This window comes from Bufo gargarizans, chromosome 3, assembly GCF_014858855.1.
Source record: "Bufo gargarizans isolate SCDJY-AF-19 chromosome 3, ASM1485885v1, whole genome shotgun sequence".
Classification (NCBI taxonomy): domain Eukaryota; kingdom Metazoa; phylum Chordata; class Amphibia; order Anura; family Bufonidae; genus Bufo; species Bufo gargarizans.
Genome location: NC_058082.1, coordinates 493,161,930 through 493,234,018, shown reverse-complemented (window position 1 = coordinate 493,234,018; position 72,089 = coordinate 493,161,930). Strand labels below are relative to the sequence as shown.

Here is a 72,089-nt window from a genome sequence, read left to right as displayed (position 1 = left end):
TTAAATAGTGCATTCAATATCAATTTATAAATATGAGAAATGTTGAGCTTCTTTCCCAGATTCCCCATCAGATCATCCAGAGGTGTACAAGTGTCTATCTGTAGTAATGATTTACCTTTTACACTAGCTAGTGCTGAATAGAATTGTAAATATCTAAACCATGTTAAGTTAGTTATAAGTTCTCCTTGTGTCAATTCCAAAAATGAAAATATATTTCCATTATTCACCACTTGTTAAACATACAAAATATTATTTTTTTGTCAGTATTTCTCTTCTGCTAATAAGTCATCCAACTCCTGTAAATAATAATTGTGCCAAAGAGGTGTACAACGAAGCGATCCCTTTATTGCAAACCATGCTCTAATAGTGCTCCACTACTCAATAAATAGCTTCCCAGTTTCCCTATATTCCTGTTGAACTCTGGTTAGTGACCCAGACTCTAATAATACAAACATGTTATCGTATGTAGAGCTACTCAAAATACCTGCAGAGAGGGCTTTCTTCCTAGTGTTTATAAAGCCAAAGCTGTGAAGCTATAAAATATCCCTTAAAAAATTGCAGATTTAATCCTTCCTGATCCTTCGGCATATGAAAATAATTCATTTTAAGCCTAACCCGCTTTTTTCCCCAGAGTAAATCGTTAAGAACTCTCTCAATTAGCTTGAAGAATTTATCCTCAATCCACACTGGGGAATTTCTGAGGCTATAGAGGAGTTGGGGTAATATCACCATTTTTACCAAGGAAAATCGGTCAGCTCTGGATAGAAGAAGTTGAAGCCACACCATCACCTTTGACCTCAATTTGCTAATCAGCGGAATCAGGTTAAACTATACAAATTCTTCCACTTTAGGGGATCACATCACGCCCAGATATTCAAAAGAGTCAACAATATTCAGCATGCTCAAGGACCCTTCAATAGGATATTCAGGTCTATCTACCGGCATAAGTATTGTTTTAGACCAGTTAATGTCAAAACCCGAAACTGACCCAAAAGTGTTAACTATCTGGATAAGTTCGGGAAGGCAGTGTTAGTATGGTCTATAAAAAACAAAACATCATCGGTGTACAAAGAAATATGGTCATCTGCTCCTAGTATTCCAAACCCTTTAATCCTAGGGTCCTGCCTAACTTTTGCAGCAATGGGCTCAATGTATTTATCAAATAGCAAGAGAGAGAGAAAGGCAGTCCTGACGGGTACCCCTACTCAGCGGAAAGCTCTCCGTCAAGCTCCCATTTATATTCAATCTTGCCTTAGGGAATCTATACAAGAGCTTGATCATATCGATAAAACTAGTATCAAATCCCATCTTTCCCAGAGCTTTCCATAGGAATCCCCACTCCACCCTGTCGAACGCGTTAGATGCGTCCAGCGACAGTATGGACCGTGAGACTTCCCCGGAGGACTGCATATTAACGAAGAGACGGTGCAGATTGTAATGAGTACCCTTATTGGGAATAAACCCATTATGGTCAGGGTGTATAATTGTTGTAATGACCTTGAAAAAGCTTATAGCCAGGATTTTTGAGAGTAGCTTCATATCTGTATTTAATAAGGAGATCTAGTGGGTCCTTCCACTTTTTCAATATTAATGTTATTACAGCTTCTGTCATTGATTCTGGGAGTCTACCCTCTTCAATTGATCTTGTAAACACCCTCAAAATGTGGGGAAGAATGACCTCCCCATACTTACAATAGAATTCATACAGGAATCCATCTAACCCAGGGGAGGAATTTCCCATACAGGCCTTCAATGCAGCCTCTAACTCCTCCAGAGAGAGATCTAGTTCAAGAATCTCCCTCTGGATGTCAGTAACACCTGGGAGAGAAATAGTCCAAATATAGTCCAAATATGAATCCATCTCTTTATCTAATATATCCTTATCTGTGTTATATAATTCAGCAAAATATTTCACGAAGGTTTCCTTTAGAGCATCGAGTTCTTCCACATACACTGGCACCGTTCCGTGTGCATTCTGCATCACGGATACGGACCCATTCACTTCAATGGGTCCGCAAATCCGGAGATGCAGAACGGTGCGGAACGGAATCACAGAACGGAACACTACGGAGTGCTTCCGCAGGGTTCTGTTCCGTAAAAAGATAGAACTTGCTCGGAACGGCCCACCTACAGCCGTATGAATGAGCCCTAAGGATCGAATTTTGGCTCTCTCTTTTCATTTGTTCTTTATTGGAGATCACCCTCACCAAGAGTTTCCCTGGTCTACCCCCTTCTGAGAAGTATTTTCAGCCCGTAAAGAAAAGTCTCTGCTGAGCCTTTTCCAGAAGGAAGTCAGCATATACCTGACTAGTATACTGCATTCTTTCCCTATTTCCCACTGTTTAATTCCCAATAAACTCTTCCATAGCTATTGACGCTGATTCTTCTAACTCTTTTCTCTTTTTTAAATTTGAAATATTGCGGAAAAAAATTCCTCTAATAAAGGCCTTAAATGTATCCCAAATCAATTGTATTCTCGCTGTATTATAGTTACTGTCCCAGAAGCATACTATCTCCTGTTTCAGCAATTCATGATTCTCCATTATAGAAATCCAATGAGGATTCAATCTAAATGGAGGTCTTGCTTTATATTTATTACCCTCCATAATGAATTCAATAACAAGGGGAACATGATCTGATACCGATCTGGCCTCATATTTTATTGATTTTATACATCACAGATATTTTTTATTAACCAGGGCCAGGTCTATCCTTGACATTGAGTTTCAAGATTTACTTATACAAGAATATACATTTTTTTACCCTTTCCCTACCCAACCCCATACATCCACGTATCCTATTTCCTGGCAAAAACGTGCCAAAGAGGCACCTTAGGCTGGAATGGGAGTACCCCCCGTGGAGATTCTATCTATTGCTGAATTCATAACACAATCTCCAGTGATTAACAAGGGACATTCAGGCCATTGATCCACAAAAGTTGTTAGACAATTCAGTACATGTATAGAAAAAGGTGGGGGGAGGTATATAAATAAAAGCCAAAATACACAATCTACCATAGCGTTTCCCATATAAAAAAACGAATCTTCCTTGTTTGTCGATAGAGGATGCCTCACAGACAAAATCAATACTCCTATGAATCAGGACTGTAACACCTCTGGAGTAGCTAGTAAAGGTGGAGTGATAAGTCTGCGTAGCCCATCCCCTGCCGAGTCGCACAACCGACTCTTGTGTAGAGTGTGTCTTCAACAAGCAAACTATCGCTGGTAGTTGTCTCTAAACTTGATCAAACACTGCCAGTCTTTTACTCTTATCCCCAAGACTGCTAACATTCCAGGTGATAATTCTAGCTGACATCATACGAACTGACTGCTTCCCACGCTATAAGTTTGCAGCATCCCACTAGCTTATGTGGGAACTGCAAAAGCTTTTTGTTATCATCTGTAATATCATGCTGTATTGTGTTATCCTGTGATGTTCCTTTTCACCAGGCTGTCAGGTGCACTGCATACATATACCACTAGATGGGGTAGCACCACAGTATAAATAGTGTAGTTCAGGCCTAGTTAGGGGTCTCTCAGTTGAGAGTTTGAAGTGTGAAGGAGATTGAGTGAGGAGCTAAGGGGGAAGGAGAGGTCCCCTCTCCTCTCAGCTCTCTCTGGAGCTCCACGGCCCAGAGAAGCCATCATGCATCTCAGCATCAAAGCCAGAAAGACAGGCAGAGGAAAGTCTACATTCTACTATGCATTCTTCAGGAGTAACAAGTGAATTTCTTGTATTATTGGATCAAGATAAAGGAAGGACAAGGCCATTATTATAGGCTCTAGGCGCCTTTGTAATTAGGTGAAGGACTTATTAGCTTCAGGCAGCCTCACCGTCATTCTTAAGACAGATAAGGATTCTGTCATATCACTTGTGTAGAAGATCAAGACCGGGACTACCTCAACTAAGACTGAAGCAAGGCAAACAGCTGTTTCTCAGTGAGTACATAACTAACTACCCTAGCCTGACACAATACTATCAGCACAGCCTGTTACTGGGATTAATCACATCCTACTTGCATGTGTATCAGAGACTGTTTAATAACTGGATGTAAACTGTCATCAAGAACCTGGTTATAGTAAAGTTTACCGTTGGATTTGAACCTGCCTCATTCTTTTAACTCCACACCACTACTACTCTCAATATGTTGCACCACCAAGGTGCTGGCGTCACGACAAAACCTAAACCAGAGGCCCAGCCGCACAAGCACTCAGCAACCATCCACCATCAAGGGCACCTCAATTACCACCTGGCCGGTGTCCCCTGTAACCGAGTGTGCCCTGAAGAATTCAGTGCTGTTCTCCCCTTCACTGCACTGCTGGCCCAGGGAAGCGACTGCTAAACCGCAAGTAACCGATGAACTGTATGAACTGTTCTTTTGAAAAAGAACGACTGTTCGAAATGCGTCACTGTTGTGGTGGAGGTGGAGTTTTTTGTCTGCAATTGCTACTGCTGTTTGGGGAATTGAACAATAAAGTGCAACTACAAACACATTGGAACCGTGCTGGAGTATATTTCCTTCAAATTGCTACATTCCAGCCCACCGTGCACCTCACGTGTTCTACCCCTGCGGACTTGCGCGCTGCAAGTTCACCTGACCCCCCCCATCCAAGGAGACGCATCGCAACCTATCCCATATCCCCCCCCCACTTCCTGATCTGCCACATAACTGTACAGATCTCTCACTTAAGCCTGCTTCTCCCCATCTCCCCCCCTCCCACCACTATAAAAAAAATTGAAAAAGGGAAAAAAACAGACAACTCAGGAAATAACCCTCATAGAAAAAGGGACTAATTAGATATTATTCCGATCCAGCCAGTCCAACGCAGAGTCCGCAGTATCGAAAAAAATGAGTTCCATCGTCAGATATTATTCGAAATTTGGCTGGATAAACAAATGAATATTTAATACTCTTTTCCTGCAGGCATTTTTTAATTGCCATAAAGCTGCGTCTCTTCTCCTGGATTTCTTTGGAGAAGTCCAGAAAAAATGCAGTTTACTTCCATTATATTCAATAGGTGGACACTCTCTTGCCCTTCTCAGAACCATATCTCTATCACATGATGTTAGTATTTTTGCCAAGAGTATGCGTGGCTGCCTCCCCGGAATAGGTTTGCCCCCTGGGACTAGGTGCGCTCTTTCCCAAAGTTTTCCTGAATTAAAGTTTGTATTAATTTAGCAAGATTTTTTTTTCCATTGCTCTCGGGTAAGCCCACAATTCTCAGATTGCATCTCCTGGACCTGTCTTCCAAGTCCACCACTTTCTTTTTAAGGGCATCAACCTCCATGCTCAATGTGATAATTTCAGATTTAGCTGTCTTAACTTCCTTTTCCAGGGCCCCCACAGATTTTTCTGTAGGTGTGACTCTATCGCGAATTTTTGTGACATCGTCCCTAATAAGGACCACGTCTGTCTGAATTACCCCTAGCTGAGTTGCAATATTTCGTATTAAATCTCAATTTTGTTTTTATTGCGGCCAAGATTTCTTTTAAAGAGGCAGGCTTCACATTAGGTGAGTCGTTTATCTCTTCCCTCCTCACCTCTTCATTTTGACCATCAGAGGGGGGCAGAGTAGGCAGCACCACCGGCAGCTCACAGCGCAGCTCACAGAGCAGCTCACCCAGCGCTTACACGCGGATGCCGAGGTCCCACATAACAGGTTAGAGGAAGGTGGGAGGTAGGAGAGAGGAGGAGGGAGCGCGACGTAGCTCTGTTCTACGCCATTGCGTCATCCGTGGCTGACCTGTCATCAACTTTTATTGTTATTTTATTGTTATCAACTATTATATCTGTTAGTATAAGCCTATTAGTTCTTGCCTCCAGGCCCCTCTCAAATTCTTTTATTGAGTTCACCATCAAAACTTCCTCTGGTAGAGAGTTCCATAGAGACTCTTATCTGTCTGTATAGATACCTGAACTTACTGTTATGGGTTTTTACTGGGGTTTTATTATTTTTGTAGATTGGTTCTACATGCTCTACAATTAGTGATGAGCGGCAGGGGTCATATTCGAATTCGCGATATTTGGCGAATATTTTTTAGAATATTCGTCGAATATTCGAAAATTCACAATTTTTTATTACTCGAAAAATCGGCAAGGTAATGATTTTGTAATATGCAAATCGACTTACAACTATTAGACAAAGAAGATTATAGCACTATATTAGCTAAATTGCTCTATATTTGTTTTTTTTCGAATATTCGCTATATTGCTATAACTTTGTTTTTTCGACTATTTGTAATATTCTAAAACAAGAATATATAGCAATATAGCGAATATTCGAAAAAACGAATCTAGAGCAATTTAGCTAATATAGTGCTAGAATCTTCTTTGTCTAATAGTTGTAATTTTTTTCTCATCTGAAGTTCAGATTGAAAAAAAATTACTATAAAAAAAAAGATTATAGCACTATATTAGCTAAATTGCTCTATATTCATTTTTTTCAAATATTCGCTATATTGCTATAACTACATTTTTTTCGAATATTCGTAATATTCTAAAACAAGAATATATAGCAATATAGCGAATATTTGAAAAAACTAATATAGAGCAAAATTCGCAAACACTACTACTCCTAAAGTCAAGTATATTGCAGCCTTCTTATTGGCCCACAAGCTAGAAGCAGGGAGGGATTATGTGTACTGATTTTTAAAAAAAAAAATCGAATAAAAATAAATAAATAAAAATTGAATATTCGAAATTACGAATATATATAACTATATTCGAAATATTCTCGATTCAAAATTTGAATATTCGTGATCAACACTATCTACAATATGCTCTCTCTGAGTGGGCATATTATAATATATGTTGGCACTAGCACATAATATTTATTGGTAGCCATCTGTATGCATTATTAGTAACTTGTATAGTCTGTTGTCCCTAAATCGCCATTATTATTTGATTACCAGTAACAAGTTGTGCTCTCTTCTGTTCAATTCATCTTTTACCTTCATTTGTTGTCCATGTAATTAATCATGTTTTAAATCACATTGAACCTTATTTAAGGTCTGTATGTATTTCTGTTTAGGCTCTGATGCATGAGGCATTTCTGTCTAGGCCCTTTTCTTGTAGGTTTGTTACACCTGTGACTATTTTTTTAACCGTCTTGGTGGTTAGACAGAGGGAGGGACCTCTTTCAGTGCCCAACAGTACCTGTATAGCAAGGTTTTTTAGTGGTCCTTCCTGCTTTAATTCCTTGTAATGTAGTTGGTTATGCAGTGTCCCACTAGTGACCGTGGGCACTGCCAAATTGTTGTATTGTATTTTGCATTACATGTTATGCTGAGTTTTATATATTTGCTTCTTAATCCCTGTTAACAGGCTGGTAGGGTGCACTACATCACATCCACCACTAGAAGGGGATAGCACCATAGGTTATATAAGGAAGTTCAGGCCTAGTGTTAGGGGGAAGAAGTTAGTAGAGAGGAGAGGAGACAAGTAGTAGCTGAAGTGAGGAGCAGAGGGAAGGACAGAGGCCCCCCTCCTCTCACTCTCTCTCTCTGAGGCCCCACGGCCAAGAAGCAAGGCTGAGGTAAGACCTCCTTCTGCAGGGAGGACAAGTGGAAAATTGTGTTTTGACTACAGAAAAGACAAAGGAAGATAACAGCCATCTTATCAGGCTTATGGGCTCCTTTGAATTCGGTGTAGGACAACCTAACTACAGGCAGCCTCACCGGTATATAGAAGACAGAAAGGCCAATCTGTTATGTCACTTATGTGGAAGGAAGGATCAGAAACCACCGTTACTGGGATTAGAATAAGGCAAGGAGCTAGATACCAGCCAGTTAGATTTTCACTAACGTAACTGAACTTTAATCTGAAGTTTTTATCTACAAGAAGCCTGTTACCTTGGATTACAATTTATTACCTCTGCATACAAGAGAGACTGTGTTATCTGTGAATGTCATTGCTACTGAGAACCAGCAAGACAGTAAAAGTTGTGAGTTGGATTCAACTACTACTCTCACCATGGTTGTACCACAACGGTACTGGCATCACGACTAAAGGGACCTAGCCATAAGCACATAAAGCCAAGTTACCACCAAGGGCACCTCAGCCTCCATCTGGCCTGTGTCCCTCATATCAGAGTGTGCCCTGGAGAATTCCTGTGCTGTTCTCCCCTTCACTGCACTGCTGGCCCAGGGAGGCATCTGCTAACCGTGAGTACCCGATGAACTGTTGTACCCTTTTGGCCCACCGTAAACTTCACGTGTTCTCCCCTGCGGACCGGTTTGTTGGATTTAGTGGTATATGGTGGTACCTGGCATTCCTGAAGTATGAAATACTGTACATGCGTACTGCACACTGAAGTAAGTGGTGCCAGTAGACTAGAAAACATCTAGCTATGTAACAAAGAGTTTAGCTACACTGAAGACATCATCAGGGTAAGATCTGTCTTCCTACTATCACCTCTCTTTGTATCATATGGGTGCCGAGCTGGTTGCACTGGTTAATGGGAGCTAGCTCCTTTGTTAATGGCTTTTGGTGACTGTTATTTACTTAACGCTGTATATTATCTTTTGTATATACAAATGTAGGTGAGCTAAACTTGATGGTTAACGCATTAAGTAAATAATGGCAAGAAAGGCGTAGTAAAGTTAAGTTTATTATTTTCCGAATTCACAATAATACAGCACCCCTGAGTATACCACAGCATTATAAAAACTCTAAAATGATCAAATTGTAAAGTCTTCTGGTGGGACAAAAAAAATTGATAAATAAATGCTAATAAAGTTTTAAAAAACAATGTACACAAAAAAAAATGTTTCTGCACAACATGCCATTATGTTATACATGCTGGGTATGGGTAATGGTTATAGTGAATGGCATACATTTAGCAACCAATGGTGAAAATAGTTTTTTTTAACCACTTCCCCCATAAAAAGTTAATATACCGGTAATTAGTTAATGAACAAATTATATGCAACCACATAAAATATGACTAGTTTCACAAAAAAAATAATCCACATACAGCTGTAATGACAGAATAATTTAAAAGATGGTTTTTAAAAATGTGGCAACATCACTTTTTTCATAAAATGTGCAAAAGCAGTGAAACACAAAGTGCTAGATTTACAGATTTGGTATTTATGTCCTTGTACTCATACAAAATGCAAAATCAATAGTGGAATATCTTTTTTGTTTGTTTCTAGTTTCCTCATAATGAATTAATAAAAGTTAATCAATACATTTTATTGGAGGTTCCTAAAATAGTACCATTGAAAACTCATCCTGAAAAAAAAAAAACAAGCCTTCATACAGCTGTGAACGGAAAAATAAAAAAATGGCTCTAAGAATGCAATAATGAAAAAAATGCTCGTGGGCCTAAAATGGGGTTTTCTGGACTACAATAAGGATATGTCATTAATTGTAATGTGTATGTACCTGTAACTGTCAGTTTGTGATATACTTTACTTACCTGTGAGGCCTGTCTCTTCAGATCGGAAGTCTGGTGACATGACCCTTCTACTAAGCAAGATAATCCTTCCAATCTAGAGCACTTCACCACCATGACCAGTTAGAAGGCAGTGCTGGAATCATTCCCCAGTCATGGCTATGGACCCTCTTTAAAGACCATTTGTGCCTGACTGAGAGAAAGATTACGGCACTGCCTAATCACTGATGATGGTGAATGGGGATAGGTCATTTAAGTGAATGAGGATAGGTCATCAATGTCTAGGATAAAAGTATAAACTGTGACGGGATATTGGTTATAACTCGCTCGCCCCCTCCACCCTTACCTATTCCCTCCGAGTTTTACCCCCTCCCCACACCAATACACCCAAACACCCCAAATTAAAACTCAGACAACTGATTGGAATGTATTGGCCATAGCAGCCGTTTTATTAAATATACATAAATAACCGTAATAACAATATGAACTCTAACGGGGGAGGTCCTTAAAGCCCCAAAAACACCCGAGCTGTCACACCGGGGTGAGCCATTTTTGCCTCCAGCCGAAACACCCCAGCTTGGAAGCACCACAGAATGGCCTCACCCCTCCATCCACCACAACAGCTCGCCCACCATGGGAGTCCAGCCCCAACCGTGGGGCCCTCCCAATGTCCTCAAGTTCCACCATAACCAACTCCAAGGACCCCCCACCGCCACAGCCAACGTGACGAAACCGACCTCACTTCCATAAATGCACACCATCCACCTGCCGGTCTGACCAAAACTAGGGTGGGTGGATGGGAGCTTCACTTTGGTAACCAAAATTGCTACCGTCTTCCACCTCCCCTATGCATTTAACCCCTTCGCTCCTCCCCCCTCCCGCCACTGAACCAATCCGGATCCTCCTTCAACCCTCCCCATACTCCTTTAACCAACCCTTTTCCCAGCCCACCAATCTGAGACCCCCCAGGGTCGAAAATTGGAAGCGGGACAAGAAAGAACCATCCCCAACCCCCGCCTCATACTCCCGAAGACAGCGAACTGGACACATAACGCACTCCGCAATTTGAAAAAAAAAAAACTCTACGTCCCCTACCCTCTACATCAGTCTTTGAACACCGAATCACAAACTCCACCCTATCATGGAACAAATCCACATCATCTCTCATAAGCCCGCCCAACCTGCCTGCCGATGGACACACCAGCTTACCCACACGGAGAGCTCCAAAAAATGCCAAAGAAAAAGCCAAACAAAATAACCTAACCTCCCACTTCGAAGTACATCCCCCCCTCAGCTGGCCACCCAGTTCCAACAATAAAGCGAACGAAACCGGCCTTCTGGTATCTTCCCCCTTCCGCAACCTACGCCAACCCCTCAATGCCTGCGAAACCAGAAACGACTTAGTGAAGTCAGACATCCGTCTCAATTTAAAACCAAATGCCAGACCCGCCATATAACCATTAATCTTACTCACTGACCATCCCTTCTCCTTACAGTGACCCAAGAACATCAATAATGAAAACTCCCAATCCTCCAACCGCACGCCCAGAGCCCTACACCAAGCCTCCCAACAATGCCAAGCCCTCAAATACATAGCCCACGTACCAGACGCCAATGATGCTTGAATGAGCCTGGTTACGGTTCCTCCAATAGCTCCCACAGGCAAGACGGACATGGCAGTGCAACTGCTTCCGCCTCTGGGGCCAATCACCGAAAACGATCCCACTGCGAACGAGAAAGTGCGAAATTGAGTTTCCCAAGCAGTGACTATAGCTCCCGTGATGACAACTTCTTCCTCTCCTGAGCCTTTCTCACCTCCCCCTGCAAATCTACTAATTTATCCAATGGCAATCTACACTCCATCTTTTTGGAATCAATCACAATCCCTAAGAAACTCAAACCCGTAGCCGGACCAACAGTTTTCTCCGCCGCCAATGGAACCCCAAAAGAATCAAAAAGCGAACATAATGTTTCTAACAACAACGAACAATCCTGCGACCCCGGGGGACCGATGGACAAAAATCATCCAGGTAATGAATCAGAGATGCACAACCTGACGAGTCCACGACAGCCCACTCCAAAAATGAACTGAATGTTTTGAAATAGGCGCACGACAAGGAACACCCAATGGGCAAGCAACGATCAACAAAAAATCCCCCATTCCAAAAACAACCCAACAAATGCTGACACTCCGGGTGCACAGGCAATAACCTGAACGCCGCCTCGATGTCCGTTTTCGCTAACAGTGCACCCTTCCCAAAGCTCTTCACCCAAGAAACCGCCGCGTCAAAAGAAGTATACACCACTGAACATAATGCAGGGTCAATACCGTCATTGACTGAAGAACACTTTGGAAATGACAGGTGAAGAATTAGGCGAAACTTATTCACTTCCTTATATGGGACCACCCCCAGTGGTGACACCCGTAGATCCGCAAACGGCGTCCCCTGAAACGGACCCGCCATCCGCCCCAGCAAAACTTCCTTATTTCATTTCTCTGTCGCCACCTCTGGATGTTCCCTAGCCAACCCCAAATTCTTCTTCAATAACACAGCCCCCCCTGGCACATACGGAATCCTAAAACCCTTGGAAAACCCTCCCCAAATCAAGGCCGCCATCTTTTCCAACCGCACCGGCCTCACCCTCTTTGCTATTAGCATCCCCCCCTTTTTGCCTCCCGCCTTTAAAGCATCTCGCCGCACTATGGCTCCCCCCACATCCTGAGCATTCGTGCTTAAATTAGCATTTAACCCCAAACCGACAACTTCCTTCGTTAAAAGCAAAGTACAAGCCCTTTGCTGATGCGGTTGCCGCGTTAAAGGACCCCCCACTGCCTGCCTCACCCCGAAAGGGCTGCCCCGATCGCACAGGCGCCGTCATTTTTAACCACAAGGCTATGTCCTTGTGGTCCCACCTCATTTCCGGACGTACCGCCTTCCGCTGCCAGAATTGATCGCCATACCGCAGCCAAGCCACTCCCCCGAATACCCGATACGCCTCCCCTATAGCGTCCAAGTAACAAAACAGCTCCGAGCAATTCTCTGGTGCCCTCTCCCCAATAACACTTGCCAATATCGCAAACGCTTGCAACCAATTGGCAAACATCCGCGGTATTAATCTAAAAAGGCTTTTTTCCTCGTCTTCTTTTTTTCCCTCGTCCTTTCACACTCTTTTCAATTGGAACCTCTCAAGGGGAAGCAGAGAGAATATCTCCACGTACTCCCCTCTCCATATCCGCTCTCGCACCTCCGACTTCAAATGTGCCCCCAACGGTCCCTCACAACAAACGTAAACCTCCCCTTTCGCCTTATCATCCAACCGACCACTATCCACTTCCGCCACTCCCCCCGCCTGCTTCTGCACAGACACCCCAACACCCCCGAATCATGCAGCTACCAACACTTCACCCTGTCCCCTGGAGGTACTGGGACCAGGGACGCCGAAGTCAAACAGCTCCACAGCTGGATCCCGGGGCGGAGCTTCTATCTTCACTCTGCCTCCTAGCAGAGCTGGGACCGAATGCCAGGTAAGACACCTCTTCATCAATAGGCTCCCAGCTGCGGCAACTGTCCTTTTCACCCTGTCCCCTGACCCTATGCAGGCCAGGGACGCCCGGGTTAACCTCTTCACTGCTGATCGCATAGGGGGCGGATCTTCCCAGCACATCTACCTGTACCGCAGAGCATTCCTCCCTCGCCGAGAGGCCGCCCCCCCCGCCAGGGGTTGAGGGGGCGCCAGCCGAGCCAGGTCCCAATCCCACGCCGCCCCTGATAGTTGAACGGGATGGCTGGGCCCGGCCACCCGTTGGCTCCGTCTACTGGTTGGATTTCTTCCACGTCGGGGCCTGCCGGAGGGAGCTGGGACTGGCAGTACCCAATGTGAAGGGTCCTGAGAAGGGCTCCTGACACGGCGCTGAACCCGAGGGGGGGAGGAAGAAGGACTATAGCATGCCGACGGCCTCGCCCGCCGTGGCTGGATCACAGGTTGCTGAGGCAGAACGGGAGCCTCAGGATCCCCCCTCAGCAGCCTCTGAACTTTCTCCTGGGCCCATTCTGACCCACGCACCTCTGCCGCTGTGTCACAACCAGACAGCTGAGAAGCTCTGACAGAGGCCTTTCAGAACCTCTTCTTTGAGTTTCTGTGTTGTGGTATTCAGCTCCTCCTCTCCTTAGCCTCTCTCAGCTGTCATGTGTTGGACTAATTGCTTCCCTTTAAATTCTTCCCCAGAAGGCTTTTCTGGGCGGCTTATATTTCTTCCTGGAGTATGTGTGCATGCCCATCTGGTTCTCCTCTCCTCTACAAAGTTAAGTGTTAAACTGTTATCTGTTATTTTCTGTTTGCTGGATCCCAGGTGACCCTGACTCCCTCCGTGTCTGGTGTAGGGAGCCGGTGGTCATGTCCCCTCATTATTGTAGGGTGCTCAGGGGTTATATAGTCAAGGTACGTGGATATGCATACCTCCACCATTCGGATCTATGCATAGGCTAAGCAGCCAGGGAAAGTGCCAGGTCTTCTACAGGGGTCTCCCTTTTGTTCCTTAGCTGTTGGATCCAGCGAGTCATTTATGCATGTTGTTTTGCCTTGTTACCTGTACACATTCCGTGACATTATAAGCCGCCAAAACCGTCTTAAGCATGGATCCGGTTTCACTTTTGGCTGAACGCTTCCAGGGTCTTTCATTGGAGGTAGCTGACCTCCGTAAGACTTTTTCTCAGCTTCAAGTGACCGGTTCAGCTTGCGTTCATGGAGCTTGTTCTGAGCCTAAGATCTCGCTCCCGGATACGTTCTCCGGGGGTAGTGAGAATTTTGTGCGTTTTAGAGAGGCTTGCAAACTCCATTTTCGCCTTCTTCCCCTTTCCTCTGGAGATGAGGAACGGAGGGTGAGGATCATTATATCGCTGCTCAGAGGTAACGCTCAGTCCTGGGCCTTTTCGCTGCCGGAGGGGGCACGGCCTCTCCGTTCAGTGGATGAATTCTTTTTAGCCCTGGGTCAGATATATGATGATCCGGATCGTATTGCTCTGGCGGAGTCTAGACTACGTCTCTTATGCCAGGGTAAACAATCCGCAGAAATATACTGCTCAGAATTTCGGAGATGGGCAGCTGATACTGGTTGGAATGATGCTGCACTCCGAAGTCAATTTTGCCATGGTCTTTCAGAGGGATTGAAAGATGCATTTGCCTTTCATGAAAGGCCTATTTCTTTGGACTCTGCTATGTCTCAGGCCGTTCGTATTGACAGGCGTCTTAGAGAGAGAGGAGAGATCTCTCCTTCATGTCATACTCGGTCCCAGGACTGTGCAGCGGTCCCATTCTGTGCGCAGGGGTCTCAGTCGCTGTCAGCCCCTTCTGAGCAGGAGCCCATGCAGCTGGGGTTGATTGCTTCTGACAATAGAAGATTCAGCCCGCATGGGACGGTTTGTTTTTGTTGTGGAGGTATTAATCATTTGGCAAATATTTGTCCCTCTAGGAGATTCAGGCAGTTCTCTGGGTATAATAAAGAAACAAAGAGGGAAAAATCTTTGAAAAATGTTCCGTCTGTTACTATTGGCAGGGTTGAGGCGGAAATTGAAGGTTTTCCGTTTGCTTGTAGTTCCCGTTTTGTCCTGCCGGCTAGGGTGGCGCTAGAGAGCAAGAACATTTTTTGTGAGATTTTTGTGGATAGTGGAGCAGCGGTCAATCTCATTGATAATCAATTTGCGATAACTCATGGTTTCCAGGTGTGCGCTTTGAGAAAGGATATTCCTGTTTTTGCTATCGATTCCGCTCCACTTTCTCAGAAATCATTAAAGGGCATATTTCACAATATCCGTTTGATTGTGAGTGATGCTCATGTTGAGGATGTGTCATGTTTCGTCCTTAGCGGTTTGCCCACCCCTCTGGGGTTGGGGCTGCCCTGGCTCACTAAGCATAACCCCACCATTGATTGGCAAGCGAAGCAAATAAATGGTTGGAGTGACTTTTGCAGAGAGAATTGCCTCATGACATCTGTTTCTGAGGTTGCTACTAAGACTAAACCATCTTTTCTCTCTGAATTTTCGGATGTCTTCTCTGAGAGTGGAGTTCAGGATATGCCCCCGCACAGGGAGTACGATTGCCCTATTAATCTCATCCCAGATGCCAAGCAGCCTAAATCTCGTTTATACAATCTTTCCCAACCTGAGAGGATCGCTATGCGTGCTTATATCTCTGAGAGTCTGAGAAAGGGACACATACGACCCTCGAAGTCACCTGTTGCCGCTGTTTTTTTCTTTGTTAAGAAAAAAGATGGTTCTTTAAGACCTTGTCTGGATTTCAGGGAGCTGAACAATATCACAATTCGTGACCCTTATCCGCTTCCTCTGATCCCGGACCTATTTAACCAGGTTGTTGGGGCTAAAGTCTTTTCCAAATTAGATTTAAGAGGGGCATACAACCTGGTCAGGGTCAGAGAAGGGGACGAATGGAAGACGGCCTTCAATACCCCTGAGGGCCATTTTGAAAACTTGGTTATGCCTTTTGGTTTGATGAATGCCCCAGCCGTTTTTCAGCATTTCGTGAACAGCATTTTTTATCATTTGATGGGAAAATTTGTATTGGTGTATTTGGATGACATTTAGATTTTTTCTCCCGATTTCAAAACTCATAAGGAACATTTACGTCAGGTCTTGCTCATTCTGCGGGAGAATAAATTATATGCGAAACTGGAAAAATGTGTGTTTGCGGTTCCAGAAATTCAATTTCTGGGGTTTCTTCTCTCCGCTTCTGGTTTTCGCATGGACCCCGAGAAGGTCCGCGCTGTGCTTGAGTGGGAGCTTCCTGAGAATCAAAAGGCGCTGATGCGTTTTTTGGGCTTTGCCAATTATTACAGGAAGTTCATTTTGAATTATTCTTCTATTGTTAAACCACTCACTGATATGACCAGAAAGGGGGTAGATTTTTCTTCTTGGTCAGTAGAGGCGCGTAAGGCTTTTTCTGATATCAAGGAGAGTTTTGCTTCCCCTCCCATCTTGGTGCAACCTGATGTTTCGTTACCCTTCATAGTTGAGGTTGATGCTTCTGAGGTGGGTGTGGGGGCGGTCTTGTCTCAGGGTTCCTCTCCTGCCAATTGGCGACCGTGTGCCTTTTTCTCAAGAAAACTCTCCTCCGCAGAGAGAAATTACGATGTGGGAGATAGGGAATTGTTGGCCATCAAGTTGGCTTTTGAGGAATGGCGCCATTGGCTAGAGGGAGCCAGACACCCTATTACCGTATTTACTGACCATAAAAATCTGGCCTACTTGGAGTCAGCCAAGCGTCTGAACCCGAGACAGGCCAGATGGTCGTTGTTCTTTTCTAGGTTTAATTTTGTTGTCACGTTCCGCCCTGGAGTTAAGAATGTGAAGGCAGATGCCCTGTCACGTTGTTTTCCGGGAGGCGGGAATTTTGAAGACCCGGGTCCCATTTTGGCTGAAGGTGTGGTGGTCTCTGCTCTTTTTCCTGAATTGGAGGCAGAGGTGCAGGCAGCCCAGTCAGAGGCTCCTGATCTTTGTCCTCCTGGGAGGTTGTTTGTGCCTCTCGCTTTAAGACACAAGATTTTTAAAGAACACCACGATACGGTCCTTGCTGGGCACCCGGGGGTAAGAGCCACACTGGATCTCATCGCTCGGAGATTCTGGTGGCCTGCGCTTCGTAAGTCGGTTGAGGGTTTTGTGGCAGCCTGCGAGACTTGCACTCGTGCCAAAGTCCCTCATTCACGGCCATCAGGTCCTCTCCTTCCCATACCCATTCCTTCCCGTCCTTGGACACATCTGTCCATGGACTTCATAACGGACCTGCCTCGTTCCTCGGGGAAGACTGTGATTCTGGTGGTGGTGGACCATTTTAGCAAAATGGTGCATTTCATCCCTTTTCCTGGTTTGCCCAATGCTAAGACGCTGGCGCAGGCATTTGTTGATCACATTGTCAAATTGCACGGTATTCCTTCAGACATAGTCTCTGATAGGGGCACGCAGTTTGTTTCCAGATTCTGGAAGGCTTTCTGTTCTCGCTTGGGGGTTCGGTTGTCATTCTCTTCTGCTTTCCACCCGCAGTCGAATGGTCAGACAGAGCGCGTCAATCAGAATCTGGAGACATATCTGCGTTGTTTTGTGGCGGAGAATCAAGAGGATTGGTGTTCTTTTTTGTCCCTTGCTGAGTTTGCTTTAAATAACCGTCGTCAGGAGTCCTCTGATAAGTCACCATTTCTTGGTGCATATGGGTTTCATCCACAGTTTGGGACTTTCTCGGGAGAGGGGTCTTCTGGTTTACCTGATGAGGACAGATTCTCCTCGTCTTTGTCATCTATTTGGCAAAAGATTCAAGATAATCTAAAGAGCATGAGTGAGAGATATAAGCGTGTGGCTGATAAGAGACGTGTGCTTGGTCCGGACCTGAATGTTGGTGATCTGGTGTGGTTGTCTACCAAGAATATCAAATTGAAGGTTCCCTCCTGGAAGTTGGGTCCTAGGTTTATTGGGCCTTACAAAATCCTGTCTGTCATCAATCCTGTTGCATACCGTCTTGATCTTCCTCAGACTTGGAAGATCCATAATGTTTTTCATAAGTCCTTATTGAAACCTTATGTTCAACCCATTGTACCCTCGCCTTTGCCTCCTCCTCCGATTATGGTTGATGGGAATCTTGAATTTCAGGTCTCTGGGATTGTGGATTCTCGTCTTGTCCGCGGTTCTCTTCAGTACCTTGTTCACTGGGAGGGGTATGGTCCTGAGGAGAGGATGTGGGTCCCAGTGACGGACATTAAAGCCTCTCGTCTCATCAGGGCTTTCCATAGGTCCCATCCTGAGAAGGTGGGTTCTGAGTGTCCGGAGTCCACTCGTAGAGGGAGGGGTACTGTCACAACCAGACAGCTGAGAAGCTCTGACAGAGGCCTTTCAGAACCTCCTCTTTGAGTTTCTGTGTTGTGGTATTCAGCTCCTCCTCTCCTTAGCCTCTCTCAGCTGTCATGTGTTGGACTAATTGCTTCCCTTTAAATTCTTCCCCAGAAGGCTTTTCTGGGCGGCTTATATTTCTTCCTGGAGTATGTGTGCATGCCCATCTGGTTCTCCTCTCCTCTACAAAGTTAAGTGTTAAACTGTTATCTGTTATTTTCTGTTTGCTGGATCCCAGGTGACCCTGACTCCCTCCGTGTCTGGTGTAGGGAGCCGGTGGTCGTGTCCCCTCACTATTGTAGGGTGCTCAGGGGTTATATAGTCAAGGTACGTGGATATGCATACCTCCACCATTCGGATCTATGCATAGGCTAAGCAGCCAGGGAAAGTGCCAGGTCTTCTACAGGGGTCTCCCTTTTGTTCCTTAGCTGTTGGATCCAGCGAGTCATTTATGCATGTTGTTTTGCCTTGTTACCTGTACACATTCCGTGACACGCTGCCCTCAACTGCCGAATCGCCGCTTCAAGCTGCTGCATCACTCCAACAGGTACTCCCAGCTTCACTTCAGTAACCAAAATGGCTACCATCTTCCACCTCCCCTATGCATTTAACCCTTTCGCTCCTCCCCCCTCCCGCCACTGAACCAATCCGGATCCTCCTTCAACCCTCCTTATACTTCTTTAACCAACCCTTTTCCCAGCCCACCAATCTGAAACCTCCCAGGGGCTTCCTAAACCAACCCCCCCATCATATTGGCCTCCCCTTAAGGGCTCCGCCCCAGTCCAGCCATTGCCTTATTGCATCTCTGCAGCAGGAATTCCAGTACTCTGTTCCAGCATCAGTATAGAATGGCAGAATTAATATCAAAATTACTTGCGTCATTTCATTTGTTATCTCCAAGATGATTGGGGGTCTTTACTTCCATGGGCTAAATTCTCATATAATAGCTGCTTAGAGGAGTGAGCTTTACCTAGATCTGACAGGAGACCAAAGCTTTCATGGCCAAAACTACTGCTTACATGAATAGATCTGCAGACAAAAGGCCCAGGTCATTGGCTTTCTTCCAAAAGCATCTGGTTAAAATACCCTCCTACAAATTCACACCTCGATTCTTTAGTCCTTTTGAAGTCCTGATACAGATTAACACTGTCTACTGCAAATTACATATTACACCTTCTCTATGTATTCCCAATTGCTTTAACATTTTATATTTTAAACTGTTGGTTCTCACCCACTCCTTCAGATCTTCAGTAGCTATTCCCATTCCAGTTGGTCTTGAATAAGAGAATATTTTATGTTAAGAGCATCCTGGATGTCAAGAAAATTTCTATCTGGTGGATTAGAAGAGATTTGATCCTGAAGTAAGATCTTGAGAGCCTGCCAAGAACATCAGTGGCCATCAGCAATCTGGATCTAAGAAGAGGAGTCATAAGGAGGGATACATCACCAGTGTCTCTCCTACTCCTATCTTGGCAGGCAGGGCCACTGGAACCCTCATCACTTCTGCAGGCCTGACAGCAGGGACAGTCTTCAGAGTGCTCAGATCTTTGCCTGCTAGACCTCTTCCAACCTTCTCGTCTCCTGCTTGCTAAGACCTGTTCCTTAAGGCAAGCACTCTCCTAGCACTTAAAGGACCAGAGCGCACTGCCCCATCTGTACACTGTCCCTGAGTGATATAAGCGCCTTTCTCTATGGGAAGGTGCCTGACGTAAAAGGTTCCTAGCTTGCTATATCGCTAGGATATGCCCCCATTGTCTAATAGGTGGGACCCGCACCTATAATCGAGAAGGCGATGCACAGCAGCCCTACATTAATTTTCTATGAGGCAGCTTAAAATAGCCAAGTGCTGGCTCGGCTATTTCCGTCAGGTACATAGAAGTGAATGGGAACGGTGGCCAGTCATGCGCATTGCGCTCCCATTTACTTCAATGGGGAGAACCCTTGGTGATGGCCAGACCGGTGTCCTCCAGCCACCACTTTTCAGGGCTCTGTTGCCCAAATAGGTGCTGGTCCCACCGGTGGGAACCACGCCTATAAGACAAAAGGGGCATATTCTAGCATGCCTCTTAGCATGCCCCTATTGTCTGAGGTGAGACAACCCCTTTAAGTTCTGTCTGATTTTCTGCGTCTGACCTTAGCCCATTTACCATATAGTACCTGTTCCACCTCCCATGAACCCTGCCTGTTTATTGTACTGACCTTGTTTTACCTGTCCTTAGCCTTGGTCGGCTTACCAGATCAAAATAACTCTGTCTTCCCTGACAGGTGCTATGCACTGGTGTCTCTTGACACACCTGTCTTAGCTGTCACAGATCGAAGACTATCCAAGAAGTACTGGCCTTGTGGTTCCCCAGCCATTAAAACTAGATCTTTGTATAGGGTTGAGAGGGAGAAAGCCAGGGAAGCCACTTAGATAAAGCTCTCCATTCAAGTGATAGAGTGGGTCCACACCCGCTGTGTTACATAAGTGAAGACCAAAAATGGGATGACTAGGGCACCGGCCATGTGTTCTTCAGCTAAGTGGATTAGTTGAAGGCTGAGAATGATGGGTCCTTACTTTTGGAATAAAGAATTAACCTAAACACTGTTTAAAAGAAATAGCAGGACACATCATAAGATCAGAGCTAAAAATGGTACTATGATCTTCAACAAGTGGTCTGAGAACACTGAAGTTGTGGAATCTGGGCCCACAGACAATGGACACTATGCAACAGTTATATTAGTTACTCTAACAGAAATTATGCCTATTAATGAATATTTATTAAGGGAAGCAGTTAAAAGAGTTTTCCAAGATTCTGATATTGGTGATTCATTCTCAGGATAGGTCATCAATACCAGATCGGCTGGATTCCTACAGTCGGACCACTGCCGATTAGCTGTTTGAGTAGGCACACTCCAGTGAGCCCCATGGCCTCCTCACACCTTACCCAGCATAGCACTATCCACAGGATAGCAACCTTAATTGGTATTGCAGCTCAGCCCCATTCACTTGAATAGGACTGAACTTTACCTAGTCTGTGACAAATGAACTTGAACTCAGTGGCATAGGATACAGTTGACCGTTAGGGTTCCCAAGTGTCAGACCCCTAGTGATCTGATATTGATGATGGCCTATCCTGAGGATAAGTCATCAGTATCAGAATCTCAGAAAACCTCTTTAAGGTGGTTAGATGGCTTGGGTGTCCCAAAACCCCCAACAATTGGTTCATCAGGAGACAAAAGAAAGGTATGGGCAGCGAAACACAAAATTATAAAATTCAGTGCCCCCTTGTTCCCCGATGAACCAACAATGAGGTGGGGAAACAGCGTCGGGACTTTAGCGTTTGGACATCCAGTGTACTCTGTCAGGGTTTATACATGGTTATATGGCTTGGACAAACCCTTCCCCCATCAGAGTACTCCAATAACAAGCTGAAATTTTAAGCAGGTGGTATATGGTTGCAGTCTAATTAAGCATTACATGGTGCCTATTGAAATCATATTTATATGTAGTGACCAGCTACATACATCCTCTAGAGGCAGAGCTTCTCTTTACAGCCTAATATAGTGGATCTTTGACAGGGTATATGAATAATAATTGCCTAAAGCAGACCACCATTTTAAGAAAACACAGATTATGTTCAGGAGAGTAGTAAGGTAAGATATTTTTTTTTAAAGGGCCTTTTGAAATATAATCAAATAATTTCTATTTTCCGCCCTGCTAATCTTTTAGAAGCAGTAACTTCATATTTTTTGAGCTCTTAACCTCTTCCTGCTTTTGCTGATCCAATGTATTACAGCTCCTGCTTGGCAATGTCTGTTCAATATAATGAGCTGCAGTAGAGGAACGCTAATAAAAATGGTTCAGATTGGAGTCAAGATTAAACTGACCTATTACAGAGAAAACAAGGATGAGGACGGCAAGATCTCTTGTCTCATTATAAAGGTCATGGTCTAGGCCACGTTGCTATCTTCTCTGTTACATTAGGTTTATCCCTAGTGCTGAAAAGATGAGAAATGGCTATGACTTCTATCTTCCATACATCATGGCACCTACACAAAATGATTATTACAGTCTTTCCTACTGCTCAGAAGATGAGCAATGCCTTTAGACTCCTATCTTCAATAGCTCATGGCACCTACACAGAAGGATTATTACATTCTTTACATTAACTTGAATTGCTGTATTGTCAATTTAAATCATAACTCCAGATCCATCCCTTAATTCTTCAAACAGGCATGTAATCCTCTGTTTTTACTTTTGGAAAATCATACCTGACGTATAGAGATGAGCGAATCGAATCCTACGAATTGGAATTCGATCTGAATTTCAGGATATATTCGATTCAACTCGAAGCCGAATTTCCTCGTGCTTCGTGTAAGCGAATCGATTTAACCTGAAATAGTATAAAAAAACTAAAAAATAAATTCTTACCTCTTCCATTTGCTTGCGATGGGCCTCCAGCCGCCACGTTGGCCGGCGTGATGAGGTTATCTCGCGCCGTGCAAGATTTTGCTCCAGATCTTCAAGCAAGATGTCGGCAGCCGGCCCGTCACTAGCAAATGGACGCGGTAAGTTTGATTCAATTTTTAAAATGTTAATTTCACACTGTTTTTACACTCAGGTGCCGCGATCATGTATGAATGCGGCACCTGAGGGGTACAACGACGGTGGGGCGGCGCTATCGCAGCTCCCTGTCATTTCACCCACTACTTACAAATAAAAATGCGATTTGTGATGAAGTAATTCGTCACAAAGCAAATTTTTGGGTAAAATTCATTCATCTCTACTGACATATTCTTAGGCCATATTGGTTACTTTATCCAGAATTCCTGCTTTAAGTGTATTTGTAAATGTTGTTAATAGGATAGGGAATGTGTCTGATCAGTGGAACTCCCACCAATCACAAAAATAGGGGATCTGTGTCTCCAATTATGAGAGGCCGTCAAGCATGCACAAGACAATTTATCTCTAAGGGACTACCAAGAGAAGCCTAGCACAGTGCTTGACTATCTCCAGCACTCCCATATAGATGAATAGAGTGGCAGCGCGCATGATCAAGTGCTGCTCCATTCATATGGAGGACACAAAACTATCAATTCTGCTGGATGGTGGTTGTCCTGGTGGTCACAACCCCACCAATCTCTTATCCTTATCCTGCAGATAAGTTAAAAAATTGGCACAATTCCTCTAAAGGACAACTTGGTCCTTACAACAACATGTATACTCAAAGAGGAAAACTTTGGTCTGCATTTTTTTGCAGAGTTCTAAGAAAAGATGTCCAGCATTCATGGGGGAATACAAATGTTTACTAAAACAGAAATGTCAGGGGATATTACCGGTCAACTGTGAGGCTAAAATTGGCTTCCACATGAAGGCAACTTTAACACAGAAGCATGTACGGTATGTACCTATAAGACAAAACCAGGAGTGGAACAAATACAGAGAAAAGGTATGAAGAAAACACCTGCCTCTCATCTGCATTGTGCACTCTCTTCTGATTTTGGCTTATGAATACTGATGCAAATACTAGCAAAAAATTTGCAGTGAGAAAGTGGTGGAAGGTGTTTAAGGGTACGGCCACATGTTAAGGTTTTCTGATACCATTTTTGAAAACCTGAAGTGGATTAAAAAAAAATTCAAGTTACATCTGTCTTTTATGCTTTCTCACCTTTTATGATCCTCTCCTGATTTTGGCTTCAAAAACTGCATACAAAAAGCATGAACATGTGGCTGCACCCTGATAAATAACGAGTATGTTCTGGTTACCCTAATGCCCCTTTCACACGAGCAAGAATTCAGCGCGGGTGCAATGCGTGATGCGAACGCATTGTGCCCGCACAGAATCTGGACCCATTCATTTAAATGGGTCTGTGTACATGAGTGGTGGTTTTCACGCATCACTTTTGTGTCGCGTAAAAATCGCAGCATGTTCTATATTCTGCGATGGTCACGCAACGCTGGCCCCATAGAAGTGAATGGGGCTGCGTGAAAATCGCATCGAATCTGCAAGCAAGTGTGGATGCGATTTTTTATGGATGGTTGCTAAGAGATATTGTTTGTAAACATTCAGTTTTTTATCACACGCGTGTAAAATGCAGTAAATCGCATTGCACCTGCGTGATAAAAACTGAACGCGATCGCAAACAAAACTGAATGGCTTTGTTTGCGAAATCGCGCAGTTTTCACTGAACGCATCCGCAACGCATCTGGACATAATCTGGATACGCTCGTCTGCAAGGTGCCTAAGGGTCCCTGTATATGAAGACGTTTTTGTCAATTGGCCATGAACCTGTTTACTGCAAATTGCCAGTGTTTCACAATGCAGTTCTTCTTCGTATGTCAAGCTCAAACCCACTATGCACTTCACTTGTACTTGCCACTCTGAAAACTGGGTGTTCTGCAAAATGTATGGTCACCCTAAATCAGTGAACATGTCTTTTTGCTTTCTATCATTATTCATTTGGTGGCCCGCACCCAGGGGCGTTGCTAGGTTAAAACATTCGGGGCCTGGGCCCCTAAAGTTTTGTCCCAGGCCCCGAATGTCCTGCCTGCCAGCTAGATACAACTGTATTGCTATCCTCAGGACGGCAATACAATTGCATCTAATGCACTGGAAATGCTGAAGGACCTGTGGTGACACCACAAGTCATGTGATCAGTGCAGAAGGCAGTGGTTGAGAAGGACCTGCCATGATGTACCCATCATGTGACCATTGCAGGAGAGGATGGCAGTGAAGCCCATAAGTCCTGGGGGAAGAAGCTGTGGTGATGTCTGCTATATGACGAGAGGTAAGTGAAGGGAGAGGCAGAGCAATGCTGGGAGTTGTGGTTATTTAACTGGGACTGTATGTTAGGGCTGAAGGGAGGGATGTTATTTACATGAAACTGTGTGTTGGAGGTGGCTGGGAAGGAGGTAATGTTATTTACATGGGACTGTATTTTAGAGGGGGCTGTAGATAGAGAGGGATATTATTTACATGGGACTGTACAGATGTGTCCACACTTAATTATCTCAACATGTCCTGAGATGTGTGTCACGAAATAACGTTATATCTAAATTGCATAAATTGCAATACAACGTTCAGACAGCAGGTGGCGCTTTGTGTTACTAGCTAAATACCTGAACCTAAGGTAAATGGAATTACAATTGTGAAATTTGGCCGGCTTCACATGAGGTCTTTGTCTTACATTTAACATATACAAAAAAATATTATTGTATACATTAAACAAATCCCTCCAGCGGATGCTCTTTTTTTTACTGTGCAAAGATTACCATATATTTTGACCTGTGCTATTATTCACTACAATTCTGTATGCCGTATGATTTAGATACACTTGGTGTCAGTATACAGTGCTAGTCTAGTATTATATTTATTATATTCAAAATAACACACACCAACCACAGTATTATGCAGAGATTATTATATACTTTTAACAGTTCCATTACATGTTACAAATGTACATAATACAATTCAGACACATTGGGTTTCAGTATATACCGCAATTTTTGCATGACATTTAAAATACTTATTTATTATTAATTGTCTGATGAGCTGTGTATCTAATCCTATCATGTGTGATACTGTCTGCAGAGTCGTGTGTCTAAGCTTATTGTGTTTGATACTGTCTGCTGAGCTGTGTATCTAATACTATAATGTGTGATACTGTCTGCTCAGCTGTGTATCTAATCCTATCATGTGTGATATTGTTTGCAGAGTTGTGTATCTAATCCTATTCTGTGTGATACTGTCTGCTGAGCTGTGTATCTAATCCTACCATGTGTGATACTGTCTGCAGAGTCGTGTGTCTAAGCCTATTGTGTTTTGTACTGCCTGCTGAGTTGTGTATCTAATCCTATCATGTGTGATACTGTCTGCAGAGCTGTGTATCCAATCATATTATGTGTGATACTGCCTTCTAAGCTGCGTATCTAATCCTATTATGTGTGATACTGTCTGCAGAGCTGTGTATCCAATCATATTATGTGTGATACTGCCTTCTAAGCTGCGTATCTAATCCTATTATGTGTGATACTGCCTGTTGAGTTGTGTATCTAATCATATGTGTGATACTGTCTGCTGAGCGGTGTATCTAATCTAATCCTGTGTAATACTGTCTGCTAAGCTGTGTATCTAATCCTATCATGTGTGATACTGTCTGCAGAGTCGTGTGTCTAAGCCTATTGTGTTTTGTACTGCCTGCTGAGTTGTGTATCTAATCCTATCATGTGTGATACTGTCTGCAGAGCTGTGTATCCAATCATATTATGTGTGATACTGCCTTCTAAGCTGTGTATCTAATCCTATCATGTGTGATACTGTCTGCAGAGTCGTGTGTCTAAACCTATTGTGTTTGATACTGTCTGCTGAGCTGCGTATCTAATCCTATCGTGTGTGATACTGCCTGCTGGGCTGCGTAGCTAATCCTACCATGTGTGATACTGTCTGCTGATCTGGGTATCTAATTCTACTTTGTGTGATACTATCTGCTGAACTGTGTATCTAATCCTATCATGTGTGATACTGTCTGCTCAGCTGTGTATCTAATCCTATCATGTGTGATACTTTCTGCTAAGCTGCGTCTCTAATCCTATCATGTGTGATACTGTCTGCAGAGTCGTGTGTCTAAGCCTATTGTGTTTTGTACTGCCTGCTGAGCTGTGTATCTAATCCTACCATGTGTGATACTGTCTGCAGAGTCGTGTGTCTAAGCCTATTGTGTTTGATACTGTCTGCTGAGCTGTGTATCTAATCCTATCATGTGTGATACTGTCTGCTGAGCTGTGTATCTAATACTATAATGTGTGATACTGTCTGCTCAGCTATGTATCTAATCCTATCATGTGTGATATTGTTTGCAGAGTTGTGTATCTAATCCTATCATGTGTGATACTGCCTGCTAAGGTTTGTATCTAATCCTACCATGTGTGATACTGTCTGCTGAGCTGTGTATCTAAACCTATCATGTGTGATACTGCCTGCTGAGCTGTGTATCTAATCTAATCCTGTGTAATTCTGTCTGCTGAGCTGTGTATCTAAACCTATCATGTGTGATACTGTCTGCTGAGCTGTGTATTTAATCCTACCTTGTGTGATTCTGTCTATGAAGCTATTGTATGTATCTGTATAGAGTGTTATAGGAGCTCTGCTTTGTGTACATACTGTACACTCCAGCCACTGTGGGGGAGGGGCTGAAGTATTTCACTCCCTGTATTTCCCTGTCTTGTGGATGAGGCCTGATTACAAGTTAAATAAGTTATAGAAGCCAATTCATGTTGCTATTGGAAAACTTAACACAAAACATTCTTATTGTCTTGGGTCCCTGAGGCGGTGCTTATTTTTAGAAAAAATAAATAAATAAAACACTTTCCACAGAGCACTACATGCCACTAGTTTTGTCACCCTTACATTTTTTTTATTTTTTTTTGGGCGGTTTGGACCCAGTGGCAGACCCAGGTATGTGGACCTTTAGAAAAAATGTTTTAGTATTCCTGATTCAGGGTTTAAATTTAATAAACTTTATATATGGGTTTAATGCAGAAAATAACAATTTCACCATTTTCCTTTACAACATTTCCCAATCCCAATGAATTCCAATGGTGCAGCTGTAGTCCAGGACCACATCATGGCTCTACAGTAGGTCTGCCCTTTACTCTTCCATGGCGAACAGTGATACAGAATGTTACATGCCAGTGGCATGGCCCTTCCTTTCTATCACTCTGTTAGCATTCAGCATTATAGCTTCTCACAAATGTCCCGTCATCCAAGTGTCCAGGCCTCATATTTACTGCTTATGTCTCCAGGCCCTGTCTCTTTATTAGCGGTTTGTTTGCTCTGACCAGTCACCATTGTATCCAGCTATTCTTTGATTAGTCCCTGATTAAGTTAAATCCAGCCCCTCCTCTATTGTTCACATCTAGAAGAGTAAATGTTAGGCCTCTTGCACGCGACCGTATGGCTTTTTCAGTATTTTGCGGTCGGTAAAAAACGGATCTGCAAAAAATACAGATGACGTCCGTGTGCATTCGTTTTTTTGCGGAACGGTACAGCTGGCCTCTCTGATAGAACAGTACTATCTTTGTCCATTATGCGTACAATAATAGGACATGTTCTATCTTTGAATGGAATGTAAATACGGAAACGGAAGGCATACGGAGTACCTTCTGTTTTTTTACGAATCCATTGACATGAATACAAACTAAAAAGACAGGGTGGCATTAGCAGGAGGTGCTCAAACCCACATGCAGTCGTGCATATATACAGGGGAGCAAATCCTGCACTTGTGGCCCGTTGCTAATGGCGATCCCCAGCAAAATGCATACGGTGGAGGATGCCCGCGGCGAACCACAAGTACCACAATAGACATCTCACACAAGGTAACAAGTGCGTATGTCATAATCAATATAACAATATAACAATACAATAACAAATACAGGTGCACTCTGCAGTCTCACTAAACCCTCAAACTGATTTTAAAATTGAGAGATTAGTCAACATGTCCTACGGTGTAGGACATGTCTAAGCCCGGGCACCGCGACAAGGTTTCTCAAGTAGCCCGAGACCTAACGCTCTCCTACCTGAGCCGTATGGGCGATATCAGGAGCCAGTGGGCAAATTACAGGAGCATGAGGCCGACTCACAAACAGCTTACCAGTTACCTCCAGCATGTAACCATGCTTGCAATGGGAGGAGGGAGGAGTCTGCGAGTCCCACTCAAGACTGACTGATATGGCCCAGGCCTCACAGGTGCACCTAAATGTGGCCTGTAGATGGAAAACAGGCACATTTAAATTGGAGTTTATACACCTCCAGGAATCTATATATACAAACTAAAAAGACAGGGTGGCATTAGCAGGAGGTGCTCAAACCCACATGCAGTCGTGCATATATACAGGGGAGCAAATCCTGCACTTGTGGCCCGTTGCTAATGGCGATCCCCATATGGACCGTATACAGAACGCAAAAAACGGCCCATAAACGGAAAAAAAAGGTCATGTGAAAGAGGCCTAAGGCTTTAGTTCTTCCGAGACATTGGTCTTCATCCAAAAAGCAAACTTCCTAAGTGCACAAAATCAAATTATACCAGAATTGTAACTAATGAAATATACTATTATCCCTATTTTCCTGCACTGCCAAAAACCCTGCACCCAGCAAGGAACTTCTTATCTCTCCCTCCATCTTACCTCCTGCTCATATCTGTTCCTTAACATAAAACCTTCCTCTCTAGAGGGAATTGTAAGAATGATAGAGACAGAAAAACCTGGGAATGTAAAATGAGCCTCTGTATCACACATAATAGGATTAGATATGCAGCTCAGCAGAAAGTATCACATACGACAGGATTAGATACACAGCTCAGCAGACAGTATCACACAGAATAGGATTAGATACACAGCTCAGCAGACAGTATCACACATGATAGGATTAGATACCCAGCTCAGCAGACAGTATCACACATGATAGGATTAGATACCCAGCTCAGTAGGCAGTATCACACATGACAGGATTAGATACACAGCTTAGCAGACAGTATCACACATGATAGGATTAGATACCCAGCTCAGCAGACAGTATCACACATGATAGGATTAGATACACATTTTAGCAAAACATATCACACATAATAGGATTAAATACGCAGTTTAGCAGACAGTATCACACAGAATAGGATTCGATACACATCTCAGCAGGCAGTATTACACATGACAGGATTAGATACACAGCTCAGCAGATAGTATCACACATAATGGGATTAGATACGCATTTTAGCAGACAGTATCACACAGAATAGGATTCGATACACATCTCAGCAGGCAGTATCACACATGATAGGATTAAATACACAGCTCAGCAGCAAGTATCACACACAACAGGATTAGATACACAGCTCAGCAGACAGTATCACGCAGAATAGGATTAGATATGCAGCTCAGCAGACAGTATCACACTTGATAGGATTTGATACACAGCTCAGCAGGCAGTATCACACATGATAGGATTAGATACACAGCTCAGCAGAAAGTATCATACATGACAGGATTAGATACACAGCTCAGCAGACAGTATCACACATAATGGGATTAGATACACATCTTAGAAGACAGTATCACACAGAATAGGATTTAATACATGGCTCAGCAGGCAGTATCACACATGGTAGGATTACATACACAGCTCGGCAGAAAGTATCACACAAGACAGAATTAGGTACACAGCTCAGCAGACAGTATCACACATAATGGGATTAGATACGCATTTTAGCAGACAGTATCACACAGAATAGGATTAGATACATGGCTCAGCAGGCAGTATCACACGTGATAGGATTAGATACACAGCTCAGCAGAAAGTATCACACACAACAGGATTAGGTACACAGCTCAGCAGACAGTATCATACATAATGGGATTAGATATGCATCTTAGCAGACAGTATAACACAGAATAGGATTCGATACACAGCTCAGCAGGCAGTATCACACATAATAGGATTAGATACACAGCTCAGCAGAAAGTATCACACACGATAGGATTAGATACACAGCTCAGCAGACAGTATCACACATAATGGGATTAGATACACATCTTAGCAGACAGTATCACACAGAATAGGATTAGATACATGGCTCAGCAGGCAGTATCACACATGATAGGATTATTTACACAGCTCAGCAGAAATTATCACACACAACAGGATTAGATACACATCTTAGCAAAACATATCACACATGATAGGTTTAGATACACAGCTCAGCAGAAAGTATCACACATGAAAGATTAGATACACAGCTTAGCAGACAGTATCACACATGATATAATTCAATACGCAGCTTTACAGACAGTATAACACATGATAGGATTAGATACACAGCTCAGCAGGCAGTATCACACATGATAGGTATAGATACACGGCTCTGCAGAAAGTATCACACATGATAGGATTAGATACACAGCTCAGAAGGCAGTATCACACATAATTGGATTAGATACCTGACTCTGAAGACAGTATCACACATGATATGATTAGATACACAGCTCAGCAGAAAGTATCACACATGATAGGATTAGATACACAGCCCAGTAGGCAGTATCACTCATGATATAATTAGATACACAACTCAGCAGGCAGTATCACACACCAAAGGGTTAGATACACTACTCTGCAGACAGTATCACACAGAATAGGATTAGATACACAGCTCAGCAGACAGTATCACACAATAGGATTAGATACACAGCTCAGTAGAAATTATCATACAACAGGATTAGATACACATCTTAGCAAAACATATCACACATGATAGGATTAGATACACAGCTTAGCAGACAGTATCACACATGATAGGATTAGATACGCAGCTTCGCAGACAGTATCACACATAATAGGATTAAATACACAGCTTAGCTGACAGTATCACACATGATATGATTAGATACACAGTTCAGTAGGCAGTATCACACACAATAGGCTTAGATACACGACTCTGCAGACAGTATCACACATGATAGGTTTATATACACAACTCTGCAGACAGTATCACAAATGCTAGGATTAGATACACAGCAGAGCAGACAGTATCACACAGGTACATGGTTCCGCAGACAGTATCACACATGATATGATTAGAAACACAACACAGCAATTCTCATGTGTTTGACTTTCACACATTTAATATTCTCAATAGATCTCACCAAATGTAGCTAGGTCTGCCGCTAAATATCTCATATTTGAGGCTAGCTTCTCTGCAGCTTAAGCAATAAGCTAATTGCGAGCACTCACCGCCCAGTGGTTGTGATGTGTATTGCAGATTTTTAGAGTTTATTTACAGTCTAGCGATATGATGTTGTTTTGCTGTCAGGACAAAATTGACATCGCTTACAGTTTGGAGATCAGGTAAGAGAGGACGCATCTGTATATTGGAGGGGGCTGGCGAGATGGTGTGATGTTATTTACATGGGGCTTTATGGCAGAGGGAGGAAAATAGTGTTATTTACATAGGACTGTATGTTGGAGGAGCTGAAGGGAGGGGAGTGATGTTATTTACATAGGACTGTATTTTGGAGAGGGGAAGGAGAGATGGTGTGATGTTATTTATATGGGACTGTATGGTGGATGGAGGAAAATAACTACAGGGGGCACTTCAGTGTGAGCATTATAACAGTAGGGGGCAGTATAAATATTGGGGGCACTGTAGGGGTATTATAAATCCAGGGGACATTATAGGCGTTCTTATTACTACTAGAATTTCTATAGGAGGGACTTATAGATCTGCCTTATTTCTACTAAGAGCACTATAAGGGGCCTTATTACTACTGAGGGGTCTGTAGAGAGCTTTATTACCACTAGGGGAACAATAGGGGGCCTTATTTCTACTGGGGGCTTTGTGAAGGTATTATTAATACTGGAGGGCTCTTCTACTAATGGGGGCATTCTTAGGGAGCATTATCACTGTTGGGGGCACTGTAGGGGGAAGTATTACTAATGAGGGCATTCTAGAAGGGAATTACTATTGGTGGGACTATGAGGAGCACTATTACTATGGGGAGTACTATTATTTCTTCAGGATAGTATTTGGGGGTATTGGGAAGCACAGCAAACAGCAAGATAACACTGTGGGGACTCAAGGTTGGGGGATGATGATAAAAATGTGAGGAAGCTAAGAAGTCTGTGTGTCACACTCTGCAGAGACGAGGCATAGCTGAAAGAAGTTGCATGGACTAAATGGAGAAGATGATGACAAAGAAGATTTACATCGAAGGAGACGTCACCTGGGAGGCACTGGATGTGACAGGTATGTGCTGCTGTATGGCAAGTATAGCAAAATGCGGTGTGTGGGGGGAGGGAGGATCGACTTAGAGAACTAGGCCATATTAATTGGGGCTTGGGCCTCGGATCTTTTGAGACCCTAGCAAAGCCCCTGCCCGCACTTTTTCCTCATCAGTAGTCTATCCAACACTGGAATCTGCAGTTTGCACCATTTATGTTAAATTTGACTTGAAACCAAACTGGCAAGTATCTCGCCTGCACAGAGCTCATGTGTCTTATTGGCTCAGATCTGAAACTTCATTGTCTTCTGTAATTATAGGTAGGTGAGGAAAACGTATTTTCCCACTTGTCCAAGAGCAGCGAAACATTGTTCAATTCTAATGCACGACTTCACAAAGCATTATAGTGATTAAAATTTCTAACTTCCAAAGTGTTCTGCAGCTGCAGTAATTTCAGAGCTGGCTTCTGAGGTGGACAAATGACTCATCATGAACGCCCTTGAGTCCATGAACAACCCCCCCCCCTCCCAGTTAGCCATATTCAGCTTGGAAATGTCATATTTTTGCAAGGTGTTAAAGGAGAAACGGACTAATAACACCAGTCATTGTATGGGATGTCTTCTTGAATCATTATCACGTTCCACGTGGATTATAGAAGTACAGCACCTTGCAAAAGCATTCACCTCCCTTGACTTTTTTGTTTTGGTCCCTCACAACCTGGAATTAACATGGATTGTTTGAGGCCATTCCAACACATTTACATGTTTCCCCTTAAACCACTCAAGTGTTGCTTTAGCAGTGTGTTTGGCATCATTGTCCTGCTGGAAGGTGAACCTCCATCCTAGCCTCAAATCACGCACAGAGTGGTACAGGTTTTGCTCAAGAATATCCCTGTATTTAGCACCATCCATCTTTCCCTCAACTCTGACCACTTTTACAGTCCCGGCTGCTGAAAAACATCCCCACAGCACGATGCTGCCACCACCATGTTTCTATTTGACGTCAAGGATGAACGATGGAGTCTCTGACTGCTGTGAAGTATGGGGAGTAGGAGGTTAATGAGACAAGAGCAGCTAATAGTAATGGTATAAGCCGCAGGTTATGCCGCATAATCCCCCTGGTATCCTCCCCTTTATTTCTATTGGCCGAAGATAGTGGTTTGGCCGTGATTATTAAAACCAGGAAGTTGCTTTTGCTCAGCCTCTTTTCTCCGGCACCTCTACAGCTTCCCAACCACCCTCCCTGGTTTTCAGGTTATTGTTACGTTTTCCATGTTGTTGCAGATATTATGAACAGAAGTCACAGCAGAGGTCGGTGCAAATAAAAGGAGATGGAGAAGAAGGCGGACTTGCCCACGGAGGGATTCCGTGGGCATACTGCTTCTTGTTACTCCGTGTTTTTGAGATATGTGTTGGAGAATGAAAAGTTGGTGTTAAAATAAATAGTTTAAATAAAGCTGTGACCAACTCCCACCCAACAAAATGAGTGTTCTGTGGTTTTTATTATGTAGCTGCGATAAGCTTGGTTGAGGGCAAAGGTTACGTTTCTCGGCAGTCACTGTGGGGATGGTGTTCTTTGGGTGATGTGATGTTTTGGGTTTGCGCCAGACATAGCGTTTTCTTTGATGGTGTGAGAGATAGATATAAGATATACAAGATGGAGTTCTAGCTCAACCAGGGTTCAATGAGAGGTTAATAAAATGTTAGCTCTTTGCAGGTATGGGGGGGGGGGGGAATCAGCTGACAACCTCCCCCCCCCCCACCTGCTCTATTTTCAGAATTGCTAGCTTCTGTTGCTCTAATTTCACATCTTCTTTTCTGATAAGATGTTTCGTTTCTTCTGTCTTTGTGATTTCTTCTCAAGCTATGTAACGCCTGTAGCTGCTGGATGTCAGCTAGTCTAATATAAAGATTTGTCTGTAACCTAATAAATTCAGATTACTGATTACAACCATTGTGTCTGTATCAGTCTTCTCTGTGCACATACACTATTTGAATTCGGAACCCACAATCATAGACGCAGGGGTAATTGCCCCAACAATGGCCGAAAAGTTCAATTTTAATCTCATCAGACATGAGCACCTTCCTCCATACATTTTGGGAGTTTCCCACATGCCTTTTCGCAAACACACAACGTGCCTTTTTGTCTTTTGCTGAGAGTAATGGCTTTCTTATGGCCACTCTGCCATAAAGGCCAACTCTATGGAGCGTATGGCTTATTGTCGTCCTATGTACAGATACTGCAGTCTCTGCTGTGGAACTCTGCCGCTCCTCCAGGGTTACCTTAGGTCTCTGTGCTGCCTCTCTGATTAATGTCCTCCTTGCCCGGTCCGTGAGTTTTGGTGGGCGGCCGTCTCCTGGCAGGTTTGCTGTTGTGCCATGTTCTTTCCATTTGGTTATGATAAATTTGATGGTGCCCCTGGGGATCATCAAAGATTTGGATATTTTTTTTCATAACCTAACCCTGACTTGTACTTCTCAACAATATTGTCCCTTACTTGTTTGGAGAGTTCCTTGGTCTTCATTGCAGTGTTTGGTTAGTGATGCCTCTTGCATCCTCTGGGGATGCAGCCTCTGGGGCCTTTCAAAAAAGGTATGTATATGTAATGGCAGATCATGTGACACTTAGATTGCACACAGATGGACATTATTTCACTAATTATGCGACTTCTCAAGGTAAATGGTTGCACCAGAGCTTTTTATGGGCTTCCTAACAAAGGGGGTGAATACATACGCACATGCCAATTATATGTTTTCTATTTCTAAACAATAGTTTTATTCAATATTTTTCTCATTTCACTTCACCAACTTAGACTATTGTGTTCTGATCCATCACATAAAATTCAGATTAACAAAACATTGAACTTAAGGCTGTAATGCAACAAAACACAAAGTCAAAGGGGGTGAATACTTTTGCAAGTCACTGTATATACTCTTTCTTGTAAATTTTCTACAGAAATATTATGAAAGAAGCATGCAACGAATCTCACTGGTTTTTGGTCACGTGCAGGGGTGTTGCTATAAGGGTGCAGATGTAGTCGCAGATGTAGGGCCTTAAAGTGACTTCTTACAAGTAAGACACCAGTATTATAATTGCCACATGGTAGTGACATAGTCGATAATATTGAAAAAAGACAGAGGTCATACGTTTTTATTAAGTTTTAGACGACGGTCTTAATAACCCCTGTGCAGGCAGTGGATCCACCGAAGGTATATTCTAAATCTACGCCAGCAAGGAAGCTCCTAAAACAGGTGTAGAAAATGACAAATTAGACGGGCCTGGCAGTCCGCCCCTTTCCCCGCCAACATTTTTAGACCTGGCGTAAGCGGGGAAAAGTTGCAACAGAAAACTAGCGTATATCAGTTAGTTATCGAACGCCCCTAGAGATGGACTTGCAATTCGCCCGGCGGCCGTTTCGTGGCGAACTTTGCTTGTTCGCGGTTCGCTGAACGGGAGGAACATATGGCAATGTCTACCGGCGCCATATTCTTTTACATTGTGAAGAACTTTCACCCATGACAGGACAGGACAGCCAATTGAGACGTTTCAGCACATGGTCACACCCCCTACCCTATAAATAAACCCGATCTGGCCGCCATTTTATATTCAGTCTTTTGTCAGTGTAGGGAGAGGTTGCTGTGTGGAGCAGGAACAGACTGTTAGGGACACAGAATGCTAGCTAATAGGGCCACAAAAGTCCTTTTAAGGACTGGTATAGGTGTGCTATCGATAGGTGTGACATACTGAGGGGTGTGATATACTTATAATATACTTTCTAACATAGAAAGTATATTATTAGTGCATTTGTATTGTGCAGCAGTTGTGTGCGGTTCTGCTGCGATACTGCAGCTATACAGAGGGGCAAACACTTTTGGAACAAATAATTTCAACTGGTGTGATATACCAGTTGCCCCCCCCCCCCCCCCGAAAAAGAGATTGAGGCAGGGGTGTTATATACCAATAATATACTTTATGGAGAGTATATATGGGTAGTGCAGCATTTGTTTACGGTTCTGCTGCTTTACTTCAGCTGCACAGAGTGACAAACGCTATTGGAACAAATAATTTCAACTGGTGTGATATACCAGTTGCCCCCCCAAAAAATTGATTGAAGCAGAAGTGTTCTATAACAATAATATACTTTCTATATAGTGCATTTGAGTAGTGCAGCATTTGTTTGCGGTTCTGCTGCGTTACCGCAGCTATACAGAGTGACAAACGCTATTGGAACAAATCATTTTTGGGGCCTGTAGTCCACTGGCCTGCTGTAAAATTGATATCCAATGACCGTGTAATCTACCTCAAGCCACATACTTACTTGTTCTTTTCTGTCCGCTGAATGCATAATCTTTGTGGCCTGGAGTCCACTGGCCTGCTGTAAAATTAATATCCAATGACCGTGTAATCTACCTCAAGCCACATACTTACTTGTTCTTTTCTGTATGCTGAATGCATAATTTTTGGGGCCTGTAGTCCACTGGCCTGCTGTAAATTGATATCCAATGACCGTGTAATCTACCTCCAGCCACATACTTACTTGTTCTTTTCTGTAAGCTGAATGCATAATTTTGGCCTACTGTAAAATTGATATCCAATGACCATGTAATCTACCTCCAGCCACATACTTACTTGTTCTTTTCTGTACAGTGAATGAATAATTGTTGGGGCCTCTGAGGAATTCAACACCAGTGACGACCACGTGTTTTCGAATTTCAACTATTATCATTCGTTTTTTTTTTTTCAAGAGGGGGGATTTCGTTAGCCATGTTTTTAATCCAATTTGATATTTTTAGTTCTTTTAAACATATGTATTTGTGCCACACCTGAGGGGTTAATTGTGCGTATCATAGCCCCCTGTAAGAGATCAGGGGCTGCCAGGCAGCAGGGGGCAGACCCCCTCCCTCCCCTGTATTACATTCATTGGTGGCCAGTGTAGCCCCCCCTGGCCCCCCTCCCTCCCTCTACTGTATTCATTTCATTGGTGGCCAGTGCGGACCCCTCCCGGCCCCCCTCCCTCTTTCTACTGTATTAATTTCATTGGTGGCTAGTGCGGCCCCCCCCTGGCCCCCCTCCCCTGTATTAATTTCATTGGTGGCCAGTGCGGCCCCCCCATCATTGGTGGCAGCGGAGAGTTCCGATCGGAGTCCCAGTTTAAGCACAGACCTGTCACTTACCAGTAGGAGGAGCGCCCGGCCGGTCACAGACATCGCAGCAGGTAAGTATAATGCTTCTAATATTGCTAAGTAACTATGGCAACCAGGACTGCAGTAGCTCCCTGGTTGCCATGGTTACCGGTCGGAGCCCCAGCGATTAAACTGGGACTCCGATCGGAACTTTCCGCTGCCACCAATGATGGGGGGAGGAAGGGAGAGGGGAGGCACTGGCCACCAATGAAATTAATACAGGGGAGGGGGGGCTGGGGGGGCAGGGGGGGTGCACACTGGCCACCAATGAAATTAATACAGTAGAGGGAGGGAGGGGGTGCCGGGGGGCTGCACTGGCCACCAATGAAGTTAATACAGTAGAGGGAGGGAGGGGGGGGGGGGCCGCACTGGCCACCAATGAAATTAATACAGAAGAGGGAGGGAGGGGGGGCCGCACTGGCCACCAATGAAATTAAAACTGGGGAGGGAGGGGGATCTGCCCCCTGCTGCCTGCCAGCACCCGATCACTTACAGGGGGCTGTGATCAGCACAATTAACCCCTCAGGTGGCACACCTGAGGGGTTAATTGTGCGTATCATAGCCCCCTGTAAGAGATCAGGGGCTGCCAGGCAGCAGGGGGCAGACCCCCTCCCTCCCCTGTATTACATTCATTGCGGCACCTGAGGGGTTAATTGTGCTGATCACAGCCCCCTGTAAGAGATCGGGTGCTGCCAGGCAGCAGGGGGCAGTCATGTACACAGTTCATAGTATATTCTAACTTGAAGCGTCCCCATCACCATGGGAACGCCTCTGTGTTAGAATATACTGTCGGATCTGAGTTTTCATGAAGTGAAAACTTAGATCTAAAAAAGCTTTTATGCAGACGGATCTTCGGATCCGTCTGTATGAAAGTAGCCTACGGCCACGGATCACGGACGCGGATGCCAATCTTGTGTGCATCCGTGTTTTTTCACGGACCCATTGACTTGAATGGGTCCGTGAACCGTTGTTCGTCAAAAAAATAGGACAGGTCATTTTTTTTTGACGGACAGGAAACACGGATCACGGCCGCTGATGAACAACGGTGCATTTTCTGAGTTTTTTTGAAAGTCAATGGGTCCGCAGAAAATCACGGAAAACGGAACAACGGCCACGGATGCACACAACGGTCGTGTGCATGAGGCCTTAGTCTGAAAAAACTAAACAAACCCATCAGAGAGATAGCAAAAACATTAGGCATGGCCAAAACAACTGTTTGGAACATTCTTAAAAAAAAAAGGAACGCATCGGTGAGCTCAGCAACACCAAAAGACCCGGAAGACCACAGAAAACAACTGTGGTAGATGACTGAAGAATTCTTTCCCTGGTGAAGAAAACACCCTTCACAACAGTTGGCCAGATCAAGAACACTCTCCAGGAGGTAGGTGTATGTGTGTCAAAGTCAACCATTGGTGAGCCTCAAAAACAGGAAGGCCAGATTAGAGTTTGCCAAACGACATCTAAAAAAAGCCTTCACAGTTCTGGAACAACATCCTATGGACAGATGAGACCAAGATCAACTTGTACCAGAGTGATGGGAAGAGAAGAGCATGGAGAAGGAAAGGAACTGCTCATGATCCTAAGCATACCACCTCATCAGTGAAGCATGGTGGTGGTAGTGTCATGGCATGGGCATGTATGGCTGCTAATGGAACTGGTTCTCTTGTATTTATTGATGATGTGACTGCTGACAAAAGCAGCAGGATGAATTCTGAAGTGTTTTGGGCAATATTATCTGCTCATATTCAGCCAAATGCTTCAGAACTCATTGGACGGCGCTTCACAGTGCAGATGGACAATGACCCAAAGCATACTGCAAAAGCAACCAAAGAGTTTTTTAAGGGAAAGAAGCGGAATGTTATGCAATGGCCAAGTCAATCACCTGACCTGAATCCGATTGAGCATGCATTTCACTTGCTGAAGACAAAACTGAAGGGAAAATGCCCCAAGAACCAGCATGTAATGACCGGCGTCACGCACAGGGAGGGAAAAGGGAAAGCCCTGCCCAAGGGAGAGGGAAAGGTTGACTCACCTTGCGGCTGGCACCTGACAGCCCTGACGTCCCTAGACGGGTTCCTCACCCGTGCGGCGATCACGTGCCTAAACCCTGGCTTTCCCTCAGATGAGCCCTAGATAGTGAATGGGCCGGTGGGATCGCTAGTCCGCACCACTGACACTAAGAGGAAAACACCAAGGAGAGGACAGACAATACAGACAAACACATAAACCCAGGTGGGCGACCACAGCAGACCACAAAGGTCCAACAGGGATCCGGAGGGAAACGTTCTGGACCAACAACCAGAGAACGCAGCAACACAGCTCCAGTGGGTCAGTATAGAAGTCCAGGCAGGAAGCTCTATATCTGGCAACCAGAGAAGTGTGAGAGGGGAATATAAGGAGGTTGGGAGTGCTGGACAAGGAACAGCTGAGGAGAAGGAGCTACGGATCCCTGAGTGAGCCAAAAAGGGTTGCAAAGCAAACCCAGAAAGCTACCATAAGGAAACAGCCCTATCTTACTACATAGAGCGCGCAGCCAACCGCTGCGACTTCCTGACCCCGGGTATAACGGAGTCAGGCGTGGTTCTTGACACCCTCGTGACAAAGCAGGAGCTGAAGTCAGTTGCAGTAGAGGCCTGGCAGAGCATCACCAGGGATGAAACCCAACGTCTGGTGATGTCTATGCGTTCCAGACTTCAGGCTGTAATTGACTGCAAAGGATTTGTAACCAAGTATTAAAAAGTGAAAGTTTGATTTATGATTATTATTCTGTCCCATTACTTTTGGTCCCTAACAAGTGGGAGGCACATATGCAAATGTTGGAATTCCTACACCGTTCACCTGATTTGGATGTAAATACCCTCAAATTAAAGCTGACAGTCTGCAGTTAAAGCACATCTTGTTTGTTTCATTTCAAATCCATTGTGAAGGTGTATAGATCCAAAATGTTAGAATTGTGTTGATGTCCCAATATTTATGGACCTGACTGTGTGTAGCAGTGCACTGATAAATTACATCTTGCATCTCACATGTCAGTACACTGCTTTATATACCATATAAATATGGTATATGGTAGTGCATCTATTATACCTCATATCTCACATATGAGAACACTGCTGTATGTACTATATGTCTATACACACTGCATTAGACCGTATAATGCAGTATGTACAGATATATAGTATATACAGCAGTGTACTGATATGTGAAATATGAGGTATAATAAATGCAATGTGTACAGATATAGTATACACAGCAGTGTACTGATATGTGAGATATGCGGTATAATAGATGCAGTGTGTACAGATATAGAGTATATACAGCAGTGTACTGATATGTGAGATATGCGGTATAATAGATGCAGTGTGTACAGATATATGGTATATACAAAACTGTACTAATAAGACTACTTTCACACTAGCGTTCAGAGCGGATCCGTCTGAGACGGATCCGCTCATATAATGCAGACGGTGGCTCCGTTCAGAACGGATCTGTCTGCATTATATTGTTAAAATATTTCTAAGTGTGAAAGTAGCCTCAGACGGATCCGTCCAGACTTTCAATGTAAAGTCAATGGGGGACGGATCCGTTTGAAGATTGAGCCATAGTGTGTCATCTTCAAACGGATCCGTCCCCATTGACTTAGGCTACTTTCACACTAGCGTTCGGGTGTCCGCTTGTGAGTTCCGTTTGAAGGGGCTCACAAGCGGTCCCGAACGCTTCCGTCCAGCACTAATACATTCTGAGTGGACGCGGATCCGCTCAGAATGCATCAGTCTGGCAGCGTTCAGCCTCCGCTCCGCTCAGCAGGCGGACACTTGAACGCTGCTTGCAGCGTTCGGGTGTCCGTCTGGCCGTGCAGAGGCGTGCGGATCCGTCCAGACTTACAATGTAAGTCAATGGGGACAGATCCGTTTGAAGATGACACACTATGGCTCAATCTTCAAACGGATCCGTCCCCCATTGACTTTCAATGTAAAAGTCTGGACGGATCCGTTCAGGCTACTTTGACACTTAGACATTTTTTAACAATATAATGCAGACGGATCCGTTCTGAACGGAGCCACCGTCTTCATTATATGAGCGGATCCGTCTGAGACGGATCCGCTCTGAACGCTAGTGTGAAAGTAGCCTTACATTGTAAGTCTGGACGGATCCGCACGGCCAGGCGGACACCCGAACGCTGCAAGCAGCGTTCAAGTGTCCGCCTGCTGAGCGGAGCGGAGGCTGAACGCCGCCAGACTGATGCATTCTGAGCGGATCCGCGTCCACTCAGAATGCATTAGTGCTGGACGGAAGCGTTCGGGTCCGCTTGTGAGCCCCTTCAAACGGAGCTCACAAGCGGACACCCGAACGCTAGTGTGAAAGTAGCCTAAGACTTAAATACACCTTAGGCCTCATGCACACGACCGTTTTTGTGGTCCGCATCCGAGCCGCATTTTTTTGCGGCTCGGGTGCAGACCTATTCACTTCAATGGGGCCGCAAAAGATGTGGACAGCACTCCGTGTGCTGTCAGCATCTGTTGCACTGTTCCGTGGCCCCGCAAAAAAAATATAGCATGTCCTATTCTTGTCCGTTTTGCGGACAAGAAAAGGCATTTCTACAATGGGCTGCCTGTTCCGTTCCGCAAATTGCAAAAGGCACACGGGCGGCTTCCGTTTTTTGCGGATCCGCGGTTTGCGGACCGCAAAAAAACGGCACGATCGTGTGCATGAGGCCTTAGTGTCAGGACAGGTATATTATATATATTATGTGTATGACAGCCTTCCGTTGCTGACATGTGCTCCACCAGCACCTCACCTGCACATTATTATATTATATTCACTATGTGTCCACTGCTAACCAAATCACTTATATTTTCTCTTATGCCCAAGCAGGCTATAGCCCCCAAATTTACTGCCTGTGCATCTTTCTATGATTTGAGTGACCCAGGTGGCTAGGCCCCAAACCAGAACAGAGCAATGCCTCTCCACTCCAGTTATGCCTCTCTTGCTCTAACGAATGGCGGCACTCGAGGGTCAGTGGATTTGTGACGTGACCCGCCAGTGACGTCACTAGGAGGTGGGGATAAGTGCACGACCGGGAGACTTTAAAGAACAGGGTGGACGCTGCCTGGCTGCAAGTGAAAGCAGCATCCCGCCCTAGTGGAGCAGACAAGCAGCGGCCACTTCAGCCGCTAAGCACAGCAGGGAGCGCATGTGCACACCAGCCGCATTTGCTGACAGCAGCATGATTCAGTTCTCTATTACTGAGTGCTGCTGGTGCTGCTGTAGTGGTGCACACCCTAAACGCAAGCCCAGGAGGAATATGCCCCCTGCCCAGCCTGTCCCTGCTCAGCAATATATGGCACATAACTACTGAGGTCAGTGCTTGGCTGTATCAGTTATTTAGAATATATAGGGACACCATCGCTGCAGCCAAACAAATGAATCGGAGTGGCAACGAATGCCAAATGCTGCCTTAACTGACTTTTTTAAATTACGCAGACAACTCCTGTGATCATAATAAGGCTCATGCATGTACCATGAAAGAGTTGAAAGAGTAAGTTATATTTGTGGTCGGGGCTACCCCTGAACTGGGACCCTAACCAGTAGTTAACTAAACGGTTTGATTTGTGCCGTAACCGCAACGTCGTAGGGATGACTGAAGGAGGCCATCCCCTGGTGAGATGATGAAAAGGAGGGTGGGAAGGGTGGGTGTGTTGAGCAGACGTAGGATGTAGGGGAGGGGGAACAGAGCCTAAATAGCGTGGCATAGCCCCTCCCACAAATACAGGCCAATAAATCGGCCTTAAAACTTGTGGTCGGGGCTACCCCTGAACTGGGACCCTAACCAGTAGTTAACTAAACGGTTTGATTTGTGCCGTAACCGCAACGTCGTAGGGATGACTGAAGGAGGCCAAAAGAGCAAGCCACCAGAAACTTTATTTACGAACCGCATTTATAGTACGAGATTCTGACAGGCGTGAGACATTTCAATGTTCGGGTGAGGTATGTATCGTGAATAACAGGAGGAGTGCCAGCGCCCTAATTTCCTGATGACGTGAGCAGGAACTCTGTTCTTGGAAGCTGCAGAAGCGGCGCCAATCCGGAAGGAGTGGCCGGAGACAGATGCCGGGTCTAAGCCTAGGTTGGCCATCAGGGAGCGAACATGTGAAACAAATTGGGAGCTTGTGAGGTGTGCGGCATTGAAAGGCAACAGTGGCCTCTGAGGTGACGAACTGTCAATACTACTTAACAACTGATGAAATACTTGAACGGGGCACCAGCGGTGAGTGGTTGGGTAGTACGTGACCTGGGTAGGAGGGCCTGTCTGTGAAGTTTTGGTGCACATGAGCGAGAGAATGAAATTATCTGTGTCAGTCTTCAGTTGTCCGACAGTCAGATACCTGCGGCTGCTACGGGCTGAGGTAAACTCTCCTGGTCTCAGGAAGCCGTAGAAAGCCAGGTATATGGCTGCTTTTATCACTAGACTTTGCTGGGCTCCGAAAGGGCTATGGTCTAACATGTCGGACAGCTGACAAAATATTTGCCCGGTGATGGCCTGGCGGCCCGGCCGCGTGTTAGGATTACATTTCTCAAGTCCCCTGAGTGTAGCCTTGACTACGTGAATGGAGAACAGTGAGGGAGCTTGCGGTTGACTGGAGGCTCGGAAATGCTGTACACCGGCTAAGTAAGACTTGACTGTGGAGTACGACAAATTCAACTCAGAGTGACAATAACCAATGAAGGCCAGGATGTAGTCGGTAAAATCGAGGACGCCTTGGGGAAATTTGTCTTGAAATTTAAGAAATGCCCTCCATCCTGTTTGATAAGCCCTGGCCGTGTTGGGTGACAGGGACTTGGCCAGTAGAGAACGAGCTGTAGCTAAGTGAGAGTTTATGTCCAAACCAGTGAAGGGAACGGAGGGACTGTGGCTCCGCTGGCGTCTGCGTCGGGAAATACCTGCGAGAAAAGGCCAAAATTAGCTCTAGACAGCACATCAGCTGCGACATTTTCTGTCCTGATATATGTGAGCATCTGTAACGAAACTGGTATTGAAATGAAAAAAGCACTAGCCGTCTGAGGAATGGCAACACCTGCGGGGATTTAGATAATCCGTAATTTAGGATATCCACAACTGCTGCATTGTCGGAAATGAACAACACTGTGTGACCGGTCCACTCGCGACCCCACACATGAGCGGCTGCGACTAAGGGGTAAATCTCACAGGAAGCTGAAGACTGAAGAAACCCTGGCAGTATCTTGACTTCGTCAGGCCATACGTCCGCTAGCCAATGTGTGCCAAAAATGGCTGCGAATCCAGAACTGGGAGCTGCATAAGAAAAGACTATAGGGGAACTATTGGACACCACCGGGATAAGGAAAGAAATACCATTCCAGTTATAAGAAAATAATCCCACATGGCTTAGTCGGCAACTATTTGGTCGTCAAGGCATACGAGGCTGTCTTGGGAGGGAGCTGAAGGAAGGAGAGCTAGCAGTCGTGACACGAACGGCCTACCTTGGGGTATGACTCGCACGGCAAAATTTAACATGCCTAAAAGAGACTGTAATTACAATTTTATTTTTTATTTTTTAACGGTCCTGGTCTGTGTGAAATTGTGGAGCGTGAACCTAACCCTGTCCAGTTTGTTTTCCGGTAATTTAGCGACCATGTTTACTGTGTCCAGAACGATACCTAAGAAAGTAATAACTGGGGACGGACCTTCCACCTTTTTAGGGGGCTGACAATAAATTCCTGCACTCATAAGACGATTCAGGCAAGGCGACTAGGCCAGTTTGGAAACCTGATCTAAACCCTGAAATGAGGAACTGAACGAAGCTAGGGTCGTGGTGGTTGCGTAGGAAGTGCAGCAGACAATCAACGTTACGGACACTGAGGTACGACTTATCCGCTTTTAATGTACAGACTAACTTGGGATGGGCTCTAAAACAATTCACACACACATGTAACAGCCTACACTGGCTATAATTGCAGGAGGAAAAGTTGAAATTATTACAGATCTGTGATCTGCCGAGATATTGAATGGGCCTTCCCAACTTGTCGACTAAACCAGGGGCATGCAGGGGATCAGGGTGCCTAGACGGCTGTGCGGGAGGGCTAATATCGGCACTAGAGGCGGCTTTGTGACACCATTCTGCTGTGTGGTAGATGGATTGACACAGAGAACAAGCAGGAGCCCTAAGACCAGCAAAGTGTCTGCAAAATATCTCAGTGTCGATATTAGCCCAGTTTGTAAGAAACTGAAATTGACTGAGGGCCGCCGCGGCTTTAGCTGAAAAGGAGCAGTGATAATCGTAAAATGAGCTACCACCATATTTGTACCCCAATTCGGTCACCCTAAACAAATAAAGATCTAGCTCTTCCCTGCGATCAGGCCGTACGGAACAAATTACGTCTCTATACAGGCTGAAAGCTAAAAGGAACTCCGGGATGGTAAGCTTCCTGTTTAGCCTGAGATCGCGGCCCCTGAGTACTACTGAGACACCGCCGCACGCGATGACTTTGCTGTCAGAGAAATCCCGAGTAGCAATCAACAGGGAAGCCAGGTTGACGTCCCTGCCTTCCAGAATATCTTTCCTGATGTTGGCTGGTATGAAATGAGCGGGGGTGATATTAGGAACAGATACTGTCGTACCGGAACACCCCGCAGCGGATGTGGACGGGATGGCCAGCTCTGGACCCGGAGGAGTGAGAACAGCACCCCGGGACTCGACTGTGTCCAGTCTGGATTGGATGTCCGTGACAGATGACGTAAGATTATTTAGCATGAGGTGAATCTGAGCGAGCGAGGTCTGGACTGTGGCCATCGAGACTTCCTCCTGACGTTGAGGACTCGCAGAAGACATGAGTAGGCGGTATAATTCCGCTTTTCTGGCCGATGCTGTAAACGGGATACCCCTCTTGGACAGCTCTGCCATCAACCTTGGCACGGTCCAACTCCGTAGTGACGGGATGCTACCTGCTTCGGACAACCTGGCGGTATTTTCGTTGACTGAGGCCTCCATGATGTCAGAGGCATGAGACATGATCCTGTAGATACAGTACGTGAGAATGAGGCACAGGCACGGGACCCGGGACTGGACACCAGTGACAACCCTACCACCGAACGATGTGGTGTGCGTGCGCATGCCATCGTGGACAACGTCACCTCGTGATCAATGATTACCGCCACCGACAACTGAGCTGACTTACCCACAGCACGGAAGAAGCAAATAGCGGGAATGAGGAGAGTATCTAAATACAAGAAGGTGAACTAGTATTGAAACGTTCCCTATACTACCTGTTGGATATGATACTGGGTCACTGAGAAACGATGGTAGACCTGAAAAAAAAAGTAATGTTCCTGGAGAGAAATGGAGAAAACATAAAACAGACAAGGAACGGCTATACACGACTTGAGATGTGGACGAGATTGACGAACAAATATGCGTATGATGCGTAAACTACGGAGGTTTGAAAATGAACTGACGTAGTAAATGCGTACTTGAGGCGACTGAACATGACCTGAAAAATGTGCAGGGCATTTCTTTCCCCCTTTTTTTTTTTTTTTTTTTTATACCTGTATGTATATATATATATATATATATATATATATATATATACCCCATCGTGTTAATACAACCTTCTTCCCTTTTTTTTTTTTTTTTTTTTTCCTGCCTAAGTAAAACATTGGCATAGGTAAGTAAATGTGTTTTCTCTTTTTTATTTTTTATTTTCTTCTCAACTGCAGTAGCAGGAGTGACCACCAGAGGGTGCTCATACTAAAACCTGCTACACCCTGTGTAGTGAGCTCCCCGTCCTGCATTCTCAGATGCGGCCACCGGGGGCGAATGGAGCCAGACAGGAAGGAGCCTGGGACACCGAGTGAAGTGAAGCAAGCAGCCGGCAGCAGCAGGAGAAGACACAGAGGTAAGTACAGCAAATATAACCAAATAACCTGCCTCACTAATGGCACGGCGGCCCGTGCCAGACATTTGCGAATGATTTCGGGACCACGCTGACCCCTGCACCCTGCCTATACTGCCGCGTGGGAGCCGATGCATCCAGGCAGTTCGCTCCGGTGCAGCGTGACTCCCCCTTACCTGGGGAGCCGGCGCTGCCGACCGGACTTTAAGCAACTGAGGCAACTTACCTGGGAAGGCGGGCGAATGAGTTTGGATGTAGAAACGGTGGGCACAGCGCACGGCGCGAATAAGGAGCAGTAAGGCAACTGACCAGACGCACATGGATATGGCCACGATCTGTGTTGAGCAGACGTAGGATGTAGGGGAGGGGGAACAGAGCCTAAATAGCGTGGCATAGCCCCTCCCACAAATACAGGCCAATAAATCGGCCTTAAAACATATTTATAAACAAGGACAATTCATTATGTATATATATAGTACATAGGGATCAATGTACATCATGTAAATACATTCATGTGATATTCTATATCTATGACACATTCAGTTATTTGCATAATAAAAAGGGCAGAAAAGAATGGAGGTTATACAGGGTCAGCCCCCCAGTGGTCACAGAGAAAATATATCAGCAAGTGTCAGGGATAAATAAGAGGGATGCAGTTCTGCCTCCTTTACAGATGAGTTGGGCAGCAGAGGTCACTGTATGAATATGAATCAATCCTTGTATCGAACAAACCTCGTCTGCTTTACATACAAATGAAACCGTGGAGACAAAGCAATAACAATATCAAGATGAAATGGGAGTCATCTCTCTCATATCTCTCTGGTAACATCTTCTTCAAACTTTCCCTGGACTTGCCATCTGGAGTGTGTGGGTGGATGGTTCTGGGGTTGTGTTTAAGGGGGAAGATACTGCAGGCATTGGATGCTGACATAAATGCACAAATGTAACCACTGTCCAGCAACCTAATAATTATATTATTCCCTTATTAAGTCCAATTTTCCCTTTTCTGAGACATCTGGTGGGTGATGCATTGTGACTCATTATAAGCAACAACACAAATATACATTTATCTTTATATAGATCAACAATAATTTTAGAAAAAGACTTCGGGGGGAGATGCCTTTCCAGACATGCAAGCTGCCCATGCCACACGCACTCATGCAACCCCATACCATCAGAGATGCAGGCTTCTGAACTGAGCGTTGATAACAACTTGAGTTGTCCTTGTCCTCTTTGGTCCGGATGACATGGCGTCCCAGATTTCCAAAAAGAACTTCGAATCGTGACTCGTCTGACCACAGAACAGTCTTCCATTTTGCCACACTCCATTTTAAATGATCCCTGGCCCAGTGAAAACGCCTGAGCTTGTGGATCTTGCTTAGAAATGGCTTCTTCTTTGCACTGTAGAGTTTCAGCTGGCAACGGCGGATGGCACGGTGGATTGTGTTCACTGACGATGGTTTCTGGAAGTATTCCTGAGCCCATTCTGTGATTTCCTTTACAGTAGCATTCCTGTTTGTGGTGCAGTGTCGTTTAAGGGTCCGGAGATCACGGGCATCCAGTATGGTTTTACGGCCTTGACCCTTACACACAGAGATTGTTCCAGATTCTCTGAATCTTCGGATGATGTTATGCACAGTTGATGATGACAGATGCAAAGTCTTTGCAATTTTTCGCTGGGTAACACCTTTCTGATATTGCTCCACTATCTTTCTGCGCAACATTGTGGGAATTGGTGATCCTCTACCCATCTTGGCTTCTGAGAGACACTGCCACTCTGAGAAGCTCTTTTTATACCCAATCATGTTGCCAATTGACCTAATTAGTGTTAATTGGTCTTCCAGCTCTTCGTTATGCTCAAATTTACTTTTTCCAGCCTCTTATTGCTACTTGTCCCAACTTTTCTGGGATTTGTTGTCACCGTGAAAATTTGAATCAACGTATTTTTCCTTTAAAATGATACATTTACTCGGATTAAACGTTTGATCTGTCATCTACGTTCTATTACAAATAAAATATTGACATTTGCCATCTCCACATCATTGCATTCAGTTTTTATTCACAATTTGTTTAGTGTCCCAACTTTTTTGGAATCCGGTTTGTAGAAACAAATTTCTTTATTAACTCAGAACATAGTAGAAAAATATTAAAACCACTGTCACTTATGCATTTCGGGCATGCAAGTCCTTCTTTATAGCATACAAGACATAGAAAATGATTAAAAAAACTGGACTGGAAATATCTTAATAAAAGAGTAATATAATATAATATATCAAGCCCAGTACAGACACATATTGCAAAATATGTATTTAAAGGGAACCTGTCACCTAGAAAATGCATAGTAAACCGCCAACAGTACCTTATTGCAGCCTGTAGCATGATTATAAAGGTGTTTTTGTCTTTTCTGTACAATGCGCCAAAAGTCTGAAAAAATACTTATATTCAACTGGCCACGCTATGTAAATGATAGTCTTGAAGTCAAGGGAGCCCTCCCTTTTGCTTTCTCGCCTGAAGTCAAGGGTGCCCCCCCTTTAGTATTTGATTGATAGGATGTCCAATTCCTTCACTGATGGGCGATTGAGCGTAGTCTCGCGCATGTGCAGGCTATCATGTGCGAGTGCGTTATCATTGAGCCTACCTCACAGCGGAGTGGAACAGTGGGTGAGCGCCGCACTGCAGGGACACAGCGCACGCACAAGACTACGTTTCAGCGTCCAGTGGTGAAGGAATTGGAATTGCTATCAATCAAACGCTAATCAAACGCTAAGGGGGCGGGGCATGCTTGACTTCAGGCGATAAATCCGCTGCCCCCTTGACTTCAAGACTATAGTTTACATAGCGTGGCCAGTTGAATAAAGTATTTTTTCAGACTTTTGGTGCATTGTACAGAAAAGACACAGACACCTTAAGGCCTCATGCACACGACCGTTGTCATTTTCCGATCCGCAAATTGGGGATCCGTTGTTCCATTCTTCGTTGCCGTTTTTTTTTTTCGCGGACCGCCCCCAAAAAAAGGAAGGTGAAAAAAGTGTAATTTTAATATCCCCACCCAGGATACTGATTCTACAAAAACGGACGCGGATGACAGATTGTTGTGCATCTGCATTTTTGGTGGTCCCATTGACATAAATGGGTCCGCGAACCATTTTTCGCGGACAAGAATGGGACAGGTTATGTTTTTTTGACGGACTGGAACCATGGACCACGGACGCGGATAACAAACGGTGGACTATCTGCATTTTCAGCGGCTCCATAGAAATGAATTTGCCTGCATCAGAAATGCTAAAATCAGCGGAACGGACGCAGAAAAAAACAATGGTCGTGTGCATGAGGCCTTAGCCATCATGACGTCATTGCGCCACCTGAGCCGTACAGTGCGGGACACAGACCGGAAGAGGCCTGCATCTCATCACTGCCAAGGAGGTAAGTATAAGTGTTTTTTTTTTTATATATATATATACAATACTTTTTACTGGCACATTGGGGGGTCTGTTATTACTGGCACATAATGGGGGGGCTGTTATTACTGGCACATAATGGGCGGGCTGTTATTACTGGCACATAATGGGGAGGCTATTATTACTGGCACATAATGGGGGGCTGTTATTACTGGCACATGATTGGGGGGGCTGTTATTACTGGCACATGATTGGGGGGGCTGTTATTACTGGCACATGATTGGGGGGAGTGATTTTATTACTGGCACATGTTTGGGGGGGAGTTCTTTTATTACTGGCACATGATTGGGGGGAGTGCTTTTATTACTGGCACATGATTGGGGGGAGTGCTTTTATTACTGGCACATGATTGGGGGCACTATAGGGGCATCTACTGAGGCCACAAAGAAGGGGTATTTTATATGGGGGGCTCTGTACAGTAGAATTTTATACTGGGGCACATTATGGTGGGTACTATGGGGAAGAGGGGAGAGGAGTACTATGGGGTCATCTACGGGTGCACTAAGAAGGGGTATTTTATACTTGCAAATTATGGGGGACACTGAGGACATCTACTGGGGCATTTTATACTAGTACATTATGGGGGGCATTAGGAGGAAGGGGGAAGAGGAGCACTATGGAGGCATTTACTGGGGGCATTATATTGGGGTATTTTATACTGGCACATTATGGGGGCATTATGGGGACATTAGCTCAACTGGGGGCACTACAAGGGGGTATTTTTTGCACTGTCACATTACAAGAGAATTGTTTCTACTGGGGGGGGGGGGCTTTAGTACTCCCCCATAGTATGACCCCCTAGTAGCAGCACCAGCCTCTCCCTGCTCTGCTATCCCTCTGCCCCTTCTCCAAATCCTTATTATTAAATCTTTCTCATTAGGATTAAAAACAACATCAGCTCCACCGAGCCCCCCAGCCAAGTGTTGAAGTGGTGTCCGAGATCCCCAAGGGCCAAGCCAAGTAATTGTAAGTTTTCATGTGAAATATGTTTGTTATACACATATAGCATACACTGTGCCACACAATATACAGTATACAGTAATTTAAACTTATACAAACCATCCCACCCAGTGCACCTGAAAGGAGGCGGATACAGCTCAAATCCAAACCCAAAACAAAACAAAGTACACACTTGCTGCTAACCTGGCAGACCTCCGCACATAACCTGAGCAGGGCATGACAGTACCTCCCCTTCTACGGGTGACCTCCGGACACCCCGGCCCAACTTTATCCGGGAGGGTCCTGTGAAAGGCCCTCACCAGTCGGCTGGTATTAACATCCACAGCCGGAACCCACATCCTCTCCTCAGGGCCGTATCCCCTCCAGTGCACCAGGTAATGAAGGGAACCCCGAAGTACACGTGAGTCAAGAACCCTAGAGATCTCAAACTCTAAATTTCCATCAACCAGAACAGGGGGAGGAGGCAATGGCGATGGTTCCAACGGTTTCACATATGTGGAACACATTATGGATCCTCCAGATCTGCGGAAGATCCAGACGGAACACCACTGGAATGACAACTGCAGATATTTTGTAAGGTCCAATAAATCTTGGACCCAGTTTCCAAGATGGTACTCTCAGTTTAATATTTTTAGTAGATAACCACACCAGATCACCCACACACAAGTCCAGACCAGTCATACGTCTCTTGTCAGCCATTCGCTTATACCTCTCAACCATCTTCTCCAAATTCCCTTGGATCCTCCACCAGATAGAAGACAAAGCAGAAAAAAATCTCTCCTCCTCTGGCATCCCAGAGGAACTAGTCCCAGAAAAGGTACCAAACTGAGGATGAAAACCGTATGCGCCAAAAAATGGCGACTTACCTGTGGACTCCTGCTTACGGTTATTCAAAGCAAACTCTGCTAGGGATAAGAATGAGGACCAGTCCTCCTGATTCTCAGCCACAAAGCACCTCAAGTAGGTCTCCAGGTTTTGATTAGTACGCTCTGCCCATTCGACTGCGGATGAAAAGCCGAAGAGAACGAAAGTTGAATGCCAAGCCGAGAGCAGAACGCCCTCCAAAACCTGGAAACAAACTGCGTGCCCCTATCAGAAACCACATACGAGGGAATGCCATGTAATTTCACGATGTTATCAACAAAAATCTGAGCAAGAGTCTTGGCATTGGGCAGACTAGCTAACGATACAAAGTGAGCCATTTTACTAAAACGGTCAGCAACCACAAAAATTACTGTTTTCCCGGAGGAACTCGGCAGATCCGTAATAAAGTCCATAGACAAGTGCGTCCAAGGACGAGATGGAATAGACAAAGGAAGAAGTGAACCAGAAGGTCAAGTGTGAGCAACCTTTGACTGTGCACAGGTCTCACAAGCTGCTACGTAATCCTCAACACTCTTACATAACGCGGGCCACCAGAACCTCTGGGAAATAAGATCAAAGGTGGACTTGCCACCAGGATGTCCAGCAAGGACAGTATCGTGATGTTCCTTGAATACCTTGTATCGCAGTCCATCAGGAACAAACAACCTCCCTGGGGGACAAGAATCAGGAGCCCACTCCTGGGCTCCCAACACCTCCATCTCCAATTCGGGGTACAGAGCGGAGACCACCACCCCAACAGCCAAAATCGGAGCAGGATCCTCTGAATTACCTCCCCCAGGAAAATTACGAGACAATGCATCTGCCTTGACGTTTTTAACCCCCGGGCGAAAAGTAACCACAAAATTGAACCTAATAAAGAACAGTAACCATCTAGCCTGTCTAGGATTCAGACGCTTGGCAGATTGCAGGTAAGCCAAATTCTTATGATCAGTATATACCGTAACGGGATGAGACGCCCCCTCCAACCAGTGACGCCACTCCTCAAAGGCCAATTTGATGGCCAGCAATTCCCTATCTCCTACATCATAATTCCTCTCTGCGACCGAGAGCTTCTTGGAAAAAAAAGCACACGGAACCCATCTGCCAGGAGATGAACCCTGCGACAACACTGCTCCAACCACCACCTCTGATGCATCCACCTCCACCACGAATGGCTGAGACACATCGGGCTGCATCAGAATGGGAGCAGACGCAAAACATTCATTAATAGCCAAAAAGGCCTGCAATGCCTCATCCAACCAGACAGAGAAGTCAACGCCCTTCCTAGTCATATCGGTCAGAGATTTTACAATGGTAGAATAGTTCAAGATACATTTTCTATAATAATTGGTAAACCCCAAAAACCGTATCAAAGCTTTCTGATTCTCCGGTCGGTCCCATTGCAGAACCGCCCGGACCTTTTCAGGGTCCATACGAAAACCAGAGTCAGAAAGCAGATATCCCAGAAACGGAAGCTCCTGCACAGAAAACACACATTTCTCCAATTTGGCATATAATTTATTCTCCTGAAAGAACGACAAAACCTGTCTCATGTGATCCTGATGGATCTTCAGATCAAGAGAGTAAATTAGAATGTCATCCAAGTAAATTACCACAAACCTTCCCACAAAATGATGGAAAATGTAATTGACAAATCGCTGAAACACCGCTGGCGCGTTAGTTAACCCAAAAGGCATAACCAAATTCTCGAAATGACCCTCGTGCGTGTTGAAGGCCGTTTTTCACTCACCCCTTTCCTTGATTCTGATCAGATTGTAGGCCCCTCTTAAATCTAACTTGGAGAACACCTTGGCTCCAACAATTTGATCAAAAAGGTTAGAGATCAAAGGAAGGGGATATGGATCACGGACCGTAATATGGTTCAATTCCCGGGAATCCAAACAAGGTCTAAGCGATCCATCCTTTTTATTTACAAAGAATAACCCAACTGCAACCGGTGACTTAGATGGTCTAATATGACCTTTTGCTAAACTCTCGGCAATATACTTCCACATGACCTCTCTTTCAGGTTGAGAAAGATTGTAAAGCCGAGACTTTGGCAACTTAGCCACTGGGATGAGATTAACTGGACAATCATAGTCACGATGAGGAGGCAATTCCTGAGCCCCACCCTCCGAAAAGACATCTGCAAAATCTGAGAGATACTGAGGTAAAACCGTAGTCGACACACCAGAGATAGATGTGCCAAGACAATTGTCCGAGCAAAATTCACTCCAACCAATGATCTGTCTTGCCTGCCAATCTATAATTGGGTTATGCTTTGTCAACCGCGGTAAACCTAAGACTATAGGAGCGGGCAAGTCCTTCATGACAAAACAAGACATGATCTCAACATGTGAATCACCCACCCTTAACTGAATACCATGAGCTATATGAGTGAGACTCCTTTGAGAAAGAGGGGAAGAGTCAATTGCGGAAAAACTGAATCTCTCTTTCTAAAGTGCAAGTACTTAGGCCCAGATTTTGGGGAAAAAGAAAATCAATAAAGTTTACCCCAGCACCACAGTCAATGAATACTTCAACATTAAATTTACTTGAGTCTAGCGCCACCATAGCTGGAAGGAGAAAACGAGTATTACAGGGAGCTTGCATACCTGCTTGCTCCGCCACCCCATTCACACTACCAAGAGTCAGGGATGTTGTTTTTTTTGTTTTCTTTATGTAAACCTCTTTGTGATTCTTTATCATCAACATGCGGTTTAACAAATGGACAAGCAAAAATAAAATGACCACTTTCTCCACAGTAATAACTTTACTTATGCAATCTCCTAAAGTTCCTATTACCAGAACGGAAAGACACCTGACCCAGCTGCATGGGTTCCTCCCCTACCCCAAAGTTACATGTCATATCACCTTGGGGAACAGGTGAGACGAAACCACTCACAGAAGGAATCCCTTTGCGCGGAGGTAACCTTACACCTCTCTCTAATACGTCTATCTAACAGTACTGCCAAAGACATAGCATTCTCCAATGTATCCGGGTACTCATGAAAAGCTAGCGCATCTTTCAATCTCTCAGACAACCCCTGACAAAACTGACTACGTAGCGCAGGGTCATTCCACTCTGACTCAGTAGCCCATCTCCTAAACTCAATGCAGTAAGCCTCTGCAGTATGTTCACCTTGTAATAAATTACGCAATTTAGATTCCGCCATCGAGACCCGATCTGGGTCATCATAAATTAATCCCAAGGCTTTAAAAAATTCTTCCACCGACCTGAGGGCCAGAGAACCGGACGGCAGATAAAAGGCCCAGGATTGCGCGTCCCCTTTAAGCAGGGATATGATTATCCCTACCCTCTAACTCTCATCACCAGATGAAGATGGACGCAGCCGAAAATACAGTTTGCATGACTCTCTAAAGTGGATAAAGTCATCCACACCCCCTGCAAATCTATCAGGGAGAGCGACTCTAGGCTCCCCATAAATTTGACTTCCTCCTATTGCACCTGCTGCCAGAGCATTCTGACACTGTGTGACCGAATTACGCAGATCAGCAACCTCTAGGGATAATCCCTGCATGCGATCAACTAGCGCATCAATTGACTCCATCTCAAAGCAGCTAAGTGGCAGTCTAAGTATTGGCGGGTTATAATGTCACGCTGGGTAGGATACAAGATACAATAGACACACAGAAAACCATAAAACAAGTGTCTAGGCCAGAAGCTGTGGATAAAGGTCACCTCCTGACAAATCCCTACCAACTCTCCCTGGACTTCTGTGCCCACGTTCAGACCCTGAAGGTGGGAATAAAAAGTGCCCTCGTACCTAAGACTGAAGAAACCCTAAAATCCCTAAGATGGTGGAAAAGGGGAAAAGAGACAGCCTGCTTCCTTAAGCAAGGAGGGAGCAGGTGTCTCTCTAACAGCCTAGACAGAACTCAAGAGAGAAACAAAACCAACTTATCTGTAGCTGAGCAGGAACAGCGATTCCTTCCTTCCTCAGAGCAAGATAGAAGCTATAACCCGCACAGGACACTGGGAAGGGGCGTAATTTAAACTCATACAAACGACCCCACCCAGTGCACCTTAAAGGAGGCGGATACAGCTCAAATCCAAACCCAAAATGAAACAAAGTACACACATGCTGCTAACCTGGCAGACCTCCGCACATAAACTGAGCAGGGCATGACAGGATGGGGTGGACTGCAAAACCCTGACTCCAGGACAACATAAGTTGCTGGAAGACACCTTTTGGGTATTTCAGGAGGCATTCTCGAGACATGATGAGGACTTCGGATGTGCTTCTGCCATCGAAACACGAAATCCCCTCCGGCGATGCTGCACCGATCAGGAAAGGTTACAAGCAAATCCCACCTAAAACATACCAGGAGGTGAAGGATATGGTGGCCAGCATGTTGAAAAAATGGGTGATTCAGGAGAGTCAATATCCTTGGGCTGCTCCAGTAGTCTTGGTGCGGAAGAAAGATGGAAAGAGTTTCCGGTTCTGCGTGGATTATTGGAAGCTGAATGCCCAGACTGTCCGGTATTCCTACCCCCTTCCACGGATTAAGGAGTCGTCTGCCCTGAGTCATGCAAAGTTCTTCTCGACTTTTGACCTGGCCAGTGGGTATTGGCAGGTACCAGTGGCCAAGAAGGACAAAGCGAAGACGGCCTTCATCCTACCTGTGGGACTCTACGAGTTCAACCAGATGCCGTTTGGCCTGTCTAATGCCCCGGGAACATTCCAGCGGTTAATGGAGCACTGTCTGTGGGATCTTAACTTTGAGTCGGTATTGATATACCTGGACGACATAGTAATGTTTGGGGCCTCCTATGAGGATCACCTCCAGAAGCTGCAACAGGTCCTAGGATGCCTGCAAGACCATGGGCTGAAGATCAAGCCCAAGAAGTGCCAACTGTTTAGACAGCAGATAGAGTATTTGGGACATTTGGTCACCCAGGAGGGGGTAAAGCCGGCGCCCAGCAAAGTGTAGGCCGTCCAGAAGTGGCCCCAGGTGCGTACACTACAAAAGGTGTGGGCATTTGTGTGACTGGCTGGCTACTACAGGAGGTTTATACCCACATTTGCTCATTTGGTGGGCCCGTTAAACGAGTTATCAAGGGGCACTGTGGGGGGCCCAAAGAATCGTCCCATCAAGTGGGGTCCCTGGCAACAAGAGGCATTTGAAGCAGTGAAGGAGGCGCTGACCATTACCGCAATTCTGGTTTATGCGCGGTTCGACACCCCAATCCTGCTGTACACTGACAGAAGTCTACATGGTCCGGGGCCGTGTTATCCCAAATCCAGGGTAGACATGAAAGAGTCATTGCCTATGGCAGCCGGTCTCTGAGGGAGCCAGAGTGCAACCCTGACAACTATAACTCCTTTAAATTGGAACTATTGGCACTGGTGTGGGCCATGACCAAAAGGTTTGTAGAGTACCTGACAGGTGCATAGGTGACCGTGATGACGGACAACAACAACCTATTAGCACATCTGGAGAATGCCAAGTTCGGTGCACTTGAGCAGAGGTGGTTGGCTCGGCTTTCTAAGTACCAATAACGCATCAAGTTCCGGTCAGGTAGTTAGAACAGCAACGCCAATGCACTCTCCCGAATTCCTGTAGGGTTGTCAACTCAGAGTGCCAATGAGGAGCTAGAGGACACTGAAACTCCTGACCTCGGTCAATTACCCATGTTCCAGGACGTGGCACATTCAAGTGCGGTGGCGTCTGGGATGCCCATGGTGCTGGGAAGGACGTTGGCTGATTGGGTGAGAGTCCAGAATGGCTGCCCGGACCTGTGGAAAGTGAAAGAATGGGTGGGGACCAAGATCTGGCCTCGGCCAGAAGAGCAGGCCAGTCTGACTAAAGAGGGCCAAAAGTTGTTGAGGCAGTGCGACAAGCTGACTGTTACCCACGGCCTCCTACGTCAGACCATATACTTACAGTCACAACTACAGTACCGGCAACAGATTGTCATCCCTATGTCATTGGGACTGGAGGCCGCCTGGGTAGCCCATGGGAGGATCGTCCCTTTCAGGAGCAACAAAACGTTCAATTTGCTCCAACGGTTGATATACTATCTAGTAGTTTTGATCGAGTGCCAAAGTGCTTGGGCTGAACACATCGGTATGCTCAGGTGCTCTATTGAGCACAAGGAAAGTCCCCCAGGCACCCTTGCTCAGAAGAGAAGAGGGTGTCTGGTTCGAAATAAAAGTTAAAAATTGATGGAAACCTTACCAAAATGTGTTTGGAAACAGCATTGGGAGGATGTCTGGATGTATCTCAGACTCCCATTACCTATAACATACAATAGACAACCACCCAAAGGCTATATTCCAAAAGCCGGGCATGTGCAAGCCAACAATCTATCCATGAGGCAGATAACAGTCAGCATATCTTATAATGGCAGCCTTGTGCATTCTGAGACATTCCAAACCAGCTTTCATCTGATAGCCAGTAAGCCTCAAAGTTGCTTTATATCTGTTGGATGGCTTGGGTGGACCTGCGCACCTAGATCAATATAATTAGGGTGACAAAAAGTTTTCTGATTGTCCTAACATAATATTCAACAACCTTTGTATACCGTTTTTCATGTAAACTCATTTGGGAAAGACATGCAAATGAGCAGAATCTGCCTTGTTATTCAGCTGAAAAAACATTTGCATGGAAAATTCGTGATCTACACTACTCATGAACAACGCCATCTCTTGGATTCATTGTCTTGTCATAAGACTAGTGAGTAATGAACAACGCCATCCATTGGTTTCATAGTCTTATGACAAGACTATTAGACTATGAGTCTTATGACAAGACTATTAGTCTTGTCATAAGACTATAAAAACCAATAGATGTAGCATGTTCATCTTGTTTGGGCATGTAGCACTCAGCCTTTTGCATGGAAAATTCACGATAAAAATTTGCAATTAGAATATTCACAATCTACTCTACTCACGAACAGCGCCATCTATTGGATTCATAGTCTTGTCATAAGACTATGAAACCAATAGATGGCACTGTTCATGAGTCATTACAAGCAGGACAATAGTCCTCAGATACACCCTAGCAAGCTTATATTACCACAGATAAAGTGCTAGAAAATGTGTGAATGATAGCAGCAATCCGATATACACCTCAGTGTTAACGCAGGCTATTATAGGCTGAGTGCTACAAGGTGTGTGGACTCTGTTGAGCAGGGTGCCCCACTTACTAGCGCCCCAACAAGATGAACAGCACCATCTATTGGTTTCATATTCTTATGACAAGACTAATAGTCTGGTCATAAGACTAAGAAACCAATAGATGGCGCTGTTTATGACTCATGAACAGCGCCATCTATCGGTTTCATAGTATTATGACAAGACTATGAATCCAATAGATGGCACTGTTCATGAGTAGTGTAGATTGTGAATTTTCCGTGCAAAGCTGAAAAACAAGGCAGATTCTGCTCATTTGCATGTCTTTACCATATGCCCATGTTTATGCAAATGAGTTTACATGACAAAACTCAGAAAACTTTTTGTCACCCTAATGATATTGATCTAGGTGCACAGGTCCACCCAAGCCAACCAACAGATATGAAGGAACTTTGAGGCTTACTGGCTCTCAGTCAGATGAGAGCTGGTTTGGAATGCCTCAGACGGGATGGAACATTTAGGAATGATAGAACTTGATAAGAAAGTATGCAATAAAGTCAGATGATGAAGCTGGTTTGGAATGTCTCATTGTAAGGTATGCTGACTGTTATCTGTCTAATGGATATATTGTTGGCTTGCATATAGCCTTTGTGTGGTTGTCTATTGTATGTCATAGGTAATAGGAGTCCAAGACGCATCAAGCCATCAATTTATAACCTTTTTTTGTGAACCAGACACCCTCTCTTCTTCAAAGCAGAGGGTGTCTGGTTTGATGTTCAGGTCTCCCATTGACTTTCATTGTATTAAATTGTACTCGAGCACCCACAGGCAGACATGGTGGCTGAGGCATGTCTTAAGTGTCGACCCTGCGGGCTGAGTAAGAGTACATAACAGCGGGTTCCTGTCCAGGCCATTCAGACCTCAGTGCCCCTAGAGCTTCTTATGATCGATTATGTACAGATTGGGTACTGTACCTTGGGACATTCGTACTATCTAGTCATGACAGATCATTTCACATAGTATATGGTGGCTGTACCAACCAGAGACCAGACGGCAGTGTCAGCCTGCTGAAGCAGTCTGCAAACACTTTATACAGACGTTTGGGTGTCCAGGGAGGATACATTCGGACCAGGGGGCATTTTTTCAGGGTACTCTAATAAATGAGCTGTATGGGATCAAACGTTCCTGCACCACCCCGTATCACCCCCAGGTTCAACCGCACCTTGCTCCAGATGCTGCAGACTCTGGAGGACAGCCAAAAGGCTTCTTGGTCCCAAATACCTACCTGAACTGATGTGGGCCTATAACAGGGTACACAGTACCACTGGATACTCCCCACATATGCTTGTGATACTCCCCACATGTTTGGGAGAGCCGGACGGGACATTGAAGACCTCCACATGCCCTATCCGATGGAGCCACCACAGAGAAGTACCACCGCATGGGTGCAAGAGCACCGCCGCCGGCTGAGAGCGATCCACAAGGTTTTGTGGGAACACCTGGAACAAGTTGTGCACCCTAACCCAAGACCAGCGCAGAGGAATGGTTATGCACCGGGTTATTGAGTGATGGTCAAAGCCAAACAGCCATCTGGGAAATTGGATTGGCTGGTGGGAGGCGGTCCCATACACGGTGAATAGGAGGGCAGACCCTGCCATCCCGGTCTACGAGGTAGAGCCAATAGGGACTGGTGGGCCCTCACGAAACTGTTGAGCATTGTCATTTTGATGAGCCTGTGTGCGTGGAGGAGATGCCTCTTCCAGCTCAGAGTATAGAGAAAAAAAACCCTTAGAGAAGGATGAAGGGGAATGGTGGGTTGTCCCTGCCCCGGTACCCACAGAGGCTCCGGCCGTGGCAAATTGGCCACCCAGGGCAAGTGTTGAGCAGTCAGCAGCTCCTCCCCCATTAGATGTGCCTAATGTCCCCAATGCTTCTGAGCCTATCACTCTGCAAACATCAACCAGGCCCAATGCTAGTCTTCCCCCACAGTGCTATGCCCAGGATGAGTTTGTATGGGAAGGGTTGATGAGGATGACAACTTAAAGTGGGGTGGCATGCGAGTTGTCGGAACACTATTTATATTGATTAATTTAAATTATCTGGACTGACATTCTGCTGTTTGGCCACAAGATGCCGCTGTTTCCTAAACATTTCTACAGACTGCTTATATTTCTATATTCATGAGAGATGACTTTACACAGAGCCTGGAGAGAAGGAGAAAGGAAGCAGTTATCTTAGAGGGAGCTGAGACTGAGGAACTGAGTCAGCAGAGGATCTGACGGCATCCAGGTGTGGGGGCAGCTAAGTGAAGCTGATTGTGTCCAACTGTCCAAGACCCTGATCCTGTCCAGAGGAACGAGGATTGCTTTCAGGAACGCTGATGAGAGCCGAGAAGCAAAGCTACATACACCACAGGACCGCATGCTTGTTGGAGAGGTATTTGTTCTGTTCAGAGTCACAAGCGGAGGCAGAGCAGACCCAGGTCGGTAAGATCGTGCACGCACCTCATTACAGTGTTGGTGCCTAGAAACTGATACCAGGCCTGTAGTTAGTTAGATAGGGTCTCTAGTTTGTGTCAGGCCACAAGTGATGCTATTGTTTATTGCAAGGACTCCATAATTTAAAGGGACATTTCACATCAGAGAGCTGATAAACTTCTCCACAAACTCAAGCCCGGCTGGCGTTTTGCTCAGGAGGAATACTTAGGCACATGCTACAAGACCAGTTTTTGGAGGGGGAATCCTGTAGAGCTTTGTAAGATTGTAAGCTGTTGTGCTGCACCGCAGGCTAGCCCCGTACCACACCCGATACAGTAATTTTAGTTTTCTAGGGTTATAACAGGTAAGGTATGGCAGTTTAGTTGTGCCCGCCAGTAGGTAAATTACTACGCTTTCCTCCTACATCCATTGGAGGGCGCCGCACTGTGCAGCACAAGGGTCTCAGCCTTTGGGCTGGGTGTATGTAAATTTATTGAATTTTTCCAGCATTCCTGATTGTATTCATTAGCACGTTATAGGCTACCTTCACACTTGCGTTTCATGGCTGCGTTTGAAATGCATTTCAAACGGATTCATCAATAAACTGACTAAACGGAGACAAACGGAAGCCATTCAGACGGATCCGTCTGTATTGCGGATCCGTTTGTCACGTTGGTTTCCGTTTTGCCATCCGTTTAGCGGATCCGTTTTGGAATGAGAAGCATCTCCTTCTTCATGTTTTCAGAGCCATAGTGTTCTAATGCTCCTATATTTCTCCAGGGCTATCTTGTTGAAATTCCAAGTTGGTCCGTCTTTGCTAACGGACCACGCATTTTGGACTTTTGTACATGACTACATGCACTTAAAGATGTGTTCGTCAACCAATATTAACCAGACAGAATGATATTTAAAAAAACGGACCCCCAAGGAGTCATAATAATCACCAAAAATGAAGCTGACTTTCGTGTATATGAAAATCCAAAAAGCTTTATTGTAAATATAAATGAACAGTACATACATGTATTATAAAACAGGCAGCACAAGGCGGGACACACAAATGAGGAGCAGGACCCAAGGAGAGGCCGGGAGATCAGTGCACGAAAATACAGGGAGAAAGAATACTAGCTGAAAGAGCATACCTCAGATCCTCATGGCAGCAACGCCCCAAACACAATGCAAAAGAGGCAATTGTAGAGACTGAGGTTAAGATGGAAGGAACACAAAGGAACACAATTAAACATACCCTAAATGGTGCAAAGATCTCTCGGCCAACTTCTGACCCAACGCCGTTTCGCCAGTAAATCTGGCTTCTTCCGGGGATACGGAAACACATAAAAACATCTCCCCTATATAGTGCCCACACAGGTGTGTGGAAGATAATTAAGATTGCAGGACCTGAATGACGTCAGCACCAATGGAATTGGAGCCCCAGTACTTAAGAGCCAATAATAGAACCAAAAGCACCTAATGGGGGCAGGACTAAGCTGACAGAGCGAGCATGTGAGCAAGCACATGACCGCAGTGTCAGAGGTGCATTATAAGACACTGCCCTGACCATGCCAGGAAAGCCAATCAGTGGCCCATGTAGTCATATGGAGGAGGAACTGGGGGCAGTGCAGTAGGTGCGGCCAAACGTCTGAGTGACAGCGGCACCAACAAAACATGAGGCCTCAAACTCCAAGGGGCGGAGGGATAGTGATGCGGTGATCATATGACACAGCACGCGACCGCGATGTCACGTGCGCCGCCAAGGCAATGCCCCCTCTGCAAAAGCACAAGCAGTGGTGAACGCCCCACCCCGGCAACGCAGGCAAGCCTTAGTGACGGAGCGGTCACGTGATGCAGCACACGACCGCGGCGGCACACTTAGGCTACTTTCACACTTGCGTGGCTGCACAGACGGATCCGCTCTTATAATGCAGACGTTGGGATCCGTTCAGAACGGATTCGTCTGCATTATAGTTCAGAAATGAAAAAGATTTTTTTTTTGATGTATAGTGTTCGTTAGCGGGCCATATATCCCTGATCGTCATTGATCGTGCGTACGGGAGTACAGAGCATCATGACGCTGACCATGTTGTGCCGCAAACTGGGCTATTGTCCCGCACTCATATGATCTATTAGTGCAAGACAATATCCCCGCGGGCAGCTGAACTTTGTACACTATAATGCTGTGTACTCTCGTGCGCACGATCAATGCCACTACGAGTCATACGGACCGTATGTCTCTTGGGGCATACAGTCGTGTGCAAGAGGCCTTAAAGGGGTTTTCTCATCTCATACAATAGGGGCATACCACTAAGATATGCCCACATTGTCTTATAGGTGCGGGTCCCACCGCTGGTACCCTCACATATATTGAGAAAGGAGCCAAGAAAGTGGATGAGGTCGCACTGCGCTGCCGCCCTCCATTCATTTCTATGGGAGAGGCGGGTATTAGTGCTTGGTGGTGGACGTACCATGGGAAATTTCTTGTCCTCCAGATACAGTGCTCCCCGCTCCGTTCTCGATATAGGTGCGGGTCCTACCAATGTTACCCACACCTATCAGACAATGGGGGCATATTCAAGCAAAATCCACCCATTGTCTATGTGAATACCCCTTTAAAAACTGTGTGTCCCTTGTCTGTCCCTTGTGGTAATCACACTAGTCATATTAGAGCGTCATCGGGAAATCATTAAACGTTAATCACAATTTATTAATGAATTCCTGATGATGCTGATGGACCGTGACTCCCACAAGGGCTCATATGAAAGGGCACAAGATTGAACAATGAACAAGCATTTGCTTGTTCATGTGCCAATCATAGGGTCTACGATCAATAAAGAGCCAAAAGATAGCTCATTATTGATGGTCATGTTAATGGATCTTACGACATAGGCACTAAGGCTGTTTTGATATAAAAACTACCAAGGGTGTTATAATAAACACACAGTAGTGAGACTAGGGTAGTTTTAATTTCAACACAGATGTAGTGCCAAGGTTACCCTGTACAGGACAATAAAAACACAGACACAGTGCAGTAAACTATAAATAATGTTTTATTTTTGATACCGTAAAAATATATAAACATAATTTATTTTTTATAAATTTTCATAACTGTGAGGGGAGGTGGACTGTCGTGGACTCGATGCTCTGGGGCTGGCAATGGTAGCCCCCCTGTCCTGGCGATCCACTGAGGTGAAACTACGGGCCACAGGAAAGGATGCAGGGCGTAATGGTGGGGTGTGGAGAAAGGAAGGGTCTGAGGAGGAGGGGACCCGAGCATGTGTAGAGGTGGAGGAAGTAGGAGGAAGGGCAGGAGAAGAAAAAGAAGCAGAAGGAAACACATGCTCGGGGGGGTGGGAAGGTAAAGGTTGGCGGTACTGTCCACTGGTGTAGGATGGGGGGTAGGTGTGGGATGGGGGATAGGTGTGGGCGGTGCATAATTTCCCATGACCCGTTCTCTAGCATGATCTTAAACTCATGCAACTGCTCGGGCGTCATTGAGTCCATCAAACTGATTATGCTTAGCCCATAATGGTAGTTTGGGCTGAGTTGAAACGCCGACTCCGCCCCCTCCCAGCGGCGAATCAAGTCAGCATCAAACTCCATCTGATGTTGGGCAAAACCTTCTAGAGCGTCGGAAACGACCTCTACAAGGTTCGCATAATCAGCTCGATTTGGCCTACCGGATCTCTGTCCCTCTGTTGAGCGGAGGGACCCGGTAGGGGACCTGGATTATCCTGAGCCGATACATGAGGGACAGGAGGGCTGGCGCTGGCGGTCTGTTCCTCAGGAGGTTGTTCAGGCTCCCGAGTGCTGCTGGCACTTCTGTAGGAAAAAAATAAGGAAAGTTAGGAATTGTTCCTTAAATAAAACAACCATGTTCTATGCTATGTCTTCCGTATACCATAGGGGGCTGGCCAAAACAGGGGAGCCAAACGCTCCACTGTCTCAGACAGCCCCTTACACTCAGACAGAGAGAACAGTTGTCCCTCTGACTGTAGGGGGTTGGCCAAAACAGCAGAGCCAAACGCTCCGCTGTCTTAGACAGCCCCTTACACTCAGACGGAGAGAACAGTTGTCCCTCTGACTGTAGGGGGCTGGCCAAAACAGCAGAGCCAAACGCTCCGCTGTCTCAGACAGCCCCTTACACTCAGACGGCGAGAACAGTTGTCCCTCTGACTGTAGGGGGCTGGCCAAAACAGGGGAGCCAAACGCTCCGCTGTCTCAGACAGCCCCTTACACTCAGACGGAGAGAACAGTTGTCCCTCTGACTGTAGGAGGCTGGCCAAAATAGGGGAGCCAAACGCTCCACTGTCTCAGACAGCCCCTTTACAATTTTTTTTTTTACAGTTGTTAAAAATATTTACCTTCTTGGTGCCATCGCCTTTCGTAGGAACCCCATGGCCGCCTTATGGATGTATGTGGTCCCTGAGGTTCCTCCGGAGCCACTCGGGGCCTGAACCTCCTTGTTATAATCCCTCCTGATGCGGTCCCGGATAGATCGCCAACGCATTGAAACCACTAAAATCAGCATGATGAAAGGAAAAGAACAATATTTTAATGTATAAAAATACATATGGTTTTACTTACCATATTTCTCTTGGGCCGCCGCATTTAGATCCCCCAGGTCTCAAAAACTTCGGCACAGATGTCCCTCCAGAGCCGCTGGGTACGACGATGATCGGTGTTCGGACTCGTTCCATAATGCTGGACGCACCTCCACCAGTTGGATGAGGAGCAGGTTATCTATCGTAGGAACCCCAAACTCCTCATCTTCCCTGGTGGAGCCTACGGAACCCTGAAAAAAAGGAAATACTAAATTAAATGTAAATCCTAATACAAAATGCAAATTAAAACTACTTAATTCAAGACTTACACGTCTACGACCGCCACGATCATTCCCGCGGACTCTGGAGGCGACTGGGGGATCCTCGCTGGCGGCTCTAGGTGCAGATTGCTAAAACAAATTTTTTTTTTTTTAAAAGAATGTATTTAAATAAATAAAAAAATTATATATATATATATATATATACTTACTTCTCGACAGCCCCGGTCCGGGCTTGGTCCACCTCCCCTGGACGATGGCGATGCGGCAGGTGAGCGAGCCCCGGCAGCGCCGGCCACTTCCAGAGAGCCCTCCGCTGATGATGATGATGAAGAAATCTATAATAAGAGCACATATTCATTAATACAACAAATCAAACAGTACAAACTCCAAGCGTTGATTTTATACTTACCGGCCACTGAATACGCCGGCGCCTTCTGGGTGGGTTTTTCCAATCGATGCTTTGCTTCTTTGATGACATCTGTACGCAACAGAATACCAGACAAAATGAAGATAACGTTAAAGGAACTTGTTTAGAGCACTATTTCCACATATATCAACAACTTTTTTCTTTTTAATACTTACTTTTTAAAATATATATTGGTGCTTGCCCACCGCAGAACTTTCTTTAAATTTATATTTTTCTTATTTTTTTGGAACGACCCTAATAATAAAATGATTAAAAAAATTAATCCGACAGGAGCCATAATCCCCCCAAGTGCCATAAACACCCCCAGAGACAGCAGCCCTGCATAGTGCCAGCAGCCCCCCACAGTGACATCAGCCCCCCAGTTCCAAACAACCTTCCCACAGTGCCCTCAGCCCCCCCAATGCCAACAGCTAGGGATGAGCGAACTCGAACTGTATAGTTCGGGTTCGTACCGAATTTTGGGGTGTCCGTGACACGGACCCGAACATTTTCGTAAAAGTCCGGGTTCGGGTTCGGTGTTCGTCGCTTTCTTGGCGCTTTTGTGACGCTTTCTTGGCGCTTTTTGAAAGGCTGCAAAGCAGCCAATCAACAAGCGTCATACTACTTGCCCCAAGAGGCCGTCACAGCCATGCCTACTATTGGCATGGCTGTGATTGGCCAGAGCACCATGTGACCCAGCCTCTATTTAAGCTGGAGTCACATAGCGCCGCCCGTCACTCTGCTCTGTTTAGCGTAGGGAGAGGTTGCGGATGCGACAGTAGGGCGAGATTAGGCAGATTAACTCCTCCAAAGGACTTCACTTGATTAATCGATCGATCTGCAGCTGTGCATCATTGAGCTGCTGAAATTCAAATGCTCACTCACTGTTTTTAGGCTGCCCAGACCGTTTGTCAGTCACTTTTTTCTGGGGTGATCGGCGGCCATTTTGTGTCTTGTGCGGTGCTGCGACCAAGTGCATCCAAGCTGCGACCAAGTGCATTTAACCCTCAATGGTGTGGTTGTTTTTTGGCTAAAGCCTACATCAGGGTGAAGCTGTCACACCAAGTGCATTTAACCAGCAATAGTCTGTTCATTTTTTGGCCATATACTAAATCAGGGGCAAGCTGCGCCTGTCACCAAGTGCATTTAACCCTCAATGGTGTGGTTGTTTTTTGGCTAAAGCCTACATCAGGGTGAAGCTGTCACACCAAGTGCATTTAACCAGCAATAGTCTGTTTATTTTTTGGCCATATACTACATCAGGGGCAAGCTGCGCCCGTCACCAAGTGCATTTAACCCTCAGTAGTGTGGTTGGTCAAGCTATCACACCAAGTGCATTTAACCAGCAATAGTCTGTTCATTTTTTGGCCATATACTAAATCAGGGGCAAGCTGCGCCCGTCACCAAGTGCATTTAACCAGCAATAGTCTGTTCATTTTTTGGCCATATACTACATCAGGGGCAAGCTGCGCCCGTCACCAAGTGCATTTAACCCTCAGTAGTGTGGTTCGTCAAGCTGTGACACCAAGTGCATTTAACCAGCAATAGTCTGTTCATTTTTTGGCCATATACTACATCAGGGGCAAGCTGCGCCGTCACCAAGTGCATTTAACCAGCAAAGTGAAGACAAATAAGTCACAGGGGCCTGATGAGATACACCCAAAATTATTAAAAGAGCTTAGTGGTGAGCTGGCAAAACCGTTAACAGATTTATTTAACCAATCATTAGTAACAGGAGTCGTCCCGGAAGATTGGAAATTGGCAAATGTCGTGCCCATTCACAAGAAAGGTAGTAGGGAGGAATCGAGCAACTATAGACCAGTGAGTCTGACATCAATAGTAGGCAAATTAATGGAAACCCTATTAAAGGATAGGATTGTGGAACATCTAAAATCCCATGGATTGCAAGATGAAAAACAGCATGGGTTTACTTCAGGGAGATCATGTCAAACAAATCTTATAGATTTTTTTGACTGGGTGACTAAAATAATAGACGGTGGAGGTGCAGTAGACATCGCATATCTAGATTTTAGTAAGGCTTTTGACACTGTCCCACATAGAAGACTTATCAATAAACTGCAGTCATTGAGCATGGACTCCCATATTGTTGAGTGGATTAGGCAGTGGCTGAGTGACAGACAACAGAGGGTTGTAGTCAATGGAGAACATTCAAAACAAGGTCATGTTACCAGTGGGATTCCACAGGGATCTGTACTGGGACCAATTTTGTTTAATATCTTCATAAGTGACATTGCAAAAGGCCTCGATGGTAAGGTTTGTCTTTTTGCTGATGACACAAAGATATGTAACAGGGTTGATGTTCCTGGAGGGAAACACCAAATGGAAAAGGACTTAGGAAAACTAGAAGAATGGTCAGAACTCTGGCAACTGAAATTTAATGTGGATAAGTGCAAGATAATGCACCTGGGGCGTAAAAACCCAAGGGCAGAATATAGAATATTCGACACAGTCCTGACCTCAGTATCTGAGGAAAGGGATTTAGGAGTAATTATTTCAGAAGACTTAAAGGTGGGAAGACAATGTAATAAAGCAGCACGAAATGCAAGCAGAATGCTTGGGTGTATAGGGAGAGGTATAAGCAGTAGAAAGAGTGAAGTGCTTATGCCGCTGTACAGATCACTAGTGAGACCTCACTTGGAGTATTGTGCGCAGTACTGGAGGCCATATCTCCAGAAGGATATAGATACTCTAGAGAGAGTTCAGAGAAGAGCTACTAAACTAGTACATGGATTGCAGGATAAAACTTACCAGGAAAGGTTAAAAGACCTTAATATGTATAGCTTGGAAGAAAGAAGAGACCGAGGGGATATGATAGAAACTTTTAAATACATAAAGGGAATCAACTCGGTAAAGGAGGAGAGCATATTTAAAAGAAGAAAAACTACCACAAGAGGACACAGTTTTAAATTAGAGGGGCAAAGGTTTAAAAGTAATATAAGGAAGTATTACTTTACTGAGAGGGTAGTGGATGCATGGAATAGCCTTCCTGCAGAAGTGGTAGCTGCAAATACAGTGAAGGAGTTTAAGCATGCATGGGATAGGCATAAGGCCATCCTTCATATAAGATAGGGCCGGGGCTATTCATAGGATTCAGATATATTGGGCAGACTAGATGGGCCAAATGGTTCTTATCTGCCGACACATTCTATGTTTCTATGTTTCAATAGTGTGGTTATTTTTTGGCCATATCCCAGTCTAATTCTGTCACTAAATCCATACCGGTCACCCAGCGCCTAAATACTAGGCCTCAAATTTATATCCCGCTAAATCTCTCGTTACCGCTGTCCTGTTGTGGCTGGGAAAGTTATTTAGTGTCCGTCAAAGCACATTTTTTGTTCTGGGTTGAAGTACAATTCCCAATTTAGCAATTTCATAATTTAGTGGTTCCTGCTATATCAGAGCTATTTGAAATCTATCCCTAAAAGGGTATATAATATTCAAGGTGCACATTGGGTCATTCAGAATAACTTCACACACACCCGCTACTGTGTATTTCCAAGTCTAATTCTGTCACTAAACCCATACCTGTCACCCAGCGCCTAAATACTAGGCCTCAAATTTATATCCTGCTAAATCTCTCGTTACCGCTGTCCTGTTGTGGCTGGGAAAGTTATTTAGTGTCCGTCAAAGCACATTTTTTGTTCTGGGTTGAAATACAATTCCCAATTTAGCAATTTCATAATTTAGTGGTTTCTGCTATATCAGAGCTATTTGAAATCTATCCCTAAAAGGGTAGATCATATTGAAGGTGCACATAGGGTCATTCAGAATAACTTCACACACACCCGCTACTGTGCATTTCCAAGTCTAATTCTGTCACTAAACCCATACCTGTCACCCAGCGCCTAAATACTAGGCCTCAA

The 72,089-nt window shown here is 45.1% G+C and overlaps 1 long non-coding RNA gene across 1 annotated transcript; it reads left to right on the top strand.

Annotated features, from left to right (window-relative positions):
- Positions 1–32,089: 32,089 nt before the first annotated feature.
- On the top strand, positions 32,090–34,493 carry LOC122931230. The gene is made up of 3 exons (XR_006388225.1): positions 32,090–32,160; positions 32,953–33,058; positions 34,316–34,493. It is a non-coding gene; the product is annotated as an uncharacterized LOC122931230 (long non-coding RNA).
- The last annotated feature ends 37,596 nt before the right edge of the window (positions 34,494–72,089 follow it).